Source organism: Chelonoidis abingdonii, chromosome 2 (genome assembly GCF_003597395.2).
Source record: "Chelonoidis abingdonii isolate Lonesome George chromosome 2, CheloAbing_2.0, whole genome shotgun sequence".
Taxonomy (NCBI): Eukaryota; Metazoa; Chordata; order Testudines; family Testudinidae; genus Chelonoidis; species Chelonoidis abingdonii.
The window spans coordinates 14,655,798-14,727,886 of NC_133770.1; the positions used below are offsets into that span (position 1 = coordinate 14,655,798).

General features: G+C 45.5%; 1 protein-coding gene across 1 annotated transcript; it reads left to right on the top strand.

The window, feature by feature from the left end:
- Positions 1-23,081: 23,081 nt before the first annotated feature.
- CSRNP1 (cysteine and serine rich nuclear protein 1) lies at positions 23,082-43,157 on the top strand. The gene is made up of 5 exons (XM_032800824.2): positions 23,082-23,282; positions 32,416-32,614; positions 35,496-35,755; positions 36,831-37,127; positions 39,041-43,157. Exons 2-5 carry the CDS (start codon positions 32,440-32,442, stop codon positions 40,049-40,051), a joined length of 1,743 nt encoding a protein of 580 aa, XP_032656715.1. The 5' UTR covers positions 23,082-23,282; positions 32,416-32,439; the 3' UTR covers positions 40,052-43,157.
- The last annotated feature ends 28,932 nt before the right edge of the window (positions 43,158-72,089 follow it).

The following is a 72,089-nucleotide window of genomic DNA, read 5'->3' on the forward strand; positions in this document are numbered from 1 at the left end:
CAGGCATGGGCCGAGGGACTTACTAGCTGCTGCTTCCAGCAGCCCCCGTTGGGCTGCAGCGGCAAACCGAAGCCAGTGGGAGCTGCGATTGGCCAGACCTGCAGATGGGGCAGGTAAACAAATCGGCCCGGCCCACCAAGGGCTTTCCCTACACAAGCGGCGACCCCAGTTTGAGAAACACTGGGTTAAAGGGACCCTGCAAGGCACCTCTGCAGCTATTGCCCATCATTAAGATGGTGTTTGCCCGAGTGTCTATAGACATTGTGGGACCCCCTACAATGGGGGGGACCTTCCAGAAATGGAAAGAAATGTCTACTGGTTGTGGTGGATTCTGCCACCAGGTACCCCGAAGCCATCACTCTATCTAATATAGAAGCTGAAACTTTGGCTGTTGCCCTAATTACCATTTCTTAGGAAAGTAGGTTTCCCCAGGGAAATCTTGTCAGACCATGGTGCAAATGTCCCATCTGTAGTTTTCAAAAAGTGATGGGCATTGTGTGGAGTGAGGCTTATAAGGGCCATCCTGATCTCCAGAAACCAACGGTCTGGTAGAGAGATTCAGCGAAACATTGAGGCATATGCTGAGGATGTATGTTACCAGACGAGAGAATGACTGGGATGTGTTACTCCCTTATCGGTTATTTGTTTACAGGAGTGTACCCCAAGATCCTGTGGGGTTCATCCTCTTTGGTCTCCTCTGGAGGGGCAGGTGAGGGGACTCTTAGATTTAATTTCAGGCTCACAGGAAGTTACTACCAAAGAGCAAGGACAGTCTGTACGGGAATATGTCACTCATTTTAAACAGAATTTAATGATTCAGTACTCCACCCACATTTTCAAAATGAGAGACTTTGTTTCAGAACCTTGAAATGAGACAGGTGTCTGAGAGAGCTTGGTATGACAGGCATGCTGGAGCAAGATCTCATGATATAGGTGACTTGGTGTCAGTGTTGATTCCAGTGGGGACGACCAAGATACAAGATTGTTGGAAGGGACCGTTTGAGGTGATAGAGCAAGTGAATTCGGTCATTTATGAATGAAACCCCATGGCAGTGGAGCTGTGCAAACAGTACATGGCAATAGATTGAAAGCTTACCACGAATGGGAGGTGGTGGTGAATTTGGTTGTGCTGAAGAGGGAACAGTTACCGCCCCTTTTTGGGCAGGGAGAGTAAGGAACGGACTTTTCTAGAGAGCTCCTGGATTTAGGATTTGGACCCAACCCAAGAGCAGGAGATGTTGGTCCTTTCGAAATACCACAGGCAGGTATTTTCCAATACCTGCCAGATTTCACTTACAAAATAGTGCATTCCACTGGCAATCCAGGGTCACGGCCTGCCCCTAGCAGAGCATACCATGATAACAGAGAAATGTGCCTCACAACCAGTTTGGGGTTCATGCCCTGTTTCCAAACCATCTGCCCTGAGATTGGTACTTGGGTTCTTGAGTCACTGCAGGCAGCATCACGATCCCATCAAACTGGATCCTTGATAGCTGGGGCCGTGACTTCTGTGACTTCTGCAGCAGCCGGTATGGATGCCCCCAGGGCCACCCAAGCAGCTGTCTCCAGGGCCAGCTGCTCAAGTGGCCCTGGGGATAGCCACACTGGCCACTGCTGGAGCGGCCCTGGGGCCAGGTGCCCCAGCCGCTGCTCAGGCAGCCCCAGGCAGATGGCCCTAGGGATCCCTGAGCAGCAGCTGGTACGGCTGGCCCCAAGGACTGCCAGAGCAGCAGTCCTGGGAGTGGCTGGAGCAGCCACTGTTCGGCCGCCCGCATCAGCGGTCCCAGGACGGCCCCCAACAGTGGTCCCAGGGTGGCTGGAGCAGTGGTGAGGGGGTGGCCTCCCGCAGCAGTCCTGGGGCAGCCGGAGCAACGGGGGGCAGGTGGCCTCAGGGGCTGATGGAGCAGCTGCTGCTCGGCGGCCTCCAGCAGCTGGTGCCGCTGGCCCACAGCCACTGCTCCAACAGCGGGCCCCTGGGGACTCCCCCCAGCAGCGGCCCCTGCCCCCCTCAGCCAGAATCCCCCCACTAAGATCGAGTCGGGGGGGGTATTTATGGTACAAGTCATGGACAGGTCACAGGCTGTGAATTTTTGTCTATTGCCCATGACCTGTCCGTGACTTTTACTAAAAATTCCCATGACTAAATCGTAGCCTTATAGATAGCATAGGCAGTGGTTAAAATCTCCAGATTAGCCAGCCGCTATTAGTTGCTTTTTCTCTTCAAAGTACAAGAGAAAATTGGGGTAACTATTAGCAAAACCTTTAATACCGACAGCCACGTTATTTACAACGTAAGTGTACTACTGGTACCTGTATCTATTGGTCAAAACCAAAACCAAAACAGCTGATTATGATGACATTTCATTTGAGGCTTGTGTAAATTGGATTGTGAGAGTCCATTTTTAATGTGTTTGTGGTGGTGGTTTTTTCTCTAATTGCAACATGATTTTCTTCTTAACAAGTGCTCCTGTCCTGACAGTCCATCTCATTCTCCTTGCGCAGACTACAAGGTCATAATCCTCCTGCTTGCGAAATCTGAATCTGTTAGTTGCAGGAATGCTTATGATTTTGCTACAAGAGGATTATGACCCATTAATCTACTCAGATGGAGTGGACTAGTAGGGTTATAACAAAGAGCTGTTTATTTCACACAGCTATCAAGGAACATGCGGATGTGACAGGGTTGGACATACAAAATACTTGAATCTAAACAGAATCATCTTTAATGTTACTTTTTTTGTGATTAAATGGAAAATATGATTAAACCATTTTAATTGTAACAAAGACTCACTGATGATTCTGATATTTGTTCTGCTATTTTTTTTAGTGCTCGAGGGACTTGGCTTTACTAGCTATTTTGAATGCTGAGGTTAATCATTAGTTCGATCTAATTAAGGAGTAGTGATAGTCACTCCTTTGTCAAGGTTGCGGCTGTTTCAATTATAATCCCATTGTTGCCCCAGAGCTAGTGTGTCCCCGTAGGCAAACCCCTTAGGTCCAGATCATGACATTATAACACGTGAAAATGCAAAAGTTACTGTGATAACAAAGCATCATCACACCCAGGGCTTATCTGCACTCAGGCTGCACTGTTTTACTTTAAATCACCTTACAACCCAATTTAAACAGGTGCAAATGCCTTAAACAGGCTTACAAATCAGATTTATTCCATTATAAGAATGTTCACACAAGTTTAACTAAATCAGTTTAAATCACACCTTTAGTTACACTAATGCACGTACCAGGCTTTAGTTTCAGACACTTTATATATGAAAAACTCTAAAGCCCAGAGGTCTGTGGGGCACACTTTCAGTGCTCCACCTGTATTTTCAAAACCTCAGCCACAAGGAAGGAACAGTGACAACACCTACCTCTTCTATAGCAGTTTCCATCAGATCTCAAAGTGCTTTACAGAGTGCTGCTTTGTTATTCTCATTTTACAGATAGTGAGACTCAGGGCATGTCTATGCTTACTAGGGGGTTGATTTAGCGGGTCTAGTGAAGACTTGCTAAATCGACTGTAGATCACTCTCCCATTGACTCTGGTATCCATCGGAATGAGAAGCATAAGGTCAATCGATGGAAGAGTGTCTCCTGTCAACCCAGACCGGTGCAGACACTGCAGTAAGTCGACCTAACTGACGTTGACTCCAGCTACGTTATTCACGTTATTGCGTAACTTAGGTTGACTTACCCCCGTAGTGTAGACAAGGCCTAAGGGCAAGTCTACACTTCTGCTGCATCGCCTCAGCTGCACCGCTGTAGCGCTTTAATGAAGATGCTCTACACCGATGTTGGCTTAGTTAATCCACCTCCCCAAAAGGCAGTAGCTATGTTGACGGGAGAAGCTCTCCTACCGACATAGCACTGTTTACACAGGTGGTTAAGGCGGCATAACTACATTGCTCAGGTGGGGCGGGGAGGGGGGTTCACATCCCTGAATATCAATCCAGATTCCATTTTAGTTTTGCAGGTTTTAAAAAAAAACCAAAATTAAACAAAACATTTAGTGTGGAGTTGAACAAAATGTTTTGTTCGACTCAACCTGATTTTTCTTTTTCGGTTCAGCAATTCGGAGCAATATTCCACCCTCGAGCCTTGGGCAAAACGCCACAAAGGTGACCTAATGACTGTCTGGTGTGCACATGCAGAGACAGCATGTTAGAACAAATGGGAGCGTCCTCACTTCTCCCTCTAGCAGTCCCTCTGGCTGAGTTAAGAGCATCACTGATCACTGGAGGAAGATGCATTCAGCCCTCGGCAGCCAGAGAACACTTGCTGCATATATGTGCCTTTAATGGTGAGAGGTCAAATGTATAGGGGCTAAGGAAAGCAATGGTGCGGCTCTCTGACTGGAAGGATTTGGAGGGATGAAGTGTGAGTGTGGTCGGAGCGCCAGTCCTGGGAGAGAGCTCTCCCAGCACTGCACGTAAACCACATCCTCTACGGGTGTAGCTTGCAGCGCTGGGAGTCGCGCTCCCAGCGCTGTGGCACTGATTACACTGAGGCTTTACAGCGCTGTATCTTGCAGCGCTCAGGGGGGTGTTTTTTCACACCCCTGAGCGCAAAAGTTGCAGCGCTGTAAAGTGCTAGTGTAGCCATACCCTTGGAGTGCAGGAGGTGAGGCATGAAAGGGCTGGAGCATAAACACAGACCTTTATTACTATCTTATCAATTTCCTCCTGAGCGCAGCTACAGGATTGATGCATCTTTGCTCGTAGCGTTCCCTCAGTGCCTTTGATTTGGTTGCTCCTCTCAGTTGGTGGGAGACTTTGGAAACAGTGACCCTTTTTCCTTAGAGATGTCCAAGTGGAAGAATTCTAAGGCCTGAAGTCCCATTTAAATGCTGTACACATATAAAATGTTTACATCATTCATAGCCCTGATTGTCTTTTCCAAGATGTGTTCTTTGGTGCACAATGCTCGTGAGAAACAATGAAGGTCAACGCAGTTCACTGCTTGATCCTGTCCCTATAAAACAGTAGTTTGTCCAATACTTTGCATATGCTAAATACTCCACAATGTGGTTAACATATAACAAAGCCCTAATAAGTATACTAAAACCCTCTTCATAAACAGCAAAGCAGGAGGACTACTGGATGCTTACTTAAAGCAACTGGTTCACTTGTTTATAAGCATGTAAGGTCCAGAAGATGCAGTGTAACCACACTGAAATGCTTAAGCGAGTATAGCAAAAAGCCTCAGAATTTGGTTGGTGTGTGGAATTAAGGGTCCATTGATATTATGAAGCAAACATACACTCAGGTTTATAGTAAAAAGGTGTTATAGAAAGTGAGTGCAAAGGACTCGTTTGCTGAGTTTTTCCAGCATTAGACAGCAGTAAGAGCACAACTGCGTAAAATGAACATTTCGTTTTTAAGATTTTAATACATCTGTTAGTAAATTATAACACTCGACTCTAAGAACTGTTTCTCTCCTGCAGCATTTTTATGTTGAGTTATTATAGCTATGGTGCTACAAAACTGTGTGAGATTGAGAGTACGACATACGCTACAAGCAGGGTCTTAGTTTCACTGGAAAAATAAATAGTGCTACTCGTTACAGAGTTGGGCAAAATAAAATTCATTGGTACAGTCCTATCTCACTGCTCCTTCAAACTTCCCATTAAAGAAGGATAACAAATGTTCTGATAACTAAGGGATACTACTGAAAACATCATAACCACCAAGAAAGAGGATTCTACCTTGGGAAAGGGTTTATAAATACAGTCAGCTTGCATATTACACTGTAATTTAGCTTTAGATCTCTAAAACACAACTGAGATTCCATTTCTGTAAGTTTCTAATTTAGTCATAAACACATGGAAGATAAGCTAATCAACCACGCAAAGTTACATAAAAATATTAATGGCTTTGTTATGGAATCAAAGGATGAGTGAAGGCATGAAATGTACATCAACTATTGGTGTGATAAAGCCATAGTTTGGTTCCAGTTTTCATATGTGCACTGATGACACAGGCAGATGAGATTATATTGCAGGTGTCACTGATATTTTTGTTTTCTTACAGCCTCAGCTCCTGGAGTCAAATGATTACCCGAAAATCTGCGCTTTTGTTGAAAATCAAAAAGTAAGTGTGTCGCCCTAATGGCTGAAGGGAAAAGCTTGAAAATGTGAACCCTTAAAAGACACCAAACCCAGAAGGCAATTTAAAAAAACCTAGATTGATTGATTTTGTTTTAATCTCTTGGTTTTTCAAATAATTGCATGATTTTGAGGGTTGGTCTGGCTCGTGATTTTTAAATGTTTGGGATTGGCAACACTGCACCCATCAGCACAGTAAAGCTTAACTTGGGCCTGGTCATGCTGGGTTTAGTCACCTGTGACTTCAGTGAGTGTTTTGTTCTGAGTAAGGATGTGCTGCTTGTTAAGAAACACTCCTTCGCCTTCCCTCCCTATCTGACTCTAGTTAAGTGGGTAGCTTTAAGTGTTTATCTTGTGGTCAGTCATTTCCTTACATCGGTCTTTCACACCCACAGATGTCAGCCACCACCGTGCACGGTACTGTATTGCATCCTTAATACTGACAGCTACCATAGACTGGCTAATCATTTGTCAAACAAAAGTCCCATTTTCCCATTCTCCCTTCCTGGTGCCCTCAGACTTTGCTGTATGACAGGTTCTGAGCGTAGCAGTTGGCTCTGTTCCCACCAGGAGGAAGTTCTGCAGTGTCTGTGCTACAAGAGCAGCTGGACTCTTGCTGCTTGCTTCTCTCATGGGAGAGGTGGGAGTGGATTTGGCTGTGGTTAGGCGGGTTTCCGTTCCTGCACTTCCGATACCCTTTGCCTATATATGGGCTACGCTGCTTCGTATCTAGCATTTGCCTCATTCAGTGTGACCAATCTAGAGCTGACTTCCTAGTCACTTCTATACCACACAACATAAATCATAGTAACCGTGACTATCAGCATGTGAGGAAACTGACACTGCAGTGTCCAAACAGTTTATGCACCATGCGCAATAGTAGCATTTAGCTCTTCTCTATGGCGCTTTTCATCTTCTTAAACTGCTTTGCAAACAACCTAATCCCCACAAATCCCTGGAGGTAAGTATTAGCATCCCCGTTTTATAGCTGGGGAAACAGAGGCAGAGGGCATTGGGCCTGTCAGGGAATGAGTCAGAGCTGGGCTTAGATTAGACTAGAGAGTTTGTGATTCTTGTCATGTACTTGGCCATGCCTCTTTCTCCTTGAATGACCACAAAGAAGCTGAGCACAGTATATATGAATACACTTCTCATCTTATCTCTACATTACTTTATTTGGAGAAAGACGTAGGCAAGAGACAAGACTGGGAATCGGAAGACCTGGATTCTATTCTTGCCTTGACAATAAATTTGTCATGTGACTTTGAACAAGTCACACATTCTCTGCACATAAATGTTCTGGTCTGTAAAACAGGTGTAACAGCTACGTCCTGGGGATAGTGTGATGCGTCCTTAATGCACTAATGCTGGGGAAGTGCTGTGGTCCAGTGAACTGCAATTCAGGAGACCGGGGATCACAGATACTAGCAAACGTCGTTTCCTGGCCACCCACTAGGACTGCTGTGAGGAGAATCCAAGCCTCTGCCACTCTGATCCCTGGGGAGTTTCAAGCCCCTGGAAGCTGGATGGAGTCCAGCCATTGCCACATGCTTAGGGTCTCTTAGTGCACACTCAGGGCTCAACCCTTCTAGCTAGCACCTTCCTACAAGTGTTCGAACTTGCTGTCCAGCCACGGAGCAGCACTGACCCTTCAGACTCCCCAGTATTTAAACTCATCCCCTCCTCAGAACTCTGCCCCACATGCAGCCCCTGGTTACAGATTAACTTTGGCAGGGGCACAATGCAGCAGCTGTGAAGCACACAACACACACACACACTTTGCATAGTCTAACACTTCCTTGTTCTTTACTTAACAGATAAAGCACAGGAGTGTGCAGATTATACAAAACATTAGACTATCCCAAATGCAATGTTCCTCACTAGCTCACCCTTCCCTTGGGAGGTCTTGGGGGATTCTCTGTGTTCCGTAAGGCAAGGTCCCCTGCCCCCTTCCCACTGGGCTAATGCAGCAGCCACCCGCATCTTAATCTGGTTCAAAATGGGTCTCTCCCCCCCGCACCCAGTTCCACCCTGTGAGGACCTTCAGAGATTCCTGCTGGGGTCACCTGCTTCTCCTCCTGGAGTAATTTTGCATTCATCTCAACCCCACACCTTCAAATGTAGGCGGGGAAGTGTCTTCTCCCAGCTAGAGTAAATCCATTGCCTCCAAGTGTTTCACTTTGAATAGATAATTGTTGAGCGCTGATCATTTATCATTGTCTCTGGTCTGGCCGAGACATGACACAACCTTGTTAACTCATGGGGGGAACAGTAATTTCCTATGGTACAATTTCATAAAATCATCCACAAATCAGAAGTGATAAAGCCACAACCCCAAATCATCACATTAAGCACCCCCAAATCATCACACCCGGTTTCTGTTCCTGCCTCTGCCACTGACATACTGAGTGACCCACAGGCAAGTCATTTCACCTTGCTGTGTCTCTAATTTCCCCTTCCAGCCTTTGCACTGCTGGGCTGGCGTATTTAGACTGAAAGTGTTTGGGCCATGGACTCCGTACTATGTGCATGTGTCACGCCTGGTACCATGCAGCCTGATCCCATGCAGCCTGATCCTGGCTGGGTCCTATAGTTACTCCCATAGTACAAATAATATATAACATGCTTTGAGAACCCTACATGGCAGACACCACAGAATGGCAAGTATTTAATTTTTATATAGCCCAGCAATCCATTTCCTTGGTGAGATTATACACACATAGCATTGTTTTACAGTAGGGCAGTGCTTCATTTCATGGCAGGGCTCCAGCCATGTCAAAAGGCACGTCACTGCTAGCATTTTGGCTGTGGATTGCCACTGGAAAGCATGGCACATGCCACAGAATGATGCAACGCCTGCTCACATTTCCTAGACGCAGTTTCTATTTTGTGTTCTTACATCAGTAACATATGCAAGTCGGATTATCCAGAACATCCGTCACAAACAGAACGGGCTACATTTACAACTTGTGAAATCACTCGCTGCTTTCCAGACCCAAATTCCTACCGGGAGTGTCAGTGTGGCAATCTCATTGTCCTGAAGGGCTGTGTCATTTTCAGGCATATTGCAGTGGCACCTGAAAACCCCGTGGAGATCCAGCTCACATACAGTACAAACTGAAAGGAAGGTGAGGTGGTGGAATCTCCTTCCTTAGAGGTTTTTAAGGTCAGGCTTGACAAAGTGCTGGATGAGTTAGTTGGGGATTGGTTCTGCTTTGAGCAGGGGGTTGGACTAGATGACCTCCTGAGCAGGGCCGTCTCTACAGTTTTTGCCGCCCCAAGTCGCGCGCTGAATTGCCGCCCCAGCGGGGGCAGTCCGTGTGCCCTTAGGGCAGCAGGCGCGTTTTCATCGCAGCGGCAATTCGGCGACAGCTTCTATGTATAGCTGAAGCCGACGTGGACAGCTAAACATAGAAGCTGCTGCCGAATTGCCGTCGCCATGGAAATGCGCGTGCCGCCCTAACGGCGCACGGACTGCCCCCACCGCCCGGGCGCGCTGCTTGAGGGCAAAACAACAGAGACTGCTTCCCCTTGCAGAATGCCACCCCAAGCACCAGTTTGGAATGCTGGTGCCTGGAGCCGGCCCTGCTCCTGAGGTCCCTTCCAACCCTGATATTCTATGATTCTATGATAAGGCTCCATACCTGCCCCAGAGAGCTAATGACCCAAATAGACAAAACAAAAGCAGGGTGAAAAGAAGTAACTTTGTCCCCATTTTACGGGCAGGGAGTTGAGGGGCACAGCTTGCCCAAGAGCACTCACGATGTCGATGGCAGAACTGTGACTCAAACGCAGCTCTTCCGCTCCCTCCTAATCCAGCACTTGTAACATCCACTGACTCCCGTAGTTTACTGGGAGATCTGCCTCCCTGCATTAACTCATTGTGTGACCATGGGCATGACTTTCCCAGTGCCTGTTATCTCTGTAAAGCACTTTGATCTACGGATATAATTTAAGTGCAAAGTAGTATGGATTCTACCATTTGCAGCTGGATCTTTGAGTTGGGAGCAGGCTAGGCCCAGTCACAGAATCGCTGGTTAGTCGAGCAATACTGGTTCATGCAACTAACTCCTAGTTTCAGATGATAGAATGGGAACTGGTGCATTGTACTCACCTTTAGGCTCAGCCTCCCTCCTTTTGCACAGCTGTCTTCCCAAACAGTGATGACCTCGCATGTTTTAACGGATTCTGCTCATTTTTGGAGATTGCTAATTTAGCACAGATTCCTGGAGTGCTAGTTTCTCTGTGTGCATCCCACTTTTGAGAGAGCCACTCAGAGGCTGATTTCGAGACAGAATTGAACCTTTTGTTTTACCGGTAGTCCCAAAAAAGTGTTGTGTGTACCAGCACTGGGGTATGTCCTAAAGAAATGAAAAGAGTCTGGTACTTTGTGTACCTTACCTTCAAATTGAAATAGCTCATTAGGAGCCCTCGTTAGAGAGCTCCCCTCCCCTCAAAAATTCCAAGGGCATTTCAGACATGCCTTGCAACATCAGGAACCCTGCTGCAAATGCAGGTTGCTCCTTCTTTCCAAGGCAAGCAGAAGGTTGGGATGGTTAAAATTCAGACCTGGTGGACAGAGGCACAGCTCCATAAGAGTCGCCGGATAGCAGAGAGGAAGTGTTGTCCAGTGGTTAGAGCACTGGCCTAGCACTTGGGACACCTTGGTTCAGCTTCCTGCTCCACCTTGGGCAAGTCACAGCCTCTCTGGGCTAGACTCACAAAACTGCCACTTCAGACACCTAAATGCCAAAATCAGGCCCCACTGGGATTCACAAAGCCCCCGTTCAGCTACACCCAATCCCTGTAGGTGCCTAAACTTGCTCAGCACCTACATTTTTGAGGTAAAAGTTCCCTAGGCACCTATGGTCTGGCCTCTGAGTACGTGCACAGCAGCCCCAGGCCAGGCATCTGGGTGCCTAAGCCCCAGAGCAATTCACAAGTTGGGCAAAGGTAGGCACTCCTCCACCTAACTCATGGGCAGGGCCTAGGGAGCCATCTTTGATTGGACGAATTCCTGGAGATTTCCTCACATGACATAATCATTAATTAAAGATTAATCTTTAATTCCTGGAGATTCCAGGACAATCCTGGAGGGCTGGCAACCCTAGCAGGGCCCAATCGGGTAAGCATGCTCAGAGCTCACCTACTGGATCAGGCCCCTACAGAGGAGCTTACACAAAAGAACTGTGGTGGGTGGAAAAGGATGGGGGAGACCCTTGTTTAAATCCCCCCTCCTCCACCTGAGTGCAAGAAAGAAGTTGAACTGAGATCTGCCACCTCTCAGCAGCGTTACTGCATACCCCACCCACCAGGTTATCGAGTAGTCGGAGGTGGGGCTCCCTCACTCTTGCCTCTTGAAGCTGTTCCGCCATGGCTTATTAAAAAAAAGTCATTGGAGCAGGGGGACTGAACTCCGGGTCTCCCACCTTCTTCATGAATCACTCTGGGCTTGCACATCCAGACACTTGGTGTAAGGCTGCCGTGAGTCCACTCAGTGGCAGAAGCAAAGGTGCCTAGGGACCTTCTACTGCAAAAATCTGGTCGCCAAGCGAGTTTAGCTCGGTGGCAGCTAAGCAGGGGCTTTGTGAATCTCTGAGTCTGGGACTTAGTTTCCTAAAGGGGCAGGTAGGCTCCCTAAGTCCTGATGTGAATGTAGCCATACGTATAAATAATAAACTTCCTGTACCTCATTCCATGCTCAGAGCTCTGATTGAAGCAAATCCTCTGCACTGTCAGTATATGATGGTGAAACTGAATGACACTGGGCAGGCACCATGTGAGCGGCAGAAGAATAGAGTTAAGATAATCGGCACACAGTTAAAACCAATCTACCAATGGAGATTTGCTGCAGTTTTATTTGCTTTCCTTGTTTAAGTAGGTTTTATCTGCGGGCGCATAGATACACTAACATTGAGTCTCTTTGAGCTAAGCTGTGGTGTGTGGCACTGTGCAGCGATGTACACCACAAGATGCTTGATCTGTGAGTGACACAGGGCTTTTACTGCACATTTTGCCATGGATTAATGCAATCGGGTTATAATAATTATAATAAAAACACTGCTCTCTTGCTACAAGCCAAGTGTCATGACAACTGTTCAGCTCTGCAGACATCCAGTCCCCAGCACCCAGCCTGAGTAACCTTCTCTACAGAAAACAGTTGCACTGGTTTATCTTAAAGCGTTTTAAGGTATGTCTACACTACCCGCTGGATTGCGGGTAGCGATCAGTTTATCAGGGATCGATATATCGCGTCTCATCTAGATGCAATATATCGATCCCTGAATGTGCTCCCGTCGACTCCGGAACACCACCAGGGCGAGTGGCGGTAGCGGAGTTGACAGAAGGAGCCGCGGCTGTCGATCCCGCGCCGTGAGGACGCTAGGTAAGTCGAAATAAGATACTTTGACTTCAGCTACACTATACCCATAGCTGAAGTTGCATGTCTTACATCGAACCCGCCCTTTAGTGTAGACCAGGCCTTAGTTACGTCCTGTAGTTCAGTTTAGCTTAAATTGATTGGGAACAGGTTTAAACTAAACCGCAGTAAATCACTCTTACCACACAGAGGTTTACCACAAGTTAACTAAACCAGCGCTAGTTAATGTGTAGGACAACACCAAAGGCCCTGAGCTGAAAAGCCTGCAATCTAAAGAGACAAGGCAGAAAGCACTATCCCCATTTCACAGGCCCCTGAACTGAGGTCCAGAGACAGGCAGTGACTTGCCTCAAATTACACAGAGAATCTGCGGCAAAGGCAGGAATTGGACCCTGTTCTTTTGCATCCCAAGCCATTACCTTCACCATAAAACCATCTCTCTCCTTAATCACACCCTCACTTGGGCATCAGGTCTATACCAGTTCTGCTGCAAAGGGAAAGAGGTAGCAGAGTTTGCTTTTTTTTGCGTGTGTGCATAAGCTACTGCCATACAGTAGAATGGAAACCCCCCTCTCTCTCTCTCTGTCTCTCAGCTTATGATAAAGAACCTTATGTTGCATTTTAATTTGTGAAAATTCTCTTCTGTTATTCTCATGTATCACAGTTCTGGAGACTCGCATAATTATTTTTACAAGACATGCTTTCAGACAAATAAGTCTGGGGAGGCTTGTAATTTCTATTACCTCATGGCGACTACATTGATAGACACCAGCACACCTTGTGAGAATTAGAAAGCATAAACTAATGGAGGTTTTGTCCTTTCGAGACAGAACTGCTTGCAGTGCCTGGCTCGCTGCCAACAACACCAATTATAAACCTGGAGTAGGAGACAGGTTTTAATGCTGAAAAACTACCATATTTCAACCATCCTGTTAATGAAGAAGCCACATTGTGGCTTCCACTTTCTTCAGGGTCTGCTAAGAATCCAGGAGCATGACAAATTGTAAGTGCCCTAGGTGTCTGCTTATAGATCATTTATTGTCACTACCTTTGGCGAAGGCTGGAGTTCAATCTACTGTTAGTTGGCTCTGCTGGCACTAATAATGTTCTACGAGCTTTTGGAAGACCTTCCTCTCCTACAATGACCAGCACGTCATACTTGGTGTGGACCCCACAAACACCCTACATTCGAATGTCGACACTTCGTTAGAGTCTGAGATGAAGACCCCTGCAGTACACAACCGGAGGCGGGGGGAGAAAGGGTGCCTCTTTTTCCCCATTTAAAAATGGCACCCATCCCATCTGCACGTTTACAGAACAAAGGCATTGGCTTCTCAGTGTTCACGTCACTCATAAAACATTAGACAATCCATTTTAAAAATAGCATGGCAGTCCCCATTACACAGTCCACATCAGATCAGTGATCTCTACTCAGATAGAAGTAGAAGAAATAGGTAGAGGCAGTGTCCACTTTTCCATTCTTGGGAAGGCGGCGGGCCATGCACAGTGCTTTGTTTATCTGAATAGGGATACGTTATTGAGTGATCCCCATAAAAATTTCCTGGAGATACTCTGCAATCCTGTCCCAAACATTTCTAGGGATGGCAGCCTGGTTTCTTCCCCTGCAATAGGAGACTTTCCCATGCCACTCCGTGATGAGTTCCACTGGCACCATTGTAGTAAACAGGCTAGCAGCATATGGGCCCAGGCGACTTTGGGACGCCAGTCACAGCTGAGTTCTCTGTGCCAGTGCCGTAACAAGGGCGAGGCGAGAGAGACACTTGCGTCGGGCACGCAAAGCAGAGGGGCACAGCTCTATCGCGATCGGCAGCGCTTTCAGTAGCAGCTCTACCACCGCCGCTTCTTCGGCGGCGGGTCCCCTTCCCTCGGAGGGAAGGACCTGCCGTCGAATTGCTGCCACCACTTCATTCATTTTTCTGCGGCAATTCGGTGGCAGGTCCTTCTCTCCCAGAGGGACTCAGGGACCCGCCGCCAAATTGCCGCCAAAGAGCCTGGAGCCAACCCTTGCCTCGGGCACAAAAATTCCTTGTTACGGCTCTGTTCTGTGCCTCCGCCTGTCACCCTCAGGAGTGCGAGCTCATACAGAATAACCACTACCTGGGAATATGCTGGCAGTATTCACTCCACTTTCCCGTGCCTATTGGTGCCCAAGCGTCTAAAACTTTCTATGCCACAGAACATCCCACTTCCTCCCCACCAGGCTAGGCCAGACCCACCATGGTTTGAGCTGCAGAGCAGTGGTGTAACAAGGACTCAAAAACTACAACGACGCTTAATAGTTCTTATTACAGGTGTTCATGGGAATAACGTAAGGAGGTTCTGAGGCTTCTCCTTCCCTTTCCGTTGTTACTGTAAATCTAAAGGTGGATCTGTCTGTTTTAATCAGTAGTCTGGCGTGGTGGCCCAGAGAGGTGCCCTCCTATGCCTGCTGAATGTTTGTCCCCGATCAAGAGGAGAAAGAAGCAGACTAGGGAGGATTCATTCTGCGCTATCCTCCAGTCTTTTACAGCCATGGACTGGGAACACAGGGCTTGGAGGAGCCATATGACCATGACCAGGGAGAAGGACTGAAAATGGAGAGAGTGGTTGCTAGAAGAGAGGACTGAAAGGCACATCAGGAAGTTCATCAGGACATGATGGGTTCACTCAGGCAACAAGCTCAGTGCTAGGCAACATTTGTAGACTCACCTACCCAGAGACACAGCATCCTTTCCTTTACATACACAGACCTGCAAAACCACAGGAGCAACCCCAATGAACTACACGTTTTGTACCAGGGCTGAAACACTGTCATGCTTTTTAATACATAAACATAAGCGTTTATTGTTTACTTGTGTTTTTACAGTACGGCTCACCCTTTTACAGTGCTCCTAAAATAGTTTTAACCTGTATATTTTTCTTTATTTCCTCTTTATTTGCATACAATAAAGTTCTATTTTTGGAAACTCAGAGTTAGTTTATTACAGTAGTTTACACCAAGCATAACTGCTGCATTACAGAATTCATAATGGGAGTCAATACCCCATCCATATTTAAGCTCCATGCATAGGTGCTGAATCCATGTGTGCTCCGGGGCTGGAGCACCTAAGGGGAAAAATTAGTGGGTGCTCTGCACCCACTGGCAGCCAAGCTCCCCTCACCCCCCCAGCCTCACCTCCTTTTCCTCCCCTGAGCGCACCATGTCCCCGCTCCTCCGCCTACCTCCCAGCACTTCCTGCCCAGCTGCCACCAAACAGCTGTTCGCCAGTGTTAGCACGTACTCCAGGAGGGAGGGGGAGGAGCAGGAATGTGGTGCACTCAGGGGCGGAGGCAGGGCCGGGGCAGGGATTTGGGGAAGGAGCTGGAATAGGGGCAGGGAGGGGACCAAGTTGGGGTGGGGACTTTGGGGAAGGGGTTGGAATGGGGATGGGGCAGGGGTGGGGAAGAGACGAGGCAGGGGTGGTGCCTCATGGAAGGGGTGGAGTGGGGGTGGGCCCAGGGGCTGAGTACCCACAGGAAAGAGGGGAAGTCGGTGCCTATGGCTCCATATACATGAAGATTTACTAGTTCATAAAATCAGCACACAACATTACTGTGGCTGACTGTCAAAATGGTCTTTTAAGGCCTCCCTGAGCTGTTCAAGTTCTGCAGATACAGGAGAATCATACTTCCCCTGTAAGCAATGGTCGTTAGAATCGCACTGAGCTCTGCAGGGTCCATGCAACTGTCAGAGCAATGGCAGAGGCCGAAAAGCGGTCCACAGGACTGTGGGAGTTTTAGAAACAGCACAAACTATACGGGCTGGGGAAAGTAGTGTGGAAGGGAGAAAATGGCATGGAGGGGACCTGATCCCTAGTTCCCAGAAATCCCGGGGTGAATTGCTGTATTCCACAAAGCACCACAACAATGTCTCATAAGGTACTGAGCCAGACAGCAGCAAGGGGCTCATTGGGCTACCAACCTGCAGTGCACCAGTTTCCATCAACGTAACCACTCATGGTGAATATGCACTGCACCAACACAAGCAGCCAGGTGAGCACGCATCTGAGGGAAATACAGAAAACTGCCACCTGTACACATGGTCCAATAAAAGATATTATGTCACCTACCTCGTCTGTGTCATATGCTGGGACCAACACGCTGCAACAACACTGCAAACAACTATGTCACTTGTGGCAACCGAACTCTGTAGGGTAGACATGGCCTTCTTTGCACACATTTCTCCCACCATCCTGGCAACTTCACGACCCATGAAAATCTTGGTTTCATAAAATAGTGCAATGGACCGCACTAGAATGCGAGCTACACATAGCTTATTGATCAATCATTTAAACAGAAGTTTTACATGGAGATACCCAACTTCAGGCTCTGTTCTACTTTTGTTTCAGGTGTGATAGGTGAGGAATGGGTATAAGCACACGGGCAGAAGCAGAAGCAGCACAATTTGTCCAGGTTACAGTGTATTACAAAGGCTAAGGACTCATTTTGTCTGAACGTGGAGAGCGACTGGTTTGAGCAGGGGTGCCAGCTGGCAGCTTTGCCAAACATGTGATTGACCAAGGGTTTCTTTTTCTCCTGTATCTTCATTTGGAAATCAGTAACTACACTGTCTGGTAGCACATGGGCGATAAGATATAAGGAGATAAAAAAAGTTGATAAGGCTTTTAACAGTTAAAATCTGGTTTAGTACTATGCACATAAAAATGTTACAAACTCTCCTAACTTGTTAATTCTGAAAGTACTTAGAAAACTTTTATATTTGGAAAAACAGATTGCTCTGCATTGATTAGAACAACGTCTGCAGGAATATGAATAGTAGCAACTTGGAACTATGCTTCTGGACCCAAATCATTCATACCCGTTAGCTCCCCTAACTTAGTTTCCTGATTTTGGCACCCTTCTCCGCTCCATTGGGCCAGATGTGTGATTACCGCTTTGTACCAAATCCCTTCAATTTGCCATAACCGGTCAACAGGGCATCCCCCTGGCACTGGAGGAATACAAGCATGGCATACAGCCAGCATAGCTAGCTTTGGGCCAGCTCTCCCAGTAATCCTCACCATAGTCAGCATGGTAAGGATGGTGAATCCTAGGAGAAAGGGAGCGTGGTTGTGGAGAGCTACTGCGCTCCTGCTGTAGATTGCAGAGTTAAACAACAGCTCCTGAGCAGTTCTAATTTTGCCTGAAGCCAGGGTGTCCCTTCCTCCCACCCCAAATCCAGTGCCAAACTCAGTCTGGCCACAATGATAATTAGGTCTTGTATCTTTAATTTCATCAACGTGTCTTCTCAGTATACCTGCACTTTTCCTTGTCCTGGTGTCACTACATTAAACTCTCCAAACGTTGAGCTTCTCCTTTGAGTGGTGAGAATTGAATGGACACAGCATGTCAGTAACGCAGAGCCACAGATACTGACGTAGGGGAAATCTCCCTCTGCATGTGCTATCATCAGAGCCTCAGAAGCTACAGAGTAAATAGGGAGGCAGCCAGAGGTCTGGGGTGGGTCTCAAAGCAGGAGGAAGTGAGGAACCAGTGTACAACCCAGCCTCACTAGCCCTCGACCCAAGCCCTGCATAGGAAAGCCTACACTCATGACATTTTCCTGTTAGGAAATATTAATCCAAGCTGTGTCCAAAAATGGTAAACTAAACCTCAAGGAAATCGTTCCTTTGAAGATCAAGTGCTGTAAGCCATCAATTTCAGGAAGACTCACGTACACTACTGATAAGAACGAACTGTAATTTGCGCACTATCAGGTTAGCTATATAAATACATATTGCCTATATGAGAAAGACAGTGGGTTGGAGGAGTGTATTTTATTGGACCAACTTGTGCTGGTAAAAAAGACAAGCTTTCAACATGATACAGAGCTCCTCTTCAGGTCTGGGGAAAGTACTTGTCACAGCTACATATGAAGTGGAACAGATTGTTAATACTTAGTGCAAGAAACCATTCAAAATGACAACTGGGGTGTGCGGTCAGTGTTTTTTGTTTTTTTTTTTCTGTACTGAATCTGGTTCTCTTGAGGAATTAGGGTGGCCCATTCCATGTGTGATCTACTTCTCTGTTGGGATGTCTTTGTTAGGTGAAGATGGTTATTTGGTGAACCCCTAGTTGTCACCTACCACCCCACACTGGAACCCCTATGGGGTTACAGCCAACAATTACAACCCATGCTTGATGGGAACCACATCCTGAAAGAAATCTCCCAAATTCCCTCTTCTGGCCTTCACCCTTGTGAAGCTCATCATCAGATGCAAGCATCCCACAGACCAGGACATACTAACTCAAAGCAGCACCAGACCCTGCCAGAACAACAGATACAACCTGCAGCCATAACTCCACTGCTATGATCATCAATTCTCCCCCCTTCCTCCATAACACGTATTTCAAAATCCATTGGTCCTACCCATGCCCATCACAGCATGTGGTATATCTCATCCAGTGCACTAAAAGATATCACCTCACCCACCTTGTCAGGACAGGTTACAGATTCAGAGCAATCTAGGCCACGTGGTAGACTGGGTGCAAACAAACAATATGCACTTTAATATGGCTGAATGTAAATGTATACATCTGGAACAAACACAGTAGGCCATATTTACAAGATGGGTGGCTCTATCCTGGGAAGCAGCAACTGAAAAACATTTGAGGGTCATGGTGGTTAATCAGCTAAACACAAGCTCCCAGTATGATGCTGTGGCCAAAGGAACTAATGCGATCCTGAGATGCATGAACAGGGGAATCTGGAGTAGGGGTAGAGAGGGTTATTATAGTCTATAGGTGACTACAGGGAGAACAAATACTTAATAATATGCTCTCTAGGAGAGAAAGGTATAACGTGATCCAATGGCTGGAAGTGAAAATGAGACAAATTCATTTGAAGAAGTGTTTTTTTTACCCACAAAAGCGTATGCCCAAATAAATCTGTTAGTCTTTAAGGTGCCACCAGACTCCTTGTTGTTTTTGTAGACAAATTCAGACTGGAGACAAGGTGTACATTTATAGCAGTGAGAGTAAATAACCATTGGAACAGTTTACCAAGGGCTGTGGTTGATTCTCCATCACTGACAATTTTTAAATCAAGATTGTGTGGGTTTTCTAAAAGATCTGCTCTAGGAATTATTTTGGGAAAGTTCTCTGGCATGCGTTATGCAGGAAGTCAGACTAAATCAGTGATTCTCAAACGTCATTACACCGCAACCCCCTTCTGACAACAAAAATGACTACATGACCCCAGGAGGTTGGGGAAAGCTTGAGCCCAAACCCCACCGCAGATGAAAGCCCAAGCCCAAGGGCTTCAGCCCCTGGCTGGGGGCCTGTAACATGAGCCTTGCTGCACAGAGCTGAAGCCCGAGCCCCATTCCCCTGAGCTGAAGCCTTTGGGCTTCGGCCCCAAGCGGGGTGGCTCAGGCTTCAGCTTCAGCCCCGGACAGCTGGACTTAGGCTTTGGCCCCAAACCCTAGCAAGTCTAGACGCCAGCCCTGGAATTAAAACAAGGTTCTGACCCACTTTGGGGTCCTGATCCACAGCTTGAGAACCACTGGACTAGATGATCACAACGGTCCCTTCTGAACTTAGAAGCTATAAATATTGCCTTTATGGCATTTGCACCCTCTAAATGCTATACAAGCCATTCACTAATCCTCATTAGACTTCAGTGAGATAGGTAACTGTCATCTTCATTTTACAGACAGCAGCTCAGGGCATGGAGAGAACTGAGGAACAGAAAGCAAGGTCTAGGTTTTCTGAAGTAGACTTTGATTTTGAGTGCCTCCATGTTCGGGTCTCCAACCTGATTTGCAAAGTCAATGGAACTGCAGGTTCTCAGCACTTCTGAAAAATCAAGAATGTCAGAGTAGGCATCCAAAATTAGTGGACAGTTCTGAAAATGTTTACCTTAATTATTTGCCCAAGATTACATAGTGAGCAGACCTGGGATCAGGATATTGGATGTCCTGGATCCCAGCTCTGGATCTAATGGATGTGCTGAGCTGTGCGGCTCAAGGTAACAGAATGCAGAAATATTAACTTCAAATTCTGACCTGGGATGGGAGCCGATGCCCACCTCTTGGCTCTTTAATTGACTATGTGAATTGAAATGGTTGCGGTCATCAACATTGGACTAGGCCAGATCAGATACTTTCCCCCAGATGACTGACATTTTAGTTCCAAAATTAAGATTTCATTTGGAAAAGAATTAAGCACAACATTTTCAAAACAGTCTAGTCTAGAAGGCTATACTGCTTTGAAGTTCTCAGTGCAATTCTTCACTCCATCTGGTTGTAAAGAACACCTTCAAAGTCAAAAGCCACCATATACATAATGCCTTGATGTGTTTACATCTGAAACAATAGCTCTGGAGAGAGGTGTGAACTTCCTCATTCACAGCAAAGGCAGCTTCTCAACACTGAGTATTTCACAGATGATTCCTGCGTGCAAGAAAGCTGGATAATCAAATTAAGATGTGCTCCAGTGAGACTCTTGTCCATCTCATTTAGAGGTGACAGGTGGATACAGTGTTGAATTAAGGCAGAAACAATAGTTTTGGGGATGCAGCCGCTGGGCTGGGAAAGGGGGGCACAGAGAACCACACAGTTTAGATCCCAAGATAAGTCAGCAAGACCTCCTCCAGATAGTACTGGGGTCCACCATGGGACTGCAGAACCAGGACTGCTATGAGTACTTGGTCTTGTTTCAATTGGAGTAGATACAGGCCAAGACTGCCATTGGGTATCCCAGTAAATGGATCTGGTGCTAACTAGCAATTTTCCTTCATGGTACTGTCTACTGAGAGGAGTGAACTATTCTAATCTCAAAAGTTGGGTTAAGCGTTGGGCGTAATGTCAAAGCTGGGCAATGCTGGAGGGCAAGTTTGCCTAGCCAGTCCTCATATCTGGTCTGTTGATAAACAGATGTTACTTAGGGCTCTCTATCCCATCGAAGGGCCTCAACAAGAGCAGGTACTCATAGCAGTGTTAATCTGGCAATACACATTAACACGAAATTCACTATTAAAAATCCAAAGTCCCTGAAACTCTCAGGTTATCTATGGTAATTGCATTCATACTCTCAGCTAGCACTTTAAGTTTAAATGCTACCCCACAAAGGTAGGCTGGCATAGGCAAATGTCTCTTCACTCCAGCCCACATGACTTTTATCAGGGTCATCTCTCTTTGAAGTGGAACCATCCCCTTTGTTAATTTGTCTTTAGGAATCCTCTAAATAATGCATCTCAAGCAGAAAGCACCTTAACAAAAAGGTGATACCCCTTCCTCTCCCTCCCCCTTCTTTATTATACAGTGAAACCCCAATGTGTCATCCTCTAACAAACCTTCCTATAGCTCAGTGGTATTTCAAAGCAATAAACATCCTGGCACCAAAGGTTCAATGCTGGACTGCAAAGGGAAGTACATATGGCATGGGGTTTTTTTTCAGAAGAGGCCTTCAAAACCAATGTCCCAGTTGTGCCACCAGGACAGTAAAGATTCCAGTGCATGCTCTATAAGTAGTGCTGTTTCTCCTGCTTATGCATCCTTGGCTAAAGATGTCCTTCCTTTTATCTACCAGTTGTCTGCTGCTTTCCACCCTTCAAGTGGCTGCCTTTCATAGATATTGTACATCTATTGCTTGTAAAATACCATATAGCACCTTTTGCCTGTGGCACCCAAATAGGGTGACCAGATAGTAAGTGTGAAAAATCGGGATGAGGGGGGGAGTGCGGGGTAATAAGTATCAGAGGAGTAGCTGTGTTAGTCTGGATCTGTAAAAAGAAACAAAGAGTCCTGTGGCACCTTATAGACTAACAGATGTATTGGAGCATGAGTTTTTGTGGGTGAATACCCACTTCGTCGGATGTATGCATGCGTCGGATGCGGGGTAATAGGCGCCTATATAAGAAAAATCCCCTAATATCGGGACTGTCACTATAAAATCGGAACCTCTGGCCACGCTACACCCAAAGGACTCTGTAATGTTGGTCTTGTTGATGTAACACTTAGCATTTTTTCAGCTACATAGATCTTGGAACCCTTTATCACAAAGTTGGACAGGTATAATTGTCCTCCCCATGACAGACTGGGAAACTGAGGCACGGTGCCGAGATCAACTGCCCAGGATCAAAGGACCAACAGAGAAGGGAACCTAGCATCTGGATATCCAATCTCCGCATTTGGTCAAACCAAGGCTCTGTTAGGTGACATGACGTCAAAGGTCACTCAGTTAATCAGGAAGGGCATCTGAGCTAGAACCCAGGAGTCCTGAGTCTGAAGCCCTTCCCGCCCCCCGCCCCCGATTGTTGTTAGGTGTGTACCATGTTGTCCCCCTGAACACAGGAGCCCTTGATGTCAGTCGGGGCCTCTTCCAGCAGCCAGACACTGACTCATTCTCTCCCCTTTCCCTGCTCCTTGTAATTTCTCTCTTGGACGGGAGGTAGGACTCGCTCTGCTCCCGGGCTGCGCCGAGGGAGGGAGCAGGAAGCAGAGTGTGGGCTGGAGGCAGGCAGGGTTCTGGCTCCGGCTCCCTTGTCACCGCCTGCGTCAGCGCCCAGGAGTTTTCCACTGACGAAAAAGGGCAGCGCTGCTGCGCCCGGAGGAGGAGGGAGGCGCAGAGCCGAGCCAGGCACAGCCAGTCCTTCCGCAGCTCCAGGCACAGCAGCAGCAGCTCGTCTAGACGATGCGAGGCTGAGCGAAGGCTCCGTCCTGCCAGCTGCGGAGCCCGGAGCCGATCCGCCGGGGCTGCTGGCGCCTACTCGGCGCCCCGCCGTCTCCCTCGCTCGCCGCCCCCGGAACCCAGGCGCAGGTAGGTGTCTCCGGCTGCTGCTCTCTCGGGGGGACGGTGCCTGGCTCCGGAGGGGCTGGGGGGTCGGGGTGACTTTGGGGAGGGGGAAGGTCTCCGGGGCTCGGGCTGGCTCCAGCGCAGCTGCAGCTCTTGGGGAGAGGAAGAGGGAGCAGCAGAGGCACCAGAGCGGGAGGGGGGCACCCAGGGCTAGAGGGGGCGCTGCGGGAGGACCCGGGGAGGGGGGCGTACCAGAGACGCCCCGGACTGGAGGGGGGCGGGGAGCTGGGGAGGGGGGCGCACCAGAGACGCCCCGGACTGGAGGGGGCGGGGAGTTGGGGGCGCAACCGAGATACCCGAGACTGGAGGGGGCAGGGACCTGGGGGGCGCAGCCGAGATGCCCGGGACTGGAGGGGGCGGGGAGCTGGGGGGGCGCAGCCGAGATACCTCGGACTAGAAGGGGTGAGGAGCTGGGGAGGGGGGGGCGCACCAGAGACGCCCCGGACTGGAGGGGGCGGGGGGCGCAGATAACCTAGGGGGGCTTGCACCCGAGAGCGGAGTAGGGGCGCCCCAGGCGCACGGCAGGGGGAGCTGAGTCGCCGGACGGGGGCGCTGCCGAGACGCGGGACCTGGGAGCCGGGAGAAGGGGGCGTAAAGTGGGCGCCGGCTCGGGACCTCGCATGGGAAAGGGGGGGACAGGCCAGTGTCGGGGGCTGGTGTGGGGGCGGAAATGCGTTGGGGGGTAGCGCCCCCTTCCCGTCGGGGTGGGGAGCACAGTGCGAGATGGCGGCGGGGGACTGGTGCAGCCGCGCGAGGGTCCCTCGCCGGGGTGGGGGGTGTCATGGTTCCCAGCGTTACCGGTTGCCCCGGGGGACGAGGACGGGGGCGGGGGGTGTCCCGGCCCTTGCTCCCCGTACGTGACTGCGGAGCGCGCTGCCTGCCCAATAACCCGAGCCCCCGATTGTACAAGGCGCTGGTGGCCCCAGGGCCGTGGTCAGTCACATGTAGCTGGCAAAAGTTCCTCTCGCTCACAGCGGCTGCACTGAGAGCCGTCCCGTCCCGTCCCGTCCCCTCCCCATCTCCTGGAGTGATGGGCAGCAAATCAGTTCAAAAGAATTAATTAAGGAGCCCAGGTCCCCCCCAGCCCGAAGAGATAATGATCTCTGGCTCCATGCTGGGCTGTCTCTTCTGAAGGGAATGCACATTCCCTCTGGGCAAATTAACAAGGCAGGGGATTTCTACTGCTTTTAAAGAATTTGATGCCTCCTTTTCTCTTCCTTCCGTGGTCCCAGGCGGACACTAACATTGTTTCATCCACTGAGGAAATTAAACTGAAGGTTTTCCATTCTGTCACATAGACTGCTGCATAAGATCCCTTCCCAGTAGGCAAGCTAGTGGAGATGCCTTTGGATGTAGTTTTCTGCCCTTGACTCACGATTAAAATCAGGTTCGTTTCTAGATGCCCAGGTGGTGTCTGAAATAGCTTCAGTATTCTCACATCAGTGGCAACAGGAGAAAAGCAACCAGAGCATTTATTATATGGCATTCCTTAAGGATATATTAATGCTGCTCATGCATCAAACTGGTTTCACACTATAAATGTAAATGTAGAAAATAACTTTTCATTTTGGTGGTGACACTCAGTTTTGTCTTGACAAAAAGAGCCTAATGCTCTCCATGTTTGAAGGCTGCAGTTTGAATTTTCTGTTGATATTCGAAGAAATGGGGGCACTTGATAGTTATAACGCCCAAATTTGCAAAACTGACAGTATTTTTCCATTGCCACAGCAACACCTACTGGTTTAGAGACAAATTGATCAGCTGCATTGTCCTGCTGTCCAAACACCAGACAGGGAGGTGCTTTTACCCCCACAGCCTGTTACTTTTTCTGTGAACTGTATGCAAATCAGTTTCATCTTCCCAGAGCAGTGGCTCTTGTCTTAATTTTTTAAGTAAACAATCTGACTTTTCTTCAAGTTTATATCTGGATTAAAATGGTAAAGTTTCATGAATGTGTATTTTCCCCCTCAGACCAAACAGGTTGTCTTTAGATTGTATGTCACACCCACATTATACAATCTAGTCTTAGAAAAAGATTGATATGCATGAAAACTTTTTTCTAAAGTAATGATGTCCTAGTAAAATGTCCAATTAAAAAAATCATTGGAATCAACAGAAAATGTTTCTAGCCATCTACAAATGTAAATATGTAGTTATTTGTTGCATTGAACTAACGAGTCATCTAACATTTTACAACTGGAGCTTTTGCTAAGCAATTTTAAGTGAAGCCATCAGGGTTGGGAGGTTTGTTTTAGGATCTGGTAGATGTGTGTTTCATTCTAATAGACCATACAGCTGCTGGCAAGCCTTTTAATAATTTAGTGCAGGAAAAGTGTGCACACATAGGAGAAAAGGTAATGTACAGAGTGTACCTACTCAAGGACAAATATGGAAACCTGTTGTGAATTATTCATAAGGGGTAATCAAATAGAGGATTTTCCTAGACAAAGTGCACACTGTATTTTCATATTTGTTATAGTAAGATCCCTGTCAAGTAGACCTGGAAGTTTGATTTCTTAGCAGCCAGATTGGATAATCTCCTATGTATTTTGCTGTTTTTATTTACCTTTCCAGTTGTGAACAAGAGATAATGGCATGGTGGGGAAAGTACAGGCTTGGCTTTTTGAAAAGTGTTAGAGAAAGTTCTTAAATTCTTCCTATGAAAAATATTTTGGCATAGGAATAAACTTGCACTATAAACTGATTCATGCTTTTATTCTGTGGCACTGACTAGTTCAGTTTTTGCTGTTGCATGGTAGGCAGAGTCTATTTTTACCCAGAGTAAGGTTATGAAACCATACCCAGCTGGGTTAAAATGATCTAGTTTGAACTGGAAAGCAAGGCTTGTGTTTCTTGGAATACGGTCTGTGAGGCTGGTTATCCCTTGCTTCTCACTCCATGCTTGAGCAGGAAACTGGGAGGGAGACAACCTTTTTTCTTGCACTTTCCTTTATAGGGTGGTTCTTTTTATGGTAGCTTCCTCAAAATGCCTACATCAAACCTGGTGATATTATAAGGTGAGACCATGTAACAGCGTGCTATGGAAACCACTCAATATCCAGAAAATTAAAATAGTTAAATGAATGGATGCTCAGTGAATCAATGCCAGGAGAATACTGATTATTAAGTAATCTAGAAGCTTCAGTGAAAGCACCTCTGTTTTTAGATATCTGATATTCAGATGGTTAAATTAAAAGCTGTACTCTATACCAATTTTTGTTAATGCTAGATACCAGGGTCATCTGACCTGCAGTCAACAGAGGCATGTAAATGAGTGCCACCTAGTCTAAAGAGAGACTGTAAAAATTGCACTGTCTTACTCCAGACTTGCTCTGTGAGTGTATTCAGTGTCCTTCCCAACTAAAATACATGGTGGTGTTTTTAAACTAATATTTGCTCTCGTCAGACATGCAGACCCACCATAGCCCTGGGGGACAGAGCTGGATTCTAATGTGACTCATGGATCAACAGAATTGCTAACTAATTTCCAGTTGCAGACTCTTTGTTGTTATTGATCCATGAGCCAGAAAGAACCCACCTAGACTTTCGGATTCCAGGTTGCATGCAGAGCTGGCATCTTTTTACTTGTAAATGGAACAGATTTGATCTGAAAGTTACTGAAAAACAAATATTTAAGTCCATAACAACATTTTTACGAAGTTGCTTTTCAGAGTAGAGCTGCACTTTGCACAAATCTTGAATTCCTTCATGCATTGGCTCCTCGGACATGAAACCAAACTTTAAAACGTCACTGCAGACTGATGTCCTTTCTGATGCTCTTTATAAGCATGGATGTCCAACCTGGTACTAGTGAATGCAGAACCTACAGCAACTGGATCTAGTATAAGAAGTTTCTGTAGTTTGACTTGGTTGATTACCTTGCAACCCTTCAGTTGTACAATTGCATATAACAGCTATGAAGTAAAAATGCAAATAGTTTATATTCTGCAGTAAAATGACCAGCAACTTGCATACACAAACATAATTTATTGTGGGGTTAGTTATAAATAGACTAAAGGAACACTATTGTTTTTGGTTGCTTTTCCTCTGGTTGACCAAAGAAATGCCAAATCTTCTTAAATCTAAATTACTTGAAATATTTACTGTTTACATGTAGTCCAAGAGTAGGATAGTTAAAACATTAATTCCTTGCATTCCAGTGTACTAGGGCTTTGCCTTGCGACTTGCTGAGTGCCAGAAATAGGATTTAGCCGTTTCAATTCCCCTTCCCCCACTAGACATCCCCCCTCTGCCCCAAGTTTGATGCTCAAAAAAAAGAGAGAGGAATGCACATCTGAGCTAAATATTTGTTAGAAAGTATTCCCAAGATAGTGGGAGTTGCGGTGCTAGTGGAATTCCTGCGGGTTTCATCCATCGCATTATGTACTTGTTCAAAAACCTGTTTTCAGTAAAATAGATGAATAAGGAGCCTTAGCCAAGAACAGAATGTCTTTTTTGGCAACCAAAAGGGAGATGGGATTATTTTATTTCAGGTTATGTATAAAAAAAAAAAGTGTATATGGTATTTGCAGACTTTGAGAGTGCAAGAATAGGACCCTTTCTCAAGCTGCTCTGTAGTTTTGGTGGCTTATTCTTAAAAGCATATTTATGTCTGATACAGATATTTTAATTGTGGAATTACTGCAATTAAAATATCCTCACTGGGCATAAATTGGCATTCAGGTTTTATTGGCTGATCATTCAACAGGCTGAGACATCAGAGTTTCAAGGTGGTGTTCAGATCCCTGGGCCGAATTCTGCTGTCACAGAAAAGTGATTGGCTTTACCTCAAATGTTTAACTCTATTCTGTAGGATTTTCTTTTTGGGTGGGTGCAACCAGACGCTGAGGATGCAGCTTCACTATATCTGTATAGTTCATGAAAAAGTTTTTAAAACTCTATCTGGGGAAATGTTCCATCTTGAAATCAAAAACAGAAAAGGGAAAAATGCTTTGGGTAAGGGTGGGAGCAGTTTCAGTAAAAGCTTTTTGCCATTAATCAAGAACTATGTTTGCATGATCTCTACTTATGCATTGACAATGCAATAAAATATTTGAAATAACTTTGTCATGCTGTAGTGGGTTATTTTTTTCCCTAAATGTTTAGCTCACTTCATTCTTATGAAGAGAAGTGATACGTTTTTTTCCTTCTTCCCACTCTTGGGGGAAAATACCTTATGCAGGGTGAGCATTTTATACTGGACTTCATTCCATTAGGTAATCCAAAATTACAGCCTACCTTGATCATGGTTTTGTGCTTCAGTCCAACAATCATTAAGGCCATCTGTTTATCTGTAACATGATTTGCTGTGTCCTTATAAACAGACCAGTGTATGTGCCTTATTCATGTGTTCTCTGGTCAGTGTTGATTTTCACATTGATACTTTCCCACTTTATAATGAGCCCACTGTCAACAGCCATTTAGACCAGCCAACTTTGAGTGTCATCTTGGAAGTGCATGTACAGGCCAATTAAACGAAATAAAAACAAATGTAACTTGTAAGCAATCAGGTATGTTGTTGTAGCCTTTGCTTTCAGTATTTCTAATGTGCCACCTTTTTGCCTGCAAGTGAAACTGTTGTGGTCTTGGTTCTCTTTTATGCCCAGTGGTAGCCTGTCAGTACCACCAAACTGCCAAACGTATCTCTTGAGGCGCAGATTAGTGACTGAGCAATCAGGGAGATGGAAGAGAGGCCAGAATTTGGCTGTTGGTCAGGCGGGGTTGGAAGATGGTTGTGGCTGATTCCAGTGTAGGTGGTCTGTGAGCACAGATTTCAAAGGTAACACTCCTCCAAAGCAGTAGTTTACATTGTTCGGGGAGGTGGGGGGGCAGGGCTTTGCTTTAAGTGAGCATGACATGATCTATGTTATTTCCTTATTTATCTTTTTTGTAGTGCGACCTTGACCATTCCACAAATTTCCTGTGTTTGCTGCTTGACATCTGTCATAGTAGCCATTGGGCTGGCTCAGATGGCACAAGCAAAGAGAGGGGTTACTTTTCTGCCTGTTTGTTTAAAATGTGGGATCCCTTGCAAATGATGTAGCTGTAAAGTCTGCATGTTGGGGTGGAAGGTGACTGTGACGTAAGGAGCAGCTGTCAGGCTGCATACACATGTATGCTTTACAAATGAGCTGTCCACAAGCACAGAGGCATGAGAAAGTGAAGAGTGATTACTCCTTAACACGACTGGGGCTGCTTTAAATTACTTCCCGCTCCACCCCAGTGCTCTGAAATAGGAGGAGGGAAATCAAACAAACAATAGAGGAAGGAGTAGTTGAGTCTAGCTCAGTCACTCCTGATTTTCCAACGATATCATTGGAACAGACTTGTAAAACGGAGCTGAATACAACCTCAGACTTCTGCACAGAGCTTCTTTCAACCCCCACCCTGAGAAGATGGGTGGTTTTTGTTTTTTAAGCTGCCAAGATCATTTTGTAAAATGGGGGAGAAAGCACATAAGTACAGTGAGAATTTATACTAACAGCAAAGCTTCCATGTGGTCACTGTGGAGTTCTTGCTGAATAGCTCAATGGAAAGTAGCAAAGGGGTTAAGCCAGGTGTCAGGTAGTACATGTGGTGTTACTGATGGAAGAGATCCAAATCCACCACCCTCCCATCTGTTTTGGATTAAGGCCAAAAAAAAACAACTATGGCTAAACCACCTGCAATGTTAGTTCTGTCTCCTTGTCATGTTAGAGCTGTCAACAAAGAGTGTAAAAAGAGGCTGGGGAAACAGTTAGTTTTTCCCTAGTATGAAAATACTGTATGAAAAATGCTCTTTAGTGAACCCAATTTCAGATTAGAAAGTTGCGTAGCCTAGTGCCTTTGAAGCCCCACTAACAGACATGCTGCAGTAAATGATTAACTTTCTTATAACCAAAGGGCCATTACAGCCAGCAATTTTTAACCTTTTAGAGACTATTGTCTATGGAAAGCTGTTTGTCAACATAATTAATTAGTGTTTGTATAGAGCTTTGAAGATGTAAAGAGCTATATAGATGCGCTAAGTATTCTTATGCAGTGCCATTGAAATGTTAAAATCCCCTCATGAAAAGGTTTTGAAATATGCATTTTTTTATTTTATTTTATTTTATTTTGCTGTGTGCCCACACTTGACAGGAGCTTTTAAAGAAGAATTAACAGACTAGACATGCAAAGGAAAGAGGTAGTAATACAATTATGGTCACAAACACGTGTGCTAATAGAAAAGTCTAACCTTGATTGGGGAGGAGAGTTTTTGGCAGTCAGGTATAACACTGGGCTTTGTAAGATTGCAAGCCTGTTTTTAATACATATCCAACACGTCCTTGTGTTCTAAGTTAGCATGGCGTTAAAGGATGCCTTTGGGGTTTTTTTAGAATTAAGGATGTTAAATGGAACAATCGTGTGAGATCTCTGAATTCCGTGCAGTTCAAGTTCTGTGTAACTTGGTAATAAGCAGCTTGGTAACCGTTAGTGTCCATGACCAAGGTTCATTCACTAGATGTTTTCTAACGATTCTTAAACTGTGACATTTTGTATTTTAATTGTCGACCTTTTTTTGTAAGGCGTCTGGAAAAGAGAAGGGGGCAGCAGCCTTCTGCTCATCTTGCTTCCCATGTCAGCTGTGTTTGGCTGTGTGGACTTGGGATCGAGTTCCATTCTTACCATTCAGCGACACTTTCTGATAATAGCCTCTTAGTTTCATAGGCTGCTAAAATTGCTTACTAAGAAGCAGCCGTTCTTGTGTCATGCCAAGTGACTGGAGCCCCACTGTGTCATCCCTCCGTCAGTAAGAGTGGGTGATTCTCATAAACTGCACCTATTTCCTTGCCAAAGGAAGTTTCTGAACTCTAGCTCTGGGATGTCATGATTTGTAGCCTCACATGTTTGTTACTGATAAATATACAAATGCGCTGGTTTGAATCATAGTGAGTCATTCTTCCAGTAATAATCTTGTTGTGATGTCTGGTTACATGCTCACCCACTTCAAACCTAAATACACCATTGGTGATTTCTATCAAAATAGAGAGGCATCCAGGTTGTTGTATCTAGGGTTTTCTAGGGAGAAAAGATCTGTAGTCCAAACAGAATTCTCCCCAAAAGTGTTCTGACTCAGTGCATTCTGAGCTGTAGAGTAAGTGATACGATTCAGTTAGTATATTATATGCAAAGTGTAGTGTCTTTTTGTTGCAGGAAATTCTTATTCTAAAGATGCTAAAGGATTAAATGTGAAGTTGTTTGGTGGGTTGAAAGTTGGAAAAGGAAATTTATGGATTTCTAAATTTTGTTCAAGTAGAGACTTACTTTTTTTTTTAATTAGCTCTATTGCTTTTAATTGGTACTGTGTGTGATATATAACACAAAATAAACGCATGGTTTAGTGAACAGTGGGCTGAACCTGAAAGAAACTGAGAGGAAGGGTTGTTTCTTGCATTTGATATATTTGTATTTCAGTGCTTCATTTAATAAGCCCCCAGGGGACTGAAGCAAGTAAATCATGGCAACGGATTGTTCTCAACAAACTGGCTTCTTTTTATAATTAGCAAGAAGCTAGAGCTGTAACTTCCTAATAAGTGATTTGGGTTAGGAGTTAACATAAAAGATTTACTGCACAAAATATAATACTTATTGTTTGTTAACATTTCTGTTGATAGAATGAATGAGAGAGAGAGAGTGTGTGTATGTGTGTGTGTTAACCTAGGGGAGAAGCTTGGATGTGTTCAAAAACCATAGCAGTTTAAGCAGTAACTGTTCGTATTATGGTGGAAATCAGGGGACAGCTTTCATAGATGTAGAAACTGAAATCATGGTGTGCTCCACCACCTATTAAGATTATGAGGGAACAGCCCTGCAAATGTGAGGTAGCAAATGTGTGACTTACAGGTAAGTGGCCTAAACATCTTTCCCTCTGATCTTTAGGTGCATAGGGGTAAATCTTAGCCACGTGCAGAGAGCTGGCACAGAAGCCACTGAAATGCCAGTGAAGCCCTCAAAATAAGGCTTAAGGGGTATTTGGTATTTGTGTTGGCTCCCTGCGCAGGAGCGAATTTCACCCCTTGTGAAAAACATCCATTGTCACCCATGCTTTATTTTTCTTTTCTCCCTTATTTTTCAGTTATATGAAAAATACCGAATCACCATGAGTGGAGTATTGAAAAGGAAGTATGATGAACTGGAGGATGATGCCGCCTACTGCTCCTCTTCCTCCTGCTCCCCCTTCTCCTCTTCTTCGGCCTCGTCAGGTTGGGAAACAGATGAGGAAAACTCTCCGGGAGACAGCAAGCCCAGCACTGCCTTACTCTCCAGTTTCACTCGTAAGTATCCCACGGCAGTATATGTTGTTATATCCAGATGGTGAGGCTGTATTCTCATGGAGTCCACATATGTGCAAAGACTTTGCAAACAGATTTTTAAAACATGGCACTATTACTGTGGCTAGTTATTACAGTCACTCCCAAGATCTTGGTAAACACTGATTTATTCATTGTGAACTATGGAATGAGTCTAAGAAGTCTAGTGCATATAATTTTATAAATATGGTCCATTTACTTAGCCTGCATTTTAAGGCTAGTTTTCTGCAACTGTTTACTCCTGTATTTTATAACAATTAGGGCCTTTCTGAATTTGCATAGAGGTCCTAATTTGCAAAGCTAGGAGCCTGAAGTTAAGTACCTAAATCTACCTTCGAGTATCTAAATGGGCAACTAGAGGCCTAAATGTTAGTTATAGGTGCCCATTTAAAAAAACAAAAAGTAGGGTACAAGTGATTAACCAATGGCTTACTTAGTTAATACAAACCACTTCAGAATGGTTTTGTAAGCAAACTGGAGAACTTGCCACATAATGTAACACATCTGACACATTGCTGGTGCAGACAAATGCTATTTTGTTTTCCTAGCAGCTACCACCAGTTTGGGTTGCTTTGGGGAAACACATAAGAACTTCCCTCGCTTGTTATCCAAAAATTACAATGCGTGTAATCTTCAGCTAAGGGAAATAGCTTTACCAAGTAAATTATACTTGAGCCCTGCGAATATCTTGCAGTTAAGGTCCACTTAGCAGACATATACAAACATGCGCTGGTCTGGGAAGGCATTAGAAGTCTTGTAATAATAAAGAGTCTCATTCTTTTTTGTCCTCTGGGTTTTGTGAAATAACAATGGCTTTCTGTATGCTCTGGCTTGATTAAAAAGTGTCAGGAATGAGAATAAATTTTTTTTGGGGGGGCGGGGGGATGAGGGGGAAGGGGAAGCAAAGTATAATTGTATTAATTTTATTTTTTGTGGGTGGGGTGTTCTGGTAAAGAATAAATATTTTTAAATGGTTAAGCCAAGACTACACAAAAATGCCGTACCGAGTGAAAAGATGTCATTAAAATGATGACAATGAGCAGTATGAGAGCTTGAAAGCTTTGCTGATGTGTTTAGCAGAAGCTGCTAACATAGCTGCACCTGTGCTCCTTTAGACTAAACTAAGAAATGTTTGTCTGTTGGTAAATGAGGCTTACTGTTAAAAGTGGGCATGACTAACTCCAGTTCTGCATTTCTCTAAGCTTCAGGGGTACCTGATCCCACCCCACCTCTGCAAACACCCTTTGAGTTTTTAGGTGGCCATTCCAATTCGATATACATAGTAGTTCTGGTCAGGGGAGGAAGGAGATGGTTCAGGTCTAGCTTTGGAATCCAGAGATCGGAGTTCAGAACAGTCTGCCAGTGATTCCCTTTGCAGGATCAAGTCACTGGATCTTTTTGAAGCCTCTTCCCATCTGTAAAATGGAGATAATTCTTCTGTCTCGTGTAGTTAGATTCCAAGCTCCTTCAGGACATTTACTGTCTTACTCTGTGTATACTGTGCCTAGCACAGTAGGGTTTGGTAAACTACTGATTTAAGCTAAACCAGTGTAAACAAGAGTTACCCCATTATAAGTGCGTCTGCACTAGGGCATTGTACCGGTATAGTTGGAAAGATGTAGAATAAATTCTGGCGCAACTTTTCATATACAGACAAGGCAAGTTTTTAAATTGCTGTTTTAGCTGAGAGAGTGAGATGGGAGGCCATTGTCATTGCAAAGAGATGTCCCCCCAGTAATTGGAGACTTTCCGCCTGCCATGGGAGGTCTGTTTATATAATTGTCAATGGTTTGGGCTCTAAAATTTTATTATCTCTTTGTGGACTAGGACTTCATCCACCTTCTATGAGAATCTAGCAGAGATTGTGGGGAAACAAGCTAATTTAGTCCTTTGCTGCCTGTTCTTCCTAACATGTTTAATGTTGCAGGAAAAGTAATTCCTTTAACCAATGTTGCCACAATTTTGCATTCCATTTTACATGTCCTGATAGGTGCAGGGCAATAGTGTGATTCTGGAATTACTCCTGTAGACTAGTAAATCCGATCTGTTACATATTTATATTCACACTAGACAATGCAAAACGAGGTATCTCTGGAGAGATTATATTTTAAACTTTCTAAATACATAAAGCATGTTATAGCAGTTTAAGATAAACCACAGTGTTATGTTGCCAATGTTTATATTGGGATCACCTGTATAAAGATTAATATCTTTGCAGCTGCTCTCAAATTAGTCTCCTGAGAATAAAGTACAGATTCATAGTTCCTCCCAGTGGCTGCAAAAGGAAGTACCATAAAAGCAGCTGTTGGTAATTGTGTGCTCTCCCATATAAGCTGCAGTAAGCAAACTATTTGCGGGTCTGCAAAAGAGAAATCTGAGTACATGCAAAGTACCCTAAAAGCTGTGATGCTAACAGCATATAGAGAGGACACTGAGGTGTTTAAAATCTCTCTCACACACACACACCATGAGGTGTTTAAAATCTCTCTCTCTTTCTCTCCCTCACACACACACACACCGTTTTGTTATGCTCTGCTGTACTTGAAGAAAATGTAAATGCTCTTGAGGAAATCAATGTGAGGAGGAGAAAAGCAGTTGCTTCTTAGCAAGACAGATCAATGTTCTTTGCTAGCAGAAATATATTGGCTATGATTTCTTGCACCACCTTCACCTGCCTTGAAATGTGTTTGCATATTACACTTTAGATCTGTCTGCTGAGATACTGGCCTAATAGTAACTTGTTGATTTATGTAGTCTTACACTGTTTTGCAGCTGTTAACATTAATGTACATCTGTTCATAGGAGAGGAATGTCATGTGCCTTTTTTTCATTTCTGTCTTTCTAGCTACATCCATCCTGAAGAAAACCAAGCGGTTAAAGAAGAACAATGTGGAGTTCGACCAGGTCACTGTGTTTTACTTTCCACGCTGCCAGGGGTTCACCAGCGTGCCTAGCCGGGGTGGCTGTACCCTGGGGATGATGAGCAAGCACAGTTCGTCCAGGCAGTTTACACTGGCAGAATTTTCAAAGGAACAGGAGAACGTTCGGCGAGAGAAACTCAAGGAGCGGTTAAAAGAGGAGAAGCTGGAGGCATTGAAATGGAAGGTGAGTAATAATATGTGGCATCATTTATCATTAGCTGGTGCAAGTCCTTATGACTAAGGCAAAGATTTTGTCAAGGATATTTTTAGTAAAAGTCACAGATGGGTCACAGGCAATAATGAAAAATTTATGGAAGCTGTGACCTGTCCCTGACTGTTCCTAAAAATATCCATGATAAAATGAGGAGCCTGAGCAGCTGTGGATGGGCTGGGAGCTCCAGGGCTCCCCTCCGCTGTGGGCTCTGAACTCAGGATCTTGGGGAGTCCCTCCTGCCCCTCCCCAAGTGGAGAGCTGCAGTGGTCTCCGGGCCACCTGGGGCTGTGAAGAGCAGCGGGCGTCCCCCCTTTCACCCATGGTGGCCGGGAGCTGCAGGAGGCCACCTGCCACCGCTGGTAGCAGGGGACCCCGCAGCTCCCAGCCAGGGGTGGCTGAAGTTACAGAGGTCTATGGAAGTCACAGAATTGGTGACCTCCGTGACTAAACTGCAGCCTTGCTTATGATTAGTTTATGGCCACTTTACCATTAGGGGCCTCTCAGAAGTCTAAGTATCAGTTTTGACATATCCAGATTCTCTAGAAACGTGTTCAAATGCAGATATGAGCAGCTCAGCTCTTCTGTTCTCCAAAAGTAAAGAAACTGAATTCCATTAATTTAATATAATTTACCAAGAGGAGACCTTGTTCCTGTATGCTCAGTGGCCATCTCACGTCTCTCTTGAGACGAGTAAAGATTTGCCCTGGTGTCCTTGGTCAAAATGTTCCACTTCCTACTTGAGCAGTTTACTAGGTGTCTGCCTCACCACCCAAGAAGCTGCTGCATTTCGGTCACCAGTTTTAGGTCACTATTCTCTGATTCTTCCCATAGCCGTCTCTTCACCTCTACCCCAGGCACATGGCAGACACCCATTTTGGAAAGGCACAGTGCAGTAATAGCCGGGGAGGGGAGGAAGGATGTATTTGTTGTTGTGGCTTAGTTCTAAGTGTGTGTTTGCTGGGACAGCGGCCTGTTGGCTAGGTTGAGATGCATTTCTTTAGTGTATTTGGTGCACTGACTCTGTGTTCCTGTTCTTTGGGCACAGCTGACTGTGAACGGCACGGCGGAGTCTGAGGAGGCCAGCCAGCTCACTACTGAGGACATATCTGACGATGACGTGGATGTGAGCAATGTGGAGCTGGAGGACGGCTTCTTCCTACAGCCCTACCCTGCCAAAAAGAGACGTGCTCTGCTCAAAACGATGGGGGTGAAGAAGATCGACAGAGAGGAGAAACGGGAGCTGCACAGCATCCGCCTGTCCCGTGAAGACTGCGGCTGTGACTGCCAGGAGTTCTGCGATCCAGAGACCTGCAGCTGTAGCTTAGCAGGCATTAAATGTCAGGTACGTGCCGCTCGCTGTGCCACCCAGGCTGTGCGTCGTGCCTTGCATCCATTAGGGACATTTGTGAGCGAGGCTGGGACTGAGACGAGGCTGAAACTTAATATCAGAAGGGTCCTTGCACAGACTGGAACTATGTACACGGCCAGGCTTTTTGGCAGCATCTGCAGACTTGACGCAAGCAGAAGGAAAAGCAGACAGGGAAGGTTAGCTAGCAAGGAGCAAGTGCAGTATAGATTAGGTTCTCCTGCTTGCAGAGCCAGATTGTAAAATGCACTAATTCTAACTTGCATTTAAAAAATGGCAACTGTCAAAGGGATGCTGTTGAAATTGACAGGCTGAGCTCTGGCTACTTGCCTTAAAAATGGTGTATGTGTACATATATTTGTGACCTATTTCTGAGCATAGAAAACTAGGCCCTTCTTACGCCTCTCAAGAGCATAAGATAAAATGAGGGTAACGGTATAGATAAAGTTCCATGATCTCTGCTGGACAGCCCCCACCTTGGGATGTCCAATGGGTGTTGCATTTCTTTGCACTCATGGGCATGTCCCAAGGCCCTTCTATTCTGAATGTTTCTGCAAATCCACCACGTGTGGAAATCTGTACTCCCATACTGATCACTTAAAGCAGGACTGATGCATATTAAATGTTCAACTGGCTTGCCAAAACCAAGCAGGCAGCTAGAGCAGAGAGCGGCATCAGAGGCACAAGCCCACAAACTTAAACAACACGTTTGGGTCTCATGTTAGGGCTTGATCATGTCCCTTTGCATTTCCTGGCTTTTCTTAGTTTATATCCCAATGCTGAAGTGAGGTCAAGCTGGGCTAACAGTCTATAGCATGTGATGTCATGCGTAGCTTCACCCAATCTTCAGAGTCCTCCTCCATTTTTAAAAACACTCCCACCCCCAAGAGATGAGTTTGGCGTGCCAACTTCAAGTTTCTGCCTGTAGGTAACTTCAGATTGAGTTGGCCTGTATCACCCTCTTGGTGTAATTCTGTTTAGGAATTCGTGTTCAGTTTTTCCTTGGAGCTGCTTGCCTCTTGAAGTACGTTCTGCGAGATATATTCCATGGATTTTGAAATGTTAATTCATTATATTTCATGGCTGTGGGGATAGAAGTGTGTGGAGAGTGTGCAACCTACTATACAGCAAAGAGTCCTGTGGCACCTTATAGACTAACAGACATATTGGAGCATGAGCTTTCGTGGGTGTACTACATGCATCTGATGAAGTGGGTATTCACCTACGAAAGCTCATGCTCCAATACGTCTGTTAGTCTATAAGGTGCCACAGGACGCTTTGCTGCTTTTACAGACCCAGACTAATACGGCTGCCCCTCTGATACTGTACAGCACATTTTACACATCTCCCTCTAGTGGCTGGTCCTCAGAGGGTGAATCGACCGCAGGTGCGAGTTACGGCAATTACTCGTTTACTTCAGACGGTAGAAGCTCTGCTTATTACCAGCCTGGGTCCTGGAGTCAGTCTCCAGTGACTGTCCCAATGGCTCTTGTTACATATGCATATGATATAATCAATACATAGCTATTTATATTATTTGTCCAACATTTTCCACACACACTTCCTTTGAAAGGATATATGCTTTACCCATTAGATCTTTTCAGCTCCTTTGGTCTTAAGTTGTACTGAGACCTATCCTTCTTCTAAAGAGTGTTTTGTTTTTGCCTGCTAGCTGGTATGCCCTGTTATGAAGATGGCTTCTCAGAATCACTGAATAAGGCCATTTCTGCTATATAGATCTTGCTATGCTGTAGTTTTGGGGTTTCTCATAGCTTGCAGTCACTTTCTTTTACATTATGCTGGGGTTTATGGGCCCTGTGCCTTACAGCACCTAAGCAGAGGTAGAGTCTCCCAAATCTAACAGTGTTGTCTTCTTTGCTTCCTGGCAGATGGATCACACTTCGTTCCCTTGTGGCTGCACAAAAGATGGCTGTGGAAATACGGAAGGGAGAATAGAATTTAACCAGGCTAGAGTGCAAACTCACTTTATCCACACCATCATGAAACTGGAACTGGAAAAGAACCAGCAGAGCAGCGAAAGGAATGTAGAACCCGAATCATCATTCCGGGACAGGCTCCATCAGTTTGGCTGTTCGGCAGGGAAAAACGTGTTTGAGGAAAGAGCTGTCCCACTGACTCCAGCCTTTCAGTTCAACATGGACCTGGAGACTGTTGGGGAGAATAGCTGTAGTAGTGATATGACAGACTCTTCGATTTCATCCATTCAGAGCGAGGATTCAGAAGAACAGTACGAGAGTGTCCCATCAGATAAGTCTCAGTCTGATATTGATGACGACGGCCTGGCAAGAATACTCCACTTCAATGATTCCGACATCGAAGACAACAGTAATAATTGCCAAGACAACTTGAGCTGTTTCCATCCTGCTGACTTCTTTAGTGCTAACATTGAAGACCAATGTGGTACAACTGCTGAAAAACTCAGCACTGGAAAGTACTCTGGCCATTTGTCAAACATCTCCGAATGCCTGGATGAAAATGCCAATCAGGATGCTGGTTGTTTTTTAGATGAAACTGCTGATACACACTGTGATGGGCTTTCTTGCTGCATGTCATCCTCTGCAGAGCAGTGCTCAAAGAGCTACACAGATCTCAGCCTTTCCTCTGACTCCTTGGATCTTTTTCAGTCATTTTCCGACTACAACTTGGGACCTCTTTATAACTCGTTAAAGGAATATGAGAACCTTGATAACTTTTCAGCATTGCAGTTTCAGTTACCTAATTTTCCTGGCTTTCCCCAGGCAGGAGACCAGAGCACCTGTTTCCTGGAGTCTCTAATTGGCTTGTCTGAATCTGTCCCAGAAACCCCAGTCCCTTTCACAGACAATCAGCTTTTAGAAGATGCCATTAAGTCATCACTAATGGAAACAGTGAAAGTTTAAAAAAAAGAAGGAAAACTGAAATTAAAACTGAAGTACTGAGCAAACTTTCACTGAAGGAGAAAATACTACAAAAAAGCTTTCTAAGCAGACAAATTATTTTTTGTCTTTATAGAACATGGACACTTTGAAATACTGCAGCTACAATCAGTTCCCTTGCTGTTTGTGCAAAATTTATAAACTTTCATAATTTGGAAAAAATAGACTTTCAAGTACGAATTTACCTGTGTTTTGTATAAAAAGACCTATTAAGAAATACTCCTTGTTAACATTGCCAGTCATACACAACAGCCCCTTCTAGAAACTATTCAGTGTTGCAGAAACTTTTTAAAACAACTTTTGAATCCATATTTATTGTGAAAAATGATTTGCATAAGAGTGAGCCTGCCATACTCTTACGTTTAAATCTGAAGAGGTTTACAGAAAAGATCCATACACTAGATCCATAATCATTTTCACCTATTTATTGCAAATTCCAGAATTTAAATAGCCACCGAAGCTTGAACTAGCATGAAACCTTATTTAAATTGGTAATACCTCAGATGTATTATGTGTACAATCATATTTTTTACATAATATATCTGTATTTATTTATTTTTTACCTTTTAGTACATGAATAGCACTGTGGTTTATTAATAACCTGGAAGTGCAATAAAAGTCTTTAGCAGCACAGATCCTAAAGACAACAACACTGTTTTTTAAACGAGGCGGAAAGGTATTAACTTTAGAGATGGTAAGATATCTTTTCCGTCTTTGCATAACATTTCTAAAAGAGCCTAAGCCAGGTGAAGTTGGGGGGGGGGAGGGGTTGGGGTTGGGGTTTTTTCATAATTAAAAACATCCTCTTGGTAGCTAAAAATGCTTTCATGGATGGGATTATACAATGTTGTGTGAGGTCCATAATTCTGCTATGGAAAACAACCCCCCTAAACTTGTCAAGAAATAATATGAACTAACTATATTTAAAAAAACTTTTTTTGTAAATTAATTTATAATTTTATTTAATCGCCTAAGGATTTGGCCATCAGATCGATGATGATCTATTATGGTGCCTGAATATGCAGAGGAACCATTAGCAGCAGCAGATGTAATGAGGAGGATGTTTCCAGCCTGTAGAACTTTGAGAGCAAAGCCGACGATAGCAACACTGCTCACGCTCCCGATTTAAGTGCTCCTTAGTACACTGAAGTGTCAAAGGTCTAACCATTATAAAACATAGTGGGCCAGACTATTTATATGCATTTTATAGGTAAAGTGATGCAAGTCAATTAGATGAAAACGAAGGTATTGGATTATTTATTGCTTTTATACGTTTTAGAAAAACCTAACATAAAAAAGTAAAGCTGAATAATTTGGAGCATCTTTTAAAAAAAAAAAAATAAGAAATCAAATAGTATCATTTTAAAGGGTATCAGAGGCCTTCTTAGGCACGTGTGTTTAAATCAGTCTGAAAACAGGTCACTGGCCATTACATATAATTGGACATAATCTGTATTTTAGCAGTACACTAAGTGCCTGTGCCAACAGTACTCATGTGTGTTGGTCTAGTTTGTATATCCCGGTATCATGGTATAAATCTACCAGCTTTAAAAATAGGTTTAAAAGATTAAATTCTTGTATGTGATACAGTGATACCTGTACTTGAGCAATAGCCAAATGGGGGCTAGGGAACATATTTTGTTCTTTTTAAAGCCTGGTGTACCTTGAGTTCAATGTCCAGCTCTAGCTGTTTTAAACAAAAGTGGTGCATGTAGCGACTCCATACTCTGAGTATAACCCCGTGGTGTCTGCTTTACTGACTAGGCTAGCATAGGCAGACTCCCAAGCAAGAAAAGATGGTGTCACTTTGACTGATTTTAGGCTAAAACAAAAACCCTTATGAAAAGCTGAGGCAAAACACTTCCATTGGCTGAACTATAAATCTAGCTGACTGTAGAGATTACAATGGTTTGTACCTGCTAGTTAATAAATGATTATTTGGTATTCTAATTGCCACGGCAAGCTGTTCACAGCTACCAGCAATTAGGAAATTCTCACATACCAGGAGAGCTATTTTGTCCATTGTAGATCTTTGCTTGTACTGAGCTGGTCAACTTTTAAATGGACATATAACAACACAAATTGAACTGTGACCCTTTGCAGCTGTGACTAATAGCTGGGTTTCTGTATAGCTGCAGGTTGTATTGCTCAGGAGTCCATTGGTGCTGTCTGATTTAACTTCATCAGACTCCACTGGCCTCTCTGGGACAGCCTGCATCTTCGCTCCTGGAGCCCCAGCTACCCTGACTGAGCCCCCAGCATTCCTTCCACACTGGAACCCTCACTGAGGACCCTGCACTGTGCTGTGCAGAGCAATGGTACACTTGCATACAAGTCTTACCTAGCAAGAGTTGCTGGATGGGACTTGACTGCCATGCAGGAGGGCCATTGTAGGTGAACTACTGGCAGATGGAGGATTTCAAGAATTTTTCTTTGTTGTGAAAATCCCATTCAATTATCTAATTGGTGGTAGTTTGTATTCTTCAGACAGCATCAAAAATACTGACAAAAAGTGTCCGGTACCATTCTCTATTTATTGGCACTAATGTAAGATTCTGTTTTAGAACATTCCTAGGTTTCTCTGCATATCTATCATTTTAAAGGTGAACGATGGAGATAAAGATTCCTGCCTTCATGGATTTTTTTTTTCTATAATTTATTCATTTTATTTGTGTTGGTGCCAAAAAAAAAAAAAAATTGGTTCTTTTTCTCCCTTCTTCAGGGCACTGAACTGTAAATATATATATTTTCCTCTCTCTGTATCTATGTAAAAAGTTGCCTGTTAAACAGTTTAAAAACTGGGTATTTATTGACACAAGCTGTAATTATCTAATGTATTGATTGAAACGCTTTGGTTTCAACATAGCTTTATTTTAGCTTTCTTTGTGTGTATATATTGTGATTATGTTGCTTAAAGGTACAAGTAAAAAAGCTTTATTTTTACCTTATCCATTTTCATTTGTTTAAAAAAAAAAAAAAGCATATTTGTCTACAGCTGCTGTCTGTCATTTCATCAAAGCAATATGAAGAAATTTCCATTTACACTCTCAATAAAACAATTTTGTTTGAATATGGTAGTGCCCCTGCCTTTTTTTCTGGCTATTTCAGTACAAGTGTTTGCTGAAATGTGTTAACTCATTCCAGTCAAAAGGTTTGTGAGTGAAAGCTACCGATCCCAGGCCAACAGTATCTCTTACCTTTCTTAAAACAGCCCAGAATTAGATAAGCCTTTGCAGATAATGGCAGGTCCTTTGAAGAGTGTATAAATATTAACTAGTCTTCATAACACCCTTGTGTTAATATGAGTACAGCCTCACTAGGAAAAAAGGTGCATTCTTAACTAATGTTCGCAAATGTGGTAACACAAGGCAAAATCCCAGTGGAGACCAGGTAGTTTGTAGTTTTAATATGGAATAGGTTGATGTAAAAGACAGGGGGAGAGCCAGGTTTACCTTGACCTGCTAAAATTACATGTTAAAATTACAGGCTATCTTGCCTTAACCTGGTGTTAGTTACCACCTGTTAGCTAAAACCATGGGTTAACTAAAAACTCACTTGTCTTTTTCTAGTGAAGACCAGGCCTATGGGTATGTCCATGATAGCGTTTTTACCTCTAGCTAATTGATTGATTGTTAACTAGCTTGAGCTAATTGGCATTTATGAAGGCTACTCTAGAAATTCTCCAGACATTCGTTCCAGGGTAAACCACAGTGTTCTGTAGTGGTAAAAAGGGACTGGAATGTGAAGGTTCACTGCTGGTATCAAGAAAGGGACCGCAACCCCTTTCAGTCAGACATACTTGGTCCTTCGCAGCAAATTTGGCACCATCTGGGAGCTTCCTACTGGAGCTACACGGAGGCAGGGCAGAGCTGAGCACTAGTCTTAAGAGAAACTCATGGTGCTGATCCTCTTCCTTTGAACAGTAGAGACCAAAGAAATTGAGTCATGGGTCTTCTGACTTTTCTAAAAAGCGTTCCCCTCCCCTGAGACCTGAGCAGCCTGGGCAAACTAGCAGGGCCAATTATTTGTCACCCTGCTCTGAGCAGAACTAAGCCCAGGGCTAGCAGAGACTTCTCACCAGCACCCACACGCTTTGTAGGGATACCAGAGTCGTCAGCTGTACCAGGGCACTGGCCTTGGTTCCAATGCCACCTGCACCAATCTCTCTGGCACCAGAAAAGTTAAAATTTTCAGTAGCGGAAGACTGTCAGCATCACCTCTGGAACAGACTTTTCCTCCTCCTCCTCTTTGCTCACAACACTTTCCTTCCAGAATCTAGCAGGGACCCTCCTCCAGACATCCATCCCCAATCTGTTCCTGGGGAACCCCCAGAAAGCAACTCAGATCACACCCTTGATCACCACCAGCAGACTTTAGGGATCCTCCTTAAGATCCCTTCCAGAATGCCTTAGTATCCCAATATCCCTGTGAGACATCTCCTTGGGCCTCAGCACCTTCTCTGTCCTATCCCTTTAGCTCTAGCCCTGCCATTGTGGGCTCCTGGCCCAGGCCCCGTGAGCAGTACCTCTTCCTACATCCCCTTCATGAGCTGCAGCTCTTTCTTAGCTCTCCCCAGGCAATGAGAGCGAGAACGTTAGGAGGCAGAGGCTCAGGAGGAAGGCCCAGACGATGCCTCTCTCCTATGAATGGTCCCTGATGGACACTCTGAAGCCTATATTCCACAGATGGGGGCTCCTCTCCTTAGAGCTGTTTGCCAGCAGCAAATGCCCTTGCTTCTGCACCAGAGCAGGTACTAGCTCAGTGTCTTTCATGCTGTTCTCAAGGCCCCAGGGGCTTAGGCATTGCACCACTCAGCAGTGCAACACCTAACTCCCAGGTGCCCTGCGGCCCAGTGGAATTCACACCCCTGCATTAGCTACCTAGGCTCCCTGTACAGTGCATGAGGAAGTGGGAATCCTGCTTTGAGACCATGTCTGTGCCACAATCAAACACCTGCAGCTGGCCCATATCAGCTGATTCAGGCACAGGCAGCAGGGCTGTAAAATTGCAGTGTAGATGTTCAGGCTGGAGCCCAAGCTCTGAGATCCTCCCCACCCCTCCCCCTTCCCCCCATGTAGGGTGCCAGAGCTCGGGGTCCGGCCCGAGCGTGAACATCTACACCACCATTTTATAGCCCCACAGCCCGAATCCTAGTCGTCTGACACAGCCCAGCTGTGGGTGTTTGATTACAATGTAGAGATACCCTGGACATCAGCTTGAGTGAGGACTCCGAGCTGCTCGTTAGCAGCAGGGTCAGGGCAAGGCTTAGGCAGTTTTGTCAATGCTGACCAGCAGAAATACAGGCATCTACAGGGTCAGGCAGCAACTGAGCAGTAACTTTGAAAATCATTGGTGCCTTAATGGCACCTTTAGGCTATGGGCCAAAGTCTGCCTGCTTTTCCACCCATATCTCTGCTACCCAAGGGGTGATAAGGAAGATCAGGCAGATTGCAGTCACTGAGATTCTGATAGCTCCTTATTGGCCCAGATAGTATTGGCTCACAAAGCTAATGGCCTTTGTTCACACAGCCACTAACTTCTCTCCCCAATCTACCAGTTTTACATTCCCAGCACTGAGGACAAATTCTCCACCCAGAGCCCATGGCGCTACAAGCGACTGATCAGACATTGGCTGGCTGAGCATTAAATCCTAGGATTGCTCCATGGCTGTCCAGCAGCTCCTGGTATGGAGCTGGAAACCCTCCACCAGCTCAGCATGGAAGAGCTTTTCCATCTGGGCATCACATGCTCTTGCTTCAGTGCAGGCCCCTATTCCCAAGAGTCTGGCTTACACCCTCTCACTCATGTCATGGGGCGTCACCATCAGCTCTCTCAGGGATGGCTACAAACCAAAACAACCTGCGCCAGTGAGTCTTAGAGCCCAGGTCAACTGACTCGGGCTTGCATGGCAGGGCTAAAATATCAGTGTTGACATTTGGGCTCTGAGACCCTCCCTGTTTTGCTAAATTTCCAAGCCTGGGCTCCAGCCCAAGCCCAAACATCTACACTGCCATTTTTACCCCCATAGGCTGAGCCCCACAAGCTAAAGGCAGTTGACCCCAGCCTTTGAGAGGCACTACTGGAGGTCTTCAGCTGCGTAGCTGCACTCTCAGGTTCCATTTTGCTACATCACCCTCCTGTTCAACCCCATACAGCGTTCTCTCAGCTTACTTTTCCAAAATCTCTCAAAGACTGGTTCACCCACACACACTCCCTTTAGAAGGGGGCCCTCCCGCATTCAGGGATGTTAATGTAGGTCTGACGAGCCTTTGGGAGCCCCTCCTCCTTTTGAACACTCATCCGAGTGTTCTCGTCACCTCATGTTCAAAACTGCCTTCCTGGGGCTGAGACCTTAAGCGCTGCCCTGGTGGAGTCTTGCTTCACTTGACCCAAACCAGCAACATCTCTGTTTTCTTCACCAAACCACACTCAAATGCAGGAGAGCCCAAGCATCACACTGCAGATGCTTTCAGAGCCCTTCTTTACTCCGGAGTCAGGACAGAGCCATTCCGGCAAACAACCCACTTATTTGTAGCTTCGAGGAAGGCTGTGAAAGGTCAGGCCACCTCTTCCCAGAGTTGAGCCAAGTGGATCACTCAGTGCATTACAAGCTATAAGCAGTGAGCAGATATGCCCCTTCCCTCAAGGCCCCCTCAGTGAGATCCCAGGTGACTTCTACAGCCAGACTAAGACATATTCCTATGTCAACACATCCATTGGTGCCCAGCCCAAACTTTTCCTCAGCATTATGCCCTGATTTGGCAACTAGCTCAGATGCCAAATTCAGGTGAGCGGTAGCGAGCAAGTCACCATAAGTGGGATCCAAAGACCTGAGGACGGAAGAACAGTTACTTACCTGGCAGTCTTAGCATAAGTGCCATGTGCCTCAGGCGGCACATGACCAGGATTCATCACTGAATTTAGGCTGCTGGTTGGATCAGTGGCTTCCCGGGCACTAACAGGGAGCACGACATGAACGCTGATCCATGCCTCCCACCTTGCAGTAACTGTGGCTCTTTGAGATATTTTAACCATGTGGATCCCACCAGCTGCCCTCCACCCCTGCTACTTTGAAGACCTCTTTACTGGATTCTGACTTAGTGAGGGAACAGAGAGGCAGCTCGGGCTGCTCTGCCCCATATGAAATGCCGGGTACAGCCCTGGCTGCAACAGACACTAATAGTCCATGATTCCAATCCCTCATGCATGCAGGGGAGGGGATGTCCTCAGTGAGATCCACACAGAGAAAACACTGTGATAAATCATATTTACTGTAAAGTAAGTCACTGTTCTTCGTGGTTAATGCCTGTTTAACTTCAGTACCTGATAAGCCCTTGGGGGTAAAGGGCGCCTTAGGTGAAAGAGAGTTTGCAAGACATATAGAGTAAGACTCTCACCCCCACGCTGGCCCCTGTAAACTGGAGCAGGCAGGAGCAATAAAAAGGGTCTTTAAAAGCCTCACACCCAGGGAGGATTGGCTCAGCACAGACACCCTGTAAGGCTGCCATCAGAGGACCCTTCGCAAGTCCTAGTTTTGGGTGCAGAAGGGGCATGATGAAGTGACATGTTGCGGAGATTCTGGGAACCACTGCTGTGGCCAGTAAAGCAGCCCACGAAAGCTGCGATAACTTACGTGGGTTCCCAGGGTGCTCTAAGACATGTGGGATCCACAGAACGACTCAGGCTCAGGAGAGTGCAACGGCGACTTAAAGCGACCTTCATTCCCTTCACCAGGGCAATGAGCTCTGCAGTGCTCAGCTTACCTGTGTGAGTGACTTCCACAGGGCCACTTGTGCGAAGAGCAGAATTCTACACAGCTGGGATACAGATCCAAAGTCAGCAGGCCAAACACCTGCTCTGTTGAAAGGGCATCGAGTCAACCATCCCATCTGAAAGATCAGCACATTGTAAACTGCATGAAGCTCAGCTTAGCAACTCTGCACAGGTGAAGGACCAAGCAGATGCCAACAGCCAGAAGTCCAAGTCCAACAGAGTCCTGGTGAGCCTGGCTTAGGGAACGTTTTTTTGGCTTGTTCTGCCATAGGCTGAAGCATTGTCCTAGAAGGCGCAGTGCACTAGGATGAGCCGTGCTTTGCAAAACCTAAAGATTTAGGAGTTGGCTTACTGGATGGGGAAAACCAGGTTAGGGGGCAACCAGGCTGCTATGTGACGGCCCAAGAAAAATAGTTCAATTGGTGTGAAGGCCAGTGCCATGAAATGTTTGTTTTTCAATATAGTCTTCAGTGGGATTTATGCAGAGAAAAATTAAAGCTGAGGCTTCAGACTAACCCCCTGAGGTTTTGGTTTCGCCTAACAAGGAAGACTTTGGGACCTGTTTAAGCTCCTCCTGTTCCCTTCATATTTCATTCAGACAAGACGGCAGCTTCTTGAAAGCAAGCCAGTTGCTATAATTATTTCTGGGTGGCCAGTCCCAAGAACAAGCATTACTGTTAACAAAGCTTTTTATGTATGAACTTCCTGGCGCCTTCTGACAATTCGCAGAATGTAGCATTCAGGTCGCTACAGATTAATGACATACAGCAACACTGGGGCGGTCAGCGGAATATAGTGCTAAGGAAAGTTCACAGTTCCCCTAAGATACATCACAGAAATGATGCTTGTGTGTTTCGAAGGCTAATGTTTAACAGCCTCCCAATTCAAAATAGCTGCCTAGGAGGAGGGTGTGTGAAATCAGACTGTAACTAAATTGCTGCACACTTGTACATGTGTGGGTGTGGGTGTGTGTAGCACACAGGAATGCTGATATAATGACACACAATTTATAGTGAAGGAGACAGCAAAAAGGGAGACTCAGGTGCGATTTTAAACATAGCGAAATTGGTGCAAATCGCTGGGTGGCCACTTATATCGGTTTGAGAGTGCCTTATTTTGGGTTAGCTTAAACTGACTTAAATTGACTTAAGCTATATGGAAGTAAGACTGTCCACACAGTCTTTTCCACTAACTTAATGAAACAAATGTTTAAGATTGCATCTGAAGTTAAATCAGTGCAACTTTCTCATGCAGACAAGCGTGAGGTACAAAATCCTGTTTGCTGTTACACCAGTCAGTGGGCCTGAATCTCTTTTTCACATCCATAGCTACACTGGGATGACTCCATTGACTTCAACCGCGTTGCTTCTGATTTATATCAGAGTAAGCAAAAGGACAATAAGACCCAATGGAGTTACTAAGGGTTTGCATCAGTGTCAGAGAGAGCAGGATTAGGCCTACAGGTTGCCAAGTTGCCTGAGTTTGGCATGAGCCAATATACAGTGCCAGTTCAGAAGGCAGCAGGTGGGTGTGAGCATTTGAGTTTGAGAGTTGTGCTCTGTAGTGTGGCTGTCCAAAGGAAAACAGCATCCTAAAAAAATAAATGCATACAAGTAAGAAGAGTTTACATGGATCAAAAGGTCTTCTCAGAAATGCCACCATTTTGCAGAAATGTTAATTTTAGCATGATGTTGAGAAATCCCTCTGAACCAAGTGCTGATGGTGGAAAAGACAGAAAACACGTTGGCAAAATGTTCCAGTTTTCTCCAGAGCACAGTAATATTAAGGCTTGGTCAGAAGAATAACTATGAAAATGGCATCCTCTTATGCAGCCAATCAGTTCTGTGTCTGTGTTCGGCATCAAATCTGTTGAATTACTGACAAAAACAAGTTTTCAATGATTCTTACTTCTGCAAAGCCCAATTATAGAGGGGAATTGTTCCAGACTAGCTACTGAGTTCAATTTCCCCATGTAGGCGAGGTGTTTCATGACCTTAGTATCTGAGCTCCAACTTTTACTTACTTCTCAAGCATGATGCGGGGTGAGGGCATGGCTTTATGGACCAATAAAATGCTAGATTCCTTCTCTGTGGCTTTTACAAGCTAAATTAGACGTCATAGCACAAGGGATGGAAAAGGGTGAAGGAAGAGGATTGTATGATGTTCACCATCTTGGCCATGACTGGGGAACTGAACCAGGGAGCTCCAGAACTAAAACCCCAGATGTCTGTAGCGCAAGCTAGAGAACTACCTCTGTAGCTAAAAGCCTCAAAGTCATTGCCCACTGTGGATTGGGTACAGAATGGAACACAATACAATCTGATCAGTGGGTTAGTTGTCTGGGGTGAGCAATGGGGCTAGAGAACAACTGGAGGTAGTTCTTGTTATGTGCACCTCATGCTCATTCTTCACCTGATTCAAAAAATTAATTTAACAGATTAAAACTATCACAGGAATTGGGATGGAGGTGAAGTAAATGCATTTTCTTTACAAATAGGTTTCTCATTCTACCTAGGTAAGGTGTGATAATGAACAATACACAGTCCATGTTGGCAAACACAAGGCTTAACCCTTTCCTGTATCTATTATGTAAACATTTCTTCGGTTTAGTAACCATAGGAACAAGCTGTATTTGCTGATATCGTTACCCTGGTAAAGAGCTGGATGAATCCCAGCTGAGCTTCAAGACACGCCCAACCTTCTGTTGTGAGGATCATTAAAGATTTTTTTTTAAACGATATCCTGTGAAGAAATCCACTAACCACTAACAGATGTGCTGCACACTGCGAAAGCATGGTTAGGAACAGAACAGCACGTTGGAACTTGTCTGACCCAGCAGCAGGTTAAAGGAACATGCTACAAAGGCACTCGCTCTGAAGCATACTGCTGATTTGTGGAGAATTCAGTGACAAGTGCAGGATGTCAGTAGCCTCTGCTGGGGAAAAGCAGAAATGCAGCGAGCTCCACGCTACATCAAATATTTTCCTTTGGTGTTATTTGCCTGGGTTTGGGTCACCATCCAGTGAAGGGAAATTAAAGGCTGTTTCTCTGAATGTGGACCATACTATAGTAGCCTAAGAGAGCCAGCCTTTGGTGTAGGTATTTATTATGTGTCTGGGAGGAGACAACAAGCATGCTGGAGGTGTGGGATGGATGACATGAGTTGGAACTAAGACATATGTGGATGGGCAGGGCAGGTGCAAACATTTAGGCGACTGCTGCATTTGGGGGGGCGCCATTTTCTTCAGCAGTGACCATGGCGGCCGGATCTTCGGCTGCCCTGGTCACCGTTGGCATTTAGGGGGAGGGAGCTGGGGCAGGGGAGCACAGGGAGGGCCGCCTGCAGCAAGTATGGGTGGGGGGGGCAGCACACAGGGGAATTCTCCGCCCCAGCTCACCCCTGCCCCACCTCCTCCCCGATCATGCCGTGGCCACTTCACTTCTCCCACCTCCCAGGCTTGCGGCACCTAAGCTGATTGGCGCTGCAAGCCTGAGAGATGGGAGAAGTGAAGCAGCCACAGCATGCTCTGGGAGGAGGCTGGGGAAGTGAAGCAGCTACAGCATGCTCGGGGAGGAGGCATGGCAGGAGTGAGCTGCTTCACTTCTCCCACCTCCCAGGCTTCCAGTGCCAATCAGCTTAGGCGCCGCAAGCCTGGGAGGCAGGAGAAGTGAAGCAGCAACGGCGTGATTGGGGTGCTTGTGCTCATGAGCGGAGCAGGGGTGAGCTGGGGCCAGGGGGGTGCCTCAGGGCGGAGAGTGGGGAGCTGCCGCAAGGGGGAGGCCTCAGGGCGAGGGTGCGGGGGGGGGGGCGCAAGGTGGAAGTTTCGCCTAGGGCGCGAAACAACCTTGCATCGGCCCTGTAGACAGCTTGGGGAAACTTGTCCAGAGAGGCATTGTAGACCCAGTATGTGAATTACTAGACTGGGACTCAGGAGAGCTAGGATAAAATTCTGGTCTCACTTAACACAATGGGAGTTTTGCCATTGATTTCAGCGGGGCCAGTGGTTCACCCTGGTTTGTATTCTCAGCTCTGCTACTGATCTACTGTGTGGCCTCAGGCAAGTCATTTCACTTCAGTTTTTCTTCCTTCCTTTGTTTGTCTTGTCTTTTTAGAGAGTGACTTCTTTGAGGAGGGACATTGTCTCTCACTAATGGCGTGTACACCACCTAACTCAAGGTGGATTGGGGCCTCGAGGTGCTACTGTCACACAAGTAACAACAGCAACAGCACGCCTGATGGTGTTCACCTGGACATGGCCTCCAATAACCAAACCTGACTCGCTCTTGAGCAAAGAGACTGACGGATGTGCCAATGTGTGAGGTGGCGTGGTGCAGAGCAGGTGTTACATAAACTTCTGCTACGGAGAGGAATGACTTGACGCCACCAAGTGAAAAGTAGCACTCCTGGGGAATAGGCGGCCGGAAGCAAGCCTACCAATAGGATTAGCTCAGAAAACATCAAAGGCCTAGGTTCTGTCTTTTTCCCCATCTGAGGCCCTGAGTGGGACTTTAGTGGCACATAGGCCTTGTGCCAGGTCTCCGCACTGCAGTAAATTTCACTCAGGCTGAAAAAAAGTGTCCTTGTTTTGGAGGTAGAGTTGGATACAGAGATGTCCTTGTCTGACTACACTGAAGTAACATTAGGTTCTAACTTGACAAAGACAAGGAAATCAAGGGTTTACACCCACCAAGCCAACAACCAGCATGCAGCTAGACCCAGGCTGCGAAGCACAGATTTGAACTCTGAACCAGTAAATCATTTTCTTTCAGAAATGTTTTCATTTGTTCTTTCAAGCAGAAACCTAAATCTAGTAACCCATTCCTGTATTAATGGATGTGCAATTTCCAGTACAAGGTGTTCAACTAGTGTAAATCATGAGGGATTCCACCGAAATCAATGGCCCCAATTTTGCAGCCCCCACCCTCCACCACCACAAACAGCAGATCTCCTTCATGCACAGCACTCCCTTAACCCTTTAACTTCCAGCCATTACAGGAGGCAGTACAATGTAGCATGTCCTGGCTTCTATTTTGTCCAAATCCCTGAATAAAACAGTAGGATGTAATATATACTGAAGATGTAACTGACAATGCACATCAGCTCATTCCAGCAAGAAAGCAGAGCCATTGCAAAATCTATTCCATTCCCCACCACCACCACCACCCTCACCCTCATCACTTAACCTTTTAGATTAAACAAAGGCTGATTTGGTTTTAAATATGAAAAAAATCTACATTTTAGGCGCCCTTTCCACTGATTTGGTCCATTTATCTAACCGGTCTGGAGCAAGAGTAAAGATCTCACCCTAGCTTTACTGTGTGTCTATGCAGTGCCTACCACAATGGGCCTTGCTCCTCATTTGGTGCCTCTAAGGACTTTAGCAATACAAATAAACAATAATAAATTGACCATCCAATAGCATGCCAGAGACTAAATGAAATTCACAAAGAATTCCATAGCGTAATTTCAAATACGATAAGTTTCCAGAACAGAGGAAGAGGCTAAATTCATTGAATAAACTTTGTTATGAATTATTTCCTCAGCTGTTTAAGCAATAATAATTAACCCTCCCACTCCCACCCCAGCAGCAATTATGTAATGCACAGCTAGCTGGACGGATGGCATGTATTTCTTCTGTGCATAAGGATCTGTTTAGTCATAATTTTAATTGATTGAGTCTTTATGTATAATTTCCCGTTAGGTTAATTGTGCTCCCACTGCGAGAAGAATAGACCCCATTGTGTTGCTGCATCAGCCATATGAACTGGGAGTAATGGGTTTAAATCCCAAAGGGATGGGAGAAGTTTAATGACGGGTTTGTGCAGCGCAGTGTGGACATTGAAGCTGAGGGAGAATTCTGTTCTATTCTTGTTCTTATGCCCTACCCATCACCATGGTGCCTGGCTGGCTCCAAAGCCCACTGCAGTCTGTGGAAAGGCTCTTGTTGATTTCAGTGGCCTTTGCAGCTGGCTCCCAGTGAAAAGGCGTCACACAGAAGTATGGTGCACAGGCAGCCTTCTAATTTCAGCTTCTGCTGCTTGTCTTTTCAGGTGACCAAAGCTACAGTTTCATTTACAGTGTGGAAGAGTTTGCTGGGCCTAATCTTGCTCCCTTTGCTCTTAATGGGAGAACTGCCATTTTGTTCAGTGGTTGTAGGCCTTCAGGCTCCACCTAAGGTCAGCTACTGGGTGGCTTGGGCATGCAATATGATAAATATGCTCTCAGGACCTCATCCCTCCCATCCCTTCTTTCTCTGACTCTTCCAAGGCTGTGGCAGCAGAAGTTGGCAGCATATAGAATAACAGCAGACTTCATAATAGCCGCTTTGTTCCAAGAGAAGTTTATGTTTGATTTGAACAGCATGCAAGAGAAGGCCCTGGAGGAATTTCCTCCAGGGATTCAGTATAATGTCTCTGCAAGGCTGTAACTTTAAAGTGACAGACCCTTAATTTTTATAAGACTGGCTTTTAAAAGGCCACAAATCTGCCTGTTTTATTTTAATTTTTTTATTTCGCCTGCTTTGAAATAAAAGAATCAAACGTCTGTCTTTTATCCTAGCAGAAATATCCTGCAGTGCTTGTCTTTCACTGTCAATTAGAGCCACTGCAAACTCTGCCATGCCATTAATGCTAGATTACACATCAGACCAGATTCTGAGGTCAATTACTCTGGTGTAAATGGAAAGAAGTGCCATGGAAATCACTGGTGCTCTTCCTGATTTAATCTGGTGTAAGGGAGAACAGAATTGGAACCAATGACAGCTTACGCATACCAACTCACACATCACCTAAGCCCACTACAGACACAATTTATGCATCATTTGACAACAGGAGGTTCATCTTCACATTGGTTGGAATTTGTGATGGGGTGTTCAATGAATGAATTTATGCCTTCGTTGTCACTTCTGGGGAAAAAGACCTGTGTTTTGATCACTGGCGTTTGCTCCTTTCTTGTTCTGCTCCATTCTATTTTGCAAGCTCCCTTGTCTAGCTATTTCTTGCTCAGGGCTTTTAGCACTCTCCTTTTTCTATGCATGGCCATCACGTGAGTTTTTCTTTTAAGACTCAGAGGTATGGGATTGCTCACCTCCCTTCTTCATACTCAGTTTGTGCTGGCCTATAAAGCAAGAGTTAAACAACACATTTAGCAACTGGGCTATAGAGCTTTTCTCCTCTAGGTCACAGAGCAGGATTTCAAAAGGGGCCGTGTCATTTTATGCCCATTAATAACTATATATGGGCCAGAGACATCAAGTTCAGATCCAAGGATGTTTGGATTGATGCCTCTGGTTTGAACACATCTCTGCTAATAAATAGGCTAGATCATCAATGCCATAGATCATAGTAGTGCCGCTGACTGCAATGGAGCAGCGCCAGTTTGCACCAGATGAGAAGGGGTGTATCTACACAGCAAAAAGAAGCCTGCAGCTGCCCTGCGCCAGCCAACTCGGGCTTATGGGGCTCGGGCTGCAGGGCCATTTTATTGCTGTATGGACCTCCGGGCTTGGCTGGAGCCCAGGCTCTAGTACCCACTGGGGTGTGAGGGTCCCCAGGCTTGGGCTCCAACCCAAGCTCAGAAGCCTACACAGCAATGAAACAGCCCCTCAGCCTGCGCCTCGAGAGCCTGGGTTGGCTGGCATGGGCCAGCACCACGGGTATTCCTTTGCTGTGTAGACGTACCCAGTGTGGCCTCGTACTAGTATGTAAACTGGCATATCGAGTGCTGACCAGCTGGCATGATTCAGGGTGCAAACGGATCCGCTCAGAAAGAAATTTCACTACCACCATCTTCATGGACAGTACTGGATAGCCAGGCAAGTGGCTATTGATATACGCCCCTGAAACATCAGCCACTAGCCATTGCCAGATGTTTATTACACAGCTGACATCACCTCCATTCCCTACACCTTTGTTTTCTTTCTTCTCTGTTCCCCCCTCCCCCTCCGAGAGGCAGCCATTATTAGCAGTCTACCAAATCCACAGCCATGAAATCAAAGCACCATGAAATATGGTCTTACCCCTAAAATATGGTCTCCTCTGTGAAGTATGGTCTCCGGCTGCTCAGCACGGAAGGCCGAAGTGCAGCAACACAGAGGTAAGGGTAGCAGGGTACAGCCACCCTTACTTCTGTGCTATACTGGTGCTGTCTTCAGAGCTGGGTGCCTGGGCAGCAGCTGCCATTTTCCAGCTGCCCAGATCTAAAAGCAAAGCGGAGAGCGGTGGCTGCTTGCCAGGTGCCCAGCTCTGAAATCAGTGCCACAGCCTGCAGCTGCAGAAAAATAAGAGTGGCAGGGTACGGTATTGTCACCCTTCTGTGCTGCTGCTGGCAGTGGCACTGCCTTCAGCCCCTTCAAAGCTGGGCACCCAGGCAGCAGCTGCTGCACTCCTGCCACTCAACTTCAGGCAGCGCCGCCGTCAGCAACAGCACAGAAGTAAGGGTGGCAATGCCATGACCCCCTAAGAAACTTATGACCCCATTTTGGGTCCAGGCCCCTAGTTGAGAAATGCTGCAGAGAAATCGCACATTTTTCATGGGTTGGTCATGGCATAAATAGAAAGTTTCATAGATGTGTTACACATCCACAAAATTTGCTATTTATGCCATGACCAACCCGCAAAAATTGTGTGATTTCTCTGCCATTTAAGTAGACCCCTAGCCATTATAGTTCTCCTCACCGACCACTTCTCACCAACACGCTGGCACCTTTCATGGTCCCATAAAGGCACCTGAAAAATCCACTGGTTCACCGGGAAGGCAGTAGTTAAATGTTCCACTCCAGTTCATTCTGCTCGGACCAGGCCATAGTTCAGCATAACTTCCAGATGAACAGAGATTTACTCTGTGTGGACACAGAAGCTACAGCAGGAATTACTTCACGTCTGCACTTAAAGCAGGGATGAAAAATGTACTATTTTAGCTCCTCTCATTCTGCATTGTTATTAGTATTACAGTTGGACCTATGGGCCACAATCAAGAGCAAGGCCCCATATAAATATACAAAGACTCTGTCCCTGCCCCAAAGAGCTAATGACCTAAGGGCTTGATCCTGCAGACACACAAAACTTACTGCAGGATTGGGGCCTAAATTATGGCTGAATATCCAGGTCTGTCTTTGCTGCTCCTGATAGCCCATCAGCCTGAACGCGATGCTGGTAATTTATTCGGTAACAATTTCAAGGTATATTTTATCAATTAAGTTAAATGTGAGTAATGAACATTCCACTTTCATGGATTACAGGCCTGGAACGGCACAGTGAAGCGAACAGCACAAATATCTCAGAACTGTTCTGGTTGGGATCTGCCATCCCCTGCCAGGGGCAGTGGACTTTATCCTCTGGTAAGAAAGAAACAAAATGAGAACAAGCAGAAGGAAAGCGCTCCAGGGAAGAGCACAGCTTTACTTCAAGGTAGTGTCAGAGAAGCACTAAGGATTAGAGGCACAAAGGGGACTTTAGACCCAGATGTAATTTTAAAGCAAACGTTTTTTTCTTACTTCTGGAGACCTACATTCAGAATTCTGGGCCTTATTCTCCTCCCACTGAAATCCTTGAGATTTTTCCATTAATTTCAATGGGAGACCGGATCAAACCCTGAAGACATTTTTTTCCCTAATTTGAGTGTCTAAAATTAGGCACCTAAATAAAATCAGCTGGGTTTTCAGTTGTGCGTAGCACCCACTGCTCCTATGCGTGTCAACTGAAGCTGTGGGTGCTCAGCACCTCAGAAAATTTAGGACCCTAAATATATATTTGGGTGAAGAAATTCAGGCTCCCAAGATGGAGCATTTTGGCCTTAGAGTTCTTCCTGCAACAGATGATAAAAATCACACACCTACCAGAGTGTAGGATAAAGGAAGAAACCACAATTTAAATGCATAATAGGAAGGGTTAACTTGTTTCCTTCACTGAGAGTGACTCTTCAGATGACCTTTTTAACACAGATGCCTCTATATATGTTAAAACATTTTTGAACAGATCTATTTTATATCTCGAGTACAGATATGAAGACTACAGCTAAATGGAGAGCAACATCACCCCCTACCAAACAACCCAGACAGCACTTCTCTGTGCTGATCCCGTCTCTCCTGAGTGAGTGATTTCCCTTTGCCGCCTAAGCCAGAAGTCTGTGAAGGGTTCTACCAACCCCTGTGGTAGGACATGCACTGGTTCTGGGTGTACTGGAGGCACAGGGCATTGGTAATTAGACTCAGAGCCTTTAAGATCAGAAGGGACCATCCCATCATGATCATCTCATGAAGGCTCAGGGCATTGGTAATTGGGGTACAGAGCTGTTGCCTTTGAGTTCAAATCCAGCTGTGGCTATTGGTAGTCAGCAGCTGTCAGAAGCTGATGGTTGTTTGGGGAACTGTATGACATGAGGTCAGTAGTCTGAGTCCAGTTCTTGGTGGGCAATTAGTCAGAGTGCAGGATCCACCCTGTAACTGCATTAATTGGCATCCTTGTTGGCAGTCTCAAACAACAGGTAAGGGACTGAAGAGATATAGACACTTAACTGCATTCTTCTGAGGTAGAAGGTGTACCTAGATGAGGAGTGTGTCCTGCTGGGGGAGACAGGTGGAAAGCATTCTACTGCTGCAGTGGTTCTGTGAGCTACCTGGCAATAGGAGTTGATATGTCACCTTTCACAAGCCTTGGTGCCTGCTTTATGCTAGAGATTCCAGCCTGTGCAATGTTTGTAAGAACATTCTGTCTACATACATAATGGTCTAGTGGTCTAGGACAGCCCACCTGTCAGCAGATTTAATAATGGGTAAAGGCTCAACCAGTTCAATGCCAGGATAGATGCAGACTAGCTGAAATAGTTCAACTCATCCTCCCTGTTACCATCCCACAGCTTACCAGTGGGCCAATGAAAAAACTTCCTAGAATAGGAGCTGAGCCAGGAATTGTGGAGTAGGTGCTCATGGGTCATTGCAACTAGCCTGGATGCAGAGAGGACCTGAAACCGACTCAGCTGGGCTAGAGAGGGTTCATTGAACCATTTAGTATAGACCTGGCCTAAGCACCTGATCCTGCATCATAAGTCAATAAGCATATGCCAATAACTTCAACAAAAACAGGAGCAGGACCTAAAGCTTTACAAAGTAAAACAGTGATTGTGGTGTACTGAAAACTTAAAATTGTAAGCTATCACTTTACATTTCAAAACTTTTTCTGGTGCTGTTTGCTGGGTAGAGAATTCCATAAAATCTGGGCCTAGTAGCAGGCAGTCTGCAGTCAACCACCATGCAGTAAGGTTCAGTGAGTTGTGCCTCAATGTTTTTAGGGAGCAGCCTGTTTTGTCTCTCTCTGTTTTTTGCTCCTTGTGTAAGTTATCATTCTGGATTCAAAGAAATAAAGTAATGTTGCATTCCAGCAAGAGTACTTATGTTTTTATCTAATTTCCCTGTGTGTATGCCCTGAACATAATGATGATGAATAATGTACACAGGCCTAGATAAGAGATAGGTATGGTCCAATAGGCTGCAATGCATTGCAAACTATTAACTATTATACCATCTTGGACTAATAGAGAATAGAACTTAATGGGCCTTATGTGCTTTTCATACTGAAAGTATCCCAAAGTGCTTTCCAGTAATGAAGATTGAATTGCTGTCATGGGACAACAGAGTTCATTATTTTCATTCCTCCTAATGCCCATCATTTTTGCCTGGTGATCAGTCGTTGATGGTGAAGAGGAAGAGGCAAACTTTGTTAGAGACTTTGGGGACCACTTCCTACCCAGAAGACTATTCAATCCGACACAACACTGCAGGGACAGAAGTGACCGGAGCCAGGGCAGTATAGGATATTCCTCGCACACTTTAAGGTGCTGCATTTCAGCCAGTGCAGCTGGACATTGTCCTTTCTACAGTGTTGCCTAGTTAGGGGGTTCATGCTGGAAGGTGCTGAGCACCCCTCTGCAGTGCGGAATGCCATCAGCTCCAAATAACATCAACAGGAATTGAGGGTGTTCAGCTCCTCGCAGACATGTCCAGTATCTGGCCAGATCAAACCCTTGGAGATCCATCTCTTTAAAGCCAGCCATTGTCTTGCAACACCTCTCCAAGATGGGAGTGCAGACTTTCCAAAATCTAGTGGGATCTCCTGTGTTATCTCCACCCACTGCTTGCCACCTTTAGAAAAGGTGCCTGATATTACCAACATCATAGTATCATCACACAGTATGATTAGAAGGGTCAGTTTACATGAGCTTTTTCAACAGCCTTTCTTAACTGTGATCATGGGAGTGACATGATTACAGGTTTGTGATTGGGGCTTGTAGAAAGGTGAGAGGTTTGTAGCTCCAACAAGACTCTTCAGTGTTGAGAGACATTTGAAGAGTATAACATGAAGAATAATGCACATCTTACAAAGGTGCTGCAAGGCTGTAATTTTATCTAATGGTTCTTCTTATCCTTTGTAATAAACTATGGCAAAGTAGCACAAGATGTTCCTGCCACAGGAGCCTGAGAAGCAATGATCCTCTTTGTAATGATGACAAGATAATGACCTTGAATTAGGGTTTACTTTCTCACAACATTTGGTTCTTCTGCCATGAAACGTGCACTGTGATACTTGCTCCTGGCTGTTCCAGAGACTGATTCTGATCACAGTCAGTCTGGAATAACTACACTGGCTTCAGTCACTGACACCGGCATGACTCAGATTAGAATCTGACCTTTGGGTTTAAAGAAGCAACATCTAGCTCAACATCCAAAGCAACTTGTGATAACAGGTTTAAAATGGCACAGTCAGGGCTTTTGTCCTAAGCAAACCGATCACAGTCACTATGTCTAGGGGAGAGCTGGCCCTGAGCACCCTTTTTCTGGCTGATGACAGAGGTTGTTAGGAGTCATGAGAGGCTAATATCAGAGACAGGCTCACGGTGCACCATTCAGATCCCAAAATCTAAAAGGTCCAGAGTTCACTGGGTTCCAATCCAAGGTTTTGGTTCAAGTCTTCCATTAATTTATTTAGGCCAGGATAGGTGCAGTCTGTCAGGCACTCAGAACACAGAATTCTTGGCCCAGGACCCTGCACATAGGAGCCTTCATCAGAAGAGACAGCCTGACCCCGTGGGGTGTCACACAGTTCAGGTGAAGGCTAGATGCTTTCACTGGGTGAAATTCTATGGCCTATGCGATGCAGGATGTTACTATGGTCCCTCCTGGCTTTAAAGTCCATGAAAGGCCTAAAATATCATCTCAGGAAAGCCTTCCTTCAGAGTCAGCAAGGTGCTAAATATTCCACACTTGCAGATCTGTGCTTCTCAGCCCCAGAGGGACAGGGAAGGATCGTTTTGTTCTGGACTTTGGTGCATCGTAGTTTTGGCCAGCACGTAGATAACACAGTGATAGGCAGACAGACTGACCAAGTTAGACTGGGCAGAACCACTAACACCTCAGAACAGGGGAACTGAAAAAAATGTGAGAAACAAGGGTGTCTATACCAAACAACCTGAACTGTTCACAATCTAACTGAATGGATATGTTCACAGTACCTAGGCTGAGAGCTGGATTAAGGAAAGCTGGTGCCTCAGCCACACCAAAACACAGGATGCCCCAGGGCTCCACTCGCACAATCCCATCTCCATGCCAGTACCTACAGCGGCAGTGGGGGGACCCCTCATCTGCCAGGAGCAGCAGAACTGGCAGCGGAGGTGGGCACCAGTATTTACCTCAGGAATCATTGCTTGGGTGAGTACACCAAGGTTACCACTGTGACAAAGTTCCTCCTCCACCTTGGTGGGTCCTGCGCATATTGTCGGATTTGTTCACCTCAGTGATCTTCCTTTCTTGTGGAACCCACAGTCTGAGTCAGCTCCTCCTGTGTCTGATCAGGAGTTGGGAGGTTTGGGGGGAACCCAGGCCCGCCCTCTACTCCGGGTTCCAGCCCAGGGCCCTGTGGATCGCAGCTGTCTATAGTGCCTCCTGTAACAGCTGCATGACAGCTACAACTCCCTGGGCTACTTCCCCATGGCCTCCTCCAAACACCTTCTTTATCCTCACCACAGGACCTTCCTCCTGGTGTCTGATAACGCTTGTCCTCCTCAATCCTCCAGCAGTACACTCTGTCACTCTCAGCTCCTTGCCTTCTTGCTCCCAGCTCCTCACACACGCTCCTTCTCCTCTGGCTCCTCCCTGCCTGACTGGAGTGAGCTCCTTTTTAAACCCAGGTGCCCTGATTAGCCTGCCTTGATTGGCTGCAGGTGTTCTAATTAAAGTAGCTATCTCTACTGCCTTCTAGAAAGATCTTAATTGGCTCCAGGTGCCTTGATTAACCTGAAGCAACTGCCATTTGGTTACCAGGGTACTAGGGATTTGTTTAGCCTGGGGCTAACATACCTGTTGCTCAGTACTTTACTGTAGCCATCTGGCCTTGCCCCATCACACCATCTATCTGCTCTTTCAGCCAGATAGAGTCCTCTCCTGGGGTGATGTTCTCAGTCCCCTAGTCCCCACCCCCAGAGACGTGAGTCGTGGAGATAATCCCCCATTGTGGTGCACAGCGTAGGTCACACTTCTCAGAGCTATTGTTTCAGGCTTTCTGCACCCAGGCAGACGTCCCTGCATTGGTTACACTGGAGTCACATTTGTTCACAACCATTTAATTTTGTTCAAATGAATATCGAGAGTCACATGGCTCAGGAGCCAGGGCCCTAGGCATACAGTTTATGCCTTAATCCAGCCTAGTGAGGTTCTTTCATTTTTAGAAGGTTTGCACTTCTGCTTCACATCCTCACTGGCACTGAACTAGAGTGAATCAGTTGCACTGCCCTTCAGGTAGACCCCGAAAGCTCTTGGAGCAGCTCTTAGCACCAATGGCTATCGGGTGATTTTGCAGGGCTTGTGAGATACCTCCAGAGCATCCAGGGGAACTGAGCAGGGAGAGGTCAGACTCCTATAATCCCACTGGTAACATCAACATGGGCACTTGAACCGTTTAAAGTTACCTGGTTAAGTGTTAAGGGTCTTAAGGCCATTTGCTCCACTCTAACTAGTAACAGGAGCTGACAGAAGTATAGACTGTTAGGGGTGGACACAAAGTGTTTGACAAGGCTCAGGCTGATTCTGTGAACTCAGGACTTACTGTAGCACTCGAGAGCCTTTCAGTAGTACGTCAAGTGACATGACTAACGTCTATCATGTGTTTGTTCTGTCAACCTCTCCACTGGGGAGCAATGTGTGCCGGGAAGTGTCTTGTTTTGTTATTACACACTGTGACAGACCCAGGCCAGTGGGGTACAGGAGACTGGTAGAGGGCAAATATACTAGTCACTGGCTGAGTAGTTTTCAGTTCCCTGAGTGACTAGAGCAGGGTCTGCACTGGATTAATCGGGAACCTGCTAGAAGCAATTAAGGCAGACAGGCTGATTAGATCAGCTGCAGCCAATCAAGGCAGCTAATCAGGGCACCTGGGTTTTAAAAAGGAGCTCACTCCAGTCAGGCAAGGAGGAGCCAGAGGAGAGGAAGTGTGTGTGAGGAGCTGGGAGCAAGAGGCCCAAAGAGCTGAGAGTGAGAGGGTGTGCTGCTGGAGGACTAAGGAGTACAAGCATTATCAGACACCAGGAGGAAGGTGCTGTGGTGAGGATAAAGAAAGTGTTTGGAGGAGGCCATGGGGAAGTAGCCCAGGGAGTTGTAGCTGTCACGCAGCTGTTACAGGAGGCACTGTAGACAGCTGAAATCCACAGGGCCCTGAGCTGGAACCCGGAGTAGAGGGTGGACTTGAGTTCCCCCCAAACCTCCCAACTCCTGATCAGACACAGGAGGAGTTGATCCAGACTGTGGGTTCACAAGAGGGGAAGATCACTGAGGTGAGCAAATCTGCCAATAAGCGCAGGACCCTCCAAGGTAGAGGAGGAATTTTGTCACAATACACACACACACACACACACACACGTTATATGTTTATATTAGAGCAGGCAGGTCCAGAAATGCACTTTGCACTTTGAGTGGAAGGTCGAGAGGTTTGGGGTGGTCCTTAGCTCCTGAGGGAGTTGATGCCACAATCTCAGACCTGCTCCCCAGCAAAGTTCGGTCTTGGCACAGATGAGCTTTACCCTTATTGGAGCGAGTTCCATTGGGCCAGAGGCATCTAGTTGTCGACCAGAGCCTGAATCCTGGAGCTTTAGGGGATCTTTTAGATATCCTGAGTCTGGGTCATTGAGCACTGTGAAAACAAGGATGAGGTCTGATGTGCTCACAATAGCCCGTATTGCTGAGGAGATTCACTGCAGTGTTCTGAACCAGTTGGAGTTTCCTAAGTGCTGAAGGTTTCATGGCCAAGTACATCTCATTGCTGTAGTCCAGCTGAGAGGTCATGTAGGTGTCAGTAACTGAGGCCAGGTCATCACCTGTTAGGATGGGACAAAGTTTCCTAGAGCAGTTTGCTCGCAGCTGCTGTTACATGAGTCTGTGTCACCAAGGAATCGAGGAGCACTCCTAACTACGGACTGAATTGGCTAGTTACGGGTGTGAACCTTCAGCCAAAGGAGGCTGCAACATGGCTGAAAGTTCCTCTGCCCACCAGCATCACCTCAGTCTTGCTCAGGTTCAGCTTCATCTCATCCAAGCACTGGGCCATCTTGGTGGTAGTAATGTGGTCAAATGTGGTGAAGGATAGTTAGAGCTGTTTATCCTCTGCGTATTGCTGGCACTTGAGTCCATGTCATCTGACCAGTTCACCTAGTAGCTGCATGTAGCTTTTGAAAAGGACAGGACAGAGACTTGATCTTTGTGGGACTCAAGTGCGGAATCTAAGTGATGAAAGTGCTGTTTCCCATCACCACTCACTGGGTGCATCCTTCCTGGAAGGACTCAAACCATTTTAGATCATTACCCTGGCCTCTTGCCACCTTTTTTAAGCAAAGGTTAAAAAAGATTTTTAACCTGTTGCTTTCTGCTGCATGGTCAGGAGGATGAGCATGGATGTCTGCCCTCTGTCCATTGACAGGAGGAGATCATCCATCAGTGCCTGTAAAGTGGTTGCAGTTCCATATTGTGTCTTGAATCCAGATTGTGATGGTTTTAGAGTGTTGGCTTCAATTAGATGAGCTTGTAGTCACCTTTTTTCTGGCTTCTCTGTGAGTGTGCTTGGGGATGGGAGGTTTGACTTTGGGCAGTAGCTAGCTAGAACCGATGCATCTTAGATAATTTTCTTCAGTGTCAATTGGCCAACTGTGTGTTTGAAGGAGGAACGGAAGATTCTTTCACTGAATGATTCATTGGCTATTTTGGTCAGGAGTTTTCACCAGTTACTCATGGTTCTCTTTCATAAACCAGGAAGGGGCCAACTTGAGTTCATAAATCTTGGCCTGAGACTCATTTTGGATGTTCAGAAATTCTTGATAAGTGAATGTACTGAATTCTGGGAATGCAGACAGACTATTGGTTGGTGGGAGTAGGCAGGGTGAATCCAGGTTGTTTGGGAAGCCTGGCTGAATATCTGTGAACTTTTTAGGCTGTGTCTACATATAAAATGCTGTGGTGACACAGCTGCAGCTACACCACTGTAGCACTTCAGCATAGACACTAACTACAGTAGGGTGACCAGATGTCCCAATTTTATAGGGACAGTCCCGATATTTGAAGCTTTTTCTTATATAGAAGCCTATCACCCCCAACTCACTATCCTGATTTTACACACTTGCTGTCCGGTCACCCTAACTACAGTGACCGGAATGAGTTCTCCCATCGCTATAGTTAATCCACCTCCCCAAGAGCAGCACATAGATCAACAGAAGATTCTTCCATCAGCCTAATACTGTCTAAATTGGTGGTTAGGTCAGAATAGCTATGCCTCTCAGGGTTGTGGATTTTTCACACCCCCTCCCCAAGACAGATGTAACTGTGCCAATGTAATTGTTCAGTTCACTTGGTGCTAGGTTCTGTTGTATGCTGTAGGCACTCAGCATTGATGCAACAGTTCACCATCCTGGATATGGCAGTTTCCCTTGTGGAAAGCCCTTGCCAACTGCATCCATATTCCAGTTCTGCTGAGTCAGCCCACCTGCTCACACTGCTCTAATTTGCCTGTACGTGCACATACTGAGCCAAATACTCATTTGGCATGGATCAGTGTAGCTCCACTGAAATCAGTGGAGTTACATGGAGTTATGCCTGCTGAGAATCTGAACCACATTATGTTGTTTAAACCATGGCATTATTGAAGAGAGAGCGAGAGATGCAGTGGTGTTGTAGCTGTGTTGGTCCCACAATATTAGAAAGATAATGTGGATGAGATAATATCTTTTCCTGGACCAACTTTTGTTGATGAGAGAGACAAGTTTTCGAGCTTACACAGAGCTCTTTTTCTGCCCAGATTTTTAAAGGTATTTAGATAACTAAAAATGCAAATAATTACTTAGTGGAATTTACAGTGGTGCCCAGACACCTAACTCTTTTTAAGATCTGATCCTGAGAGCCTGCTAGGTGGTTTTTTTTTAGTTATTATTTAAATCAAAATAAGCAAACAGTGGGTCAGTTAACAACAACTCCACCTTGATCAAATGTTGATCAACATAACTTTTTAAAGCTATCACTCTCCCACTTGGATGACATTTAAAAAATCTAGTTCCTTTTATCGTATGATAAATATTTTGTATTCGATGCTACAGAAAAGAGCATACACTTTATGTTAAAAGGGACAAGAACCATTATGTAATATTAAAGGTCATAAAAGTAAAACAGAATATTTTTTTCCACTCTCAGGAAAGGGCTTTTAGTTAATATATGAGAGAACCTAGAAAATATTGTCAAATGCAATCAAATAACATAATGATTTTAAAATTAAAATCTATCAGTACAGATGCTCTCCACTGCTCTTACAGATCTTGCAAAAATTCTTCACTGCTTTACCTTCGTTTGTACTTGCCATAATATACAAGATTTATCTATTTGCAGATCAGAAATTATATCTCATTGATAACTGTATCTAAAAATCAGCTCCCTTATACATCTGTGAGTAAATTAAATGATAGTGTGCCAGGATGTGCATGCACTCTTTCATCATTTAGACCCAAAGTATTTTCTTCAAGATTTGGCCTTTGTATAGTTGAGCAAAAAAAAAAAATACATATTTCTTTGATGTAATGGTGCCCTTCAGTGGCAATTTTGGTTAATTACAAGTATAAACGCTGCTATACAGTTCAAGATGATTAATGCAGATATTGGGTGGAATGCACATGCCCTTGGGCTAAGCAAGCGGCTATGAGATTGAGGACAGAACAGGGGAGTGCACAAAGAAGTTAATGAGCTGGAATGGAAGTATTGGTAAATTAAACAGCAATTCTGCAGTTTTAAAATGTTCTCCTCCTGTACAGCAGAAAGGGATTTGGCTATGGGTGGGTGTGTAGCTTCCCCACATACTCCTACAAGCTCCACTGCTCATATTGTAATCAACCAGAAAATGAATTTGTTACCTCCAACTCCAATAACAGGGTTTGAGTGCTTTTTTCTGCTAGTTTCATAAACTCAATATCATCCCTGAATGGGTCTGAATCATTCTTTAAGCTGCTTAAAGCAGTTCACAGAAGTATTGTCTCTGGTAAGAATACATATTGTTACTAAGCTCCCATTATCTGGGATGGTGAATTCGGACATCCCAACACCTCGGTGTATCATCATCATCACAGGACTGAAACAAGAGCTTCTCTTGCAGCCTTTGCTCCAGGTCTGCCCTCGCCACTCCACCAGTGATTCCAGCCTAGAAGCCTTTTTTCACAGTGCCCCTCACGCATGGAACTCCCTCTCCATTCCAGTTCAGCAAGGGCCTGATCCTGCTGACATCAATGACAAAGCTCTCATTGAATTCAATGGTGCAATTGTTCCAGGTGCTTAAAATTAAGCATGTGTGTAAATCTTTGCAGGACTAGGGGCTTGGATTGTAAGCTCTTTGGGGCAGAGACCATTGTCATTTTGTGTCTTGTGCAGCCCTAAGCACGTTGTCAGAACTTAATAAATACTATAATGAAGCTTAATTTGGCTGAAAACCATACCAAGGACAACTTGATTTATTCTGCATTAGAGTGTGTAACTGAAGTTGCATTCTCAATGCTCAGGAATGAACTACATGATGCTAACTCACTAGTTTTAAATAAAATGGTGTCTCTTCTACTGATTAATTAGTTGGATTTATCTCTGATGTGTCTTTGTCATCAAGAGCAGTCCATCTAATGTACTTATATGGTTCCCATTACTGTAGCACATGAGCACCTCACAAATGGGGATGGGGAACTAAGGCATAGAGAGAAATAATGACTTGTCCAAGGTCACAAAGGAAATGTCTCCAGAGCCCCAGACTACTCTGCTAGCCATTTGACCCTGCTTCTCTAGAAGATTTCTCCCTAATGCCTAGAACCACTGAGAAAATTAAACTGTTTGAATTTGTAAGTGAGCATGACATGCCTCCTCGTATCATTCTCCTACACAGTTGACTGGGAATAAACGGGGGGCACATTCTGTTCTCAGGTATAGTAGCATGATCCCACAGACTGCAGTAGGGAGCCATTCTGCACTGGCAAGGCAATAGAAATTGGTGATGAAAACATGTTGTCTATAAATTGCATGGAATCAGGCACAAACAGCTGGCCGAGGCTTTTCAAAGTTTTTCTCATCTGCATTTTTTATTGTTTCAGAAGTTTGAGTACAAAGGGAATCACTTCCTATCCACAGAGAAACATGAGTGCACGAGAGAAAGGGGTCACTTTCTTCCCTCTAATGGATCTCTATCCCAACTAAGGGCTTGTCTACACTTACCGGGGGATTGACGTGCAGTGATTGATGTGTCACAATAAAATGCCCCCCAGCCCCTGGGTTCCTCTGGGTAAGCACCAGCGTTGTATATTGCTCACGCCATTATATGCATTGGAAAGTATCTTGGGAAAAGTTGAAGGTGTGAGTGTGAAGTAGAAGATTCCTTTGCAGGTTACAAAAGGTTGAAGGGGGAAGAAGGGAGAAAGGAACAGGTTAACTTGATGATCCAGCTAGGCCTGAAGATAAGGAACGAAACTGAAGCCTAAGGCCAGTGCACGCAAACAAGCTCTCTGCTACCAAACAGCCAAAACGTTGTATCTCAACCCCAACCAGCAATGCGAAAAGAGAACTGAGCCAGACAGAACTGAAGGGGTTGCAAAACTAGTAAAATTGCTAAGGTCAGTGAGTTGGAAAAACAACAGTGTCATGACCCTGAAACCGGTGTGTTTTGGGGAAACTAAGGGAGCAGACTGGTACCAAGAGCACAGGGGATGAGGGTCTCTGGACAAAAATGCCCCCAGAAGAACCCAGGGCTTAAAAGCCTCCCGAGAGCTGAAGTAAGTCAGAGATTTACAGTGGACCCTAGACAACTTGTGCACAGGGCAGAACTCTAGTCTACCCTTCCCCCTCTTCTTCTTACATTATACCCAGGCTTGGCCAGCCTTGGATTGTGCATGTGTATGTATGAAAGTGGGTAGGGATCGGGCACTAACGCTTTCTTCCTCTCTCTGAGTGATGTGGGGCGCGCCCAACACTCACTGCTGTTATTTGGTTAATAAAGCTTTAAACTTAGTCACTCGGTGTTCTCCTTCATCTCCTCCCCTAAAGATCCTGCGACTCAGCCTGATCACCTGAAGCCCCAGGCAGACTGATAACATAAATGTCACAGATACATCACTAGTGAAGACCCGCTAAATCGACCGCAGATTACTCCCTCATCGACTCCTGGACTCCACGTGAACGAGAAGTGCAAAGGGAGTCAATTGGAGAGCGTCTCCCATGGACATAGCATAGCGTGGACCCCTCGATAAGTAGATCTAAGTACACCCACTTCAGCTACGTTATTCACATAGCTGAAGTTGCATAATTTAGATTGATTTCCCCTTGTAGTGTAGACAAGGCCTAACTTTCAGAGAGTGGAAGGCCAGAAGGGACCATCATGATAATCTAGTCTGACCTCCTGCCTAACTCAGGCCATCAGACTTCACTCAGTGATTTCTGCATCAAGCCCATAACTACCATTTGAGCTATAAACTATTTTTTTAGAAAGACATGAAGTCTTGATTTAAGTTAACATACTGGACTGGCATGGGTTGTGTTCTGCCAGTGCAGCAGCAGCAGCTGTGCATAGCCAGCACACAGGTGTGCTTTCTGGTAGCTTGCCTGCATCTGCTGCTACTGGTTCCATTAGGATGGCAGCTGGCATTGACACCATGCTGTTCTCAAGGTGTCTCTTTGATGGATGGAACCTCAGTGATGACACTAAAAAGTGCTGCAACAGTCGAGGAGGTGGGTAAAATGGTCTGAATTTCAGATTTTCTCCAAGGACAGGGCTTCTTTCAAGTGTTTGGGTTTCTTGTACATTTAGCTAAGTGTACAGTAGTTGCAAGTGGTCAGGGCCCTAGCCTGGGACTTGGGAGACCCAGATTCAATGCCCTGCTTAACCCCAGTGAGATCTTGGACAAATCGCTTTTTGTTATTTTGAACCTCAGGCAAATAGCACTGCCCTACCTCACCGGGGTCTTGTGAGGATAAATGAACTCGAGATTTTTCAGGTGCTCAGATATTCCAGTAACGAGGGTTATAGAAGTACCCAAGACAGAGAGCTTTAACTCTGAATTTCCTGGCTTTTAAATGGTGTTTGTTTGTTTTACTAGCTACAGTGTTCTTGTAAGGATTTTTATCTTCATGTCATGTCAATTTTAACTTCACTTTAATGAAGATTTTCGTCCGTGGGAATACATAAAGGGAACCATTGTCTTCCCCAATTCTGTGAGCAGAATGTTCTCTAACACCAGTGGCAGTTTTATGCAGCTTCCGAGACTAAAGTGTCACGTGAAGTTTATTCCTACCTACATGCACATGTTTTACTGAATCTCAGTGATCACTAAGAAAGGATCAAGTGGAAGCTCAGGAAAAACACTCCAAAATGGTCGTTTTGTCACAGATCCTAGTTGAGTGCCCCCTTGTGGTCACTCACTAAACTGCTGTGAGGGAAATCCAAGCCCCTGGATCCCTGGGTCCTTTAAGCCTCCTTTGATCTCAGCAAGTTGCAGCACTGTTCTCTCCCTTGGTCACTGGTACATTTCCTAGGCACCAACTCTCAGTCTTCTCCTTTACAGAATTGAAGCCTACAGCTCACTTGCCTTAGGCCCCTAGGACCAGTGCTGACCCCCAAGATACCCCAGTTGCTAAACACACCTTCTTCCAGAATGCCACTGAAAGGTGCAAGCCTTCTGTGTTAGCGTTTAACTTTCTCAGGAGGCACTTAGTAGATGTGAGGTACATATAGCCACGGTGCAACCACAATGCAATCTCATTTGACTGAAGCTTCACGTCCACGACTGGTCATTTCAGTCAGCAGTCTGACACTGAGCTCTCACATCATGATGGCCAGGGGTAATGCCTTCTTCTATCTCTGGTTCGCTAGGGGACTCCATCCCATCCTGGCAGGTGATGACTTGGCCGCACCTTCACCATCTCTCGGCTGGACTACAGCAATGTGATATACCTGGGAATGAAGCCTTCAGCACTTAGGAAACTCCACTTAGTTCAAAACACTGCAGTGCATTGCCTCAGCAACACGGGCTACTATGAACACATCAAACCTCTCCACCACGTTCTGGCTTCCCACAGAATGTCAAATCAAGTGTACAGTCTTGGCCCTTATCTTCAGTGCACACAGTGGTCTCAGCTCAGAGTATCTAGAAGATCACCTCAAGCTTTGGGACGAAGACTGTGGTCAACAACTTCGCTCCACTGGCACAATAGAACTTAATAACAAGAGTAAAGCTTGTACGTATGGGTGACAGAACCTTCCTTTGGGGGCGATCTGAGACCATGGAATGAACTCGTCCGGGAACTAAGAACCATCACAAACTTCACCATTTTCTGTCCCAAGCGTAAGGCTCATTTATTTGATCATGCCTTCTCTAACTGGTATATTTAGCATACAAAAAAAAACACCCCTCAAAACTCTACCAAACTGGGACACTCCACTCCACATGCTTCTCCCTTTGGGGAGAAGCAGAAAGAACAAACAACAAGTGACCGATGTATAGCCACATTGCTTAATGCAGTACTGGAAGACGCTCAGATACTACGGTGATGAGCACAGTAAGAAAAGCCTACATAGAATAGAACAGATTCTTTGCACGGCAGTCTAACATATTTTCTCATTTGCTTAATCATATAAAGCACAAGACAGTATAGATGATTTAACAAATAACAAGCATTCTCACTGCAATGCCACT

Excerpts from the sequence above, each read along its gene's own strand:
- CSRNP1 (XM_032800824.2), top strand. The coding sequence starts at position 32,440 with ATGAGTGGAGTATTGAAAAGGAAGTATGATGAACTGGAGGATGATGCC. Across the intron at positions 32,615-35,495 it reads CTTACTCTCCAGTTTCACTC|CTACATCCATCCTGAAGAAA; the intron begins GTAAGTATCCCA and ends CTGTCTTTCTAG. Across the intron at positions 35,756-36,830 it reads TGGAGGCATTGAAATGGAAG|CTGACTGTGAACGGCACGGC; the intron begins GTGAGTAATAAT and ends CTTTGGGCACAG.